General features: G+C 35.4%; 7 protein-coding genes across 8 annotated transcripts; 4 read left to right on the top strand and 3 right to left on the bottom strand.

The window, feature by feature from the left end:
• Positions 1-6,797: 6,797 nt before the first annotated feature.
• Positions 6,798-7,850, bottom strand: LOC133821774 (uncharacterized). The gene is made up of 2 exons (XM_062253916.1): positions 7,721-7,850; positions 6,798-7,323 (listed from the first exon to the last, which is right to left on the bottom strand). Exon 2 carries the CDS (start codon positions 7,314-7,316, stop codon positions 6,798-6,800), a length of 519 nt encoding a protein of 172 aa, XP_062109900.1. The 5' UTR covers positions 7,317-7,323; positions 7,721-7,850.
• A 19,395-nt stretch (positions 7,851-27,245) lies between these two features.
• On the top strand, positions 27,246-30,793 carry LOC133823592 (uncharacterized). The gene is made up of 6 exons (XM_062256456.1): positions 27,246-27,745; positions 27,857-29,134; positions 29,249-29,746; positions 29,834-29,924; positions 30,003-30,067; positions 30,418-30,793. Exons 1-6 carry the CDS (start codon positions 27,246-27,248, stop codon positions 30,791-30,793), a joined length of 2,808 nt encoding a protein of 935 aa, XP_062112440.1.
• Positions 30,794-31,566: 773 nt separating this feature from the next.
• LOC133823593 (uncharacterized) lies at positions 31,567-32,783 on the top strand. Its single transcript, XM_062256457.1, has 3 exons — positions 31,567-31,796; positions 31,870-31,959; positions 32,031-32,783. Exons 1-3 carry the CDS (start codon positions 31,740-31,742, stop codon positions 32,781-32,783), a joined length of 900 nt encoding a protein of 299 aa, XP_062112441.1. The 5' UTR covers positions 31,567-31,739.
• Positions 32,784-35,265: 2,482 nt separating this feature from the next.
• LOC133823594 (endo-1,3;1,4-beta-D-glucanase-like) lies at positions 35,266-37,351 on the top strand. Its single transcript, XM_062256458.1, has 5 exons — positions 35,266-35,288; positions 35,816-35,942; positions 36,207-36,297; positions 36,474-36,563; positions 37,153-37,351. The coding sequence occupies exons 1-5, from the start codon at positions 35,266-35,268 to the stop codon at positions 37,200-37,202; spliced, it is 381 nt and encodes a 126-aa protein (XP_062112442.1). The 3' UTR covers positions 37,203-37,351.
• An 18,058-nt stretch (positions 37,352-55,409) lies between these two features.
• On the top strand, positions 55,410-58,957 carry LOC133821991 (transcription factor ORG3-like). 2 transcript variants are annotated; one of them, XM_062254180.1, is made up of 4 exons: positions 55,410-55,796; positions 57,185-57,562; positions 57,684-57,718; positions 58,824-58,957. In XM_062254180.1, the coding sequence occupies exons 1-3, from the start codon at positions 55,455-55,457 to the stop codon at positions 57,699-57,701; spliced, it is 738 nt and encodes a 245-aa protein (XP_062110164.1). In that variant the 5' UTR covers positions 55,410-55,454; the 3' UTR covers positions 57,702-57,718; positions 58,824-58,957. The 2 variants fall into 2 exon arrangements, with proteins under 2 accessions (XP_062110164.1, XP_062110163.1); XM_062254179.1 differs by lacking the exon at positions 58,824-58,957 and having other exon boundaries at positions 57,684-57,882.
• On the bottom strand, positions 58,462-60,683 carry LOC133823595 (uncharacterized protein At2g29880-like). Its single transcript, XM_062256459.1, has 2 exons — positions 59,183-60,683; positions 58,462-59,031 (listed from the first exon to the last, which is right to left on the bottom strand). The coding sequence occupies exons 1-2, from the start codon at positions 59,531-59,533 to the stop codon at positions 58,462-58,464; spliced, it is 921 nt and encodes a 306-aa protein (XP_062112443.1). The 5' UTR covers positions 59,534-60,683.
• LOC133823596 (uncharacterized) lies at positions 59,841-60,451 on the bottom strand. The gene is made up of 2 exons (XM_062256460.1): positions 60,376-60,451; positions 59,841-60,292 (listed from the first exon to the last, which is right to left on the bottom strand). Exons 1-2 carry the CDS (start codon positions 60,449-60,451, stop codon positions 59,841-59,843), a joined length of 528 nt encoding a protein of 175 aa, XP_062112444.1.
• Positions 60,684-72,089: the final 11,406 nt, after the last annotated feature.

Raw genomic sequence — 72,089 nt, forward strand, 5'->3', positions numbered from 1 at the left:
ACATAAACATAATGTCATAATAACGTAAAGACATATCATAACACATAATACACTTATTATAATGGCCATTATTACTTGGGGTCCCATAGACTAAACAAGCATATGCCCATGGGGTTAATGGGGTCCTACTAGCTAAGTAGGTCATATGCCCATAACCCATTTGGGGTCTTGTTAGTCATATGGGTCATATGCCCAAGCCTACATACACATATACATATCATAACACTTTTAATAACATAAACATATAGATAACATAAGCACATAACATATTAATTCTAGCCTATTTTCCTTACCAAAGTTACCGGGATTATGGACTGAGTTGGGACTTTTGGAACACTCCTAAAACCATAAGAAAGAGTGAGTCTAAAGAAAGGAGATGAAATGAAAGAGATGGAAAGACTAAACCATAAAAACATACTTACCAACTTATATGCTTAAGAGCTTGGATTCCCTAACCAAAATAAGAATAAGGTTAGGGGACTGAGTAGAAGGTTTTGAGAAAGGAAATAACATAAAATACAGAAAGGAACTAGAGTTTTGGGTTTACCTCAAAGATTGCAAGATCAATCTAACCTTCACCGAAATACTATAGAACTCACTTCCCAAAGTGTTTGATAAGCTTATGATGTTTAAGCTTATAGTTTTTCCCCAAACCAAGTGTTTACACTCTCACACTCACTTATCACTAGCAGCTTCTGAACTTAGAGCAAATGGTGAATAATGGCTGGGTACTAGGTCCTATTTATAGAGTTTGGGAATGAAAATATCTTGATTTTACTTGAATAAAAATAATGGCTTTTTTAGGTGAAAATCATTTGAATAATCGTTCAGCAGAGGCTGAAGACTCGTTCAGAAGATGCTGGACTGTTGAAGGAGTTTGAATGGCTGAAGGGAAAGGAATTCAAAAGAGTTTGAATCCATGCTGAAGGAGGCGATATATCGCCCCCTGTAGGCGATATATCGCCTGGGCCAGTATGCCCGAGGCGACCGTGCATCGTTTCGTGTTTTCCGTATCTACGTGCTGCGACATATCGCCCCCTATAGCTGCGATATATCGGCACACGCTGAATATTTAAACACGAAATTACACATTTTTAGCTAAGTTTGAATGGAGTAAACAGCCTTGACTAAGCCCTCAACGTACTCAAAGCTGCTGACTGACCCTATAGCATTCAAACTTTACTCCTTATTATATTTAATCCTCAAAAATCTTAATCCTTAATTACCATTCAAAACATGTGCTTAAAATCCTATTGGTTGATGTCTAAACCTTATAATATAATAATATAATCCTTAATATCAGTCACATTAATCAAACCTTAGGTTAACTTAATATTCTTAAACTATAGATTAAACTTAGAAAATCTATAAGTACTACTATGAGTGTCCAAATAACTCCCGGTCTGAACCAAAAATCCACAGTAACAATGATAATACTAAACATACTATCATACTATTATCTATCTTAGCTAAGTAAAGTTCTTGGACTCTACAATTCTCCCCTACTAAAAAGAATTTCGTCCTCGAAATTTACTTATCACATAACTCCGGATACCGGCCTTGCATGTCCTCCTCCAACTCCCACGTTGCCTCGCGTTCAAAACTATTGCTCCATAGGACTTTGACTATAGGAAAGCTCTTAAACCGTAACTACTTCATCCCTCTATCTAGGATGCTAACCGGTTGTTCCTCATAACTTAAGTCTTTCTGGAGTGCTATTGTATCGTACTTGAGGACGTGAGATGGGTCTGACACATATTTGCGTATCATTGAGATGTGGAAGACGTTGTGACTATCAGCTAGTGCTGGCGGTAGGGCTAGTCTATACGCAACTGTTCCCACTTTGTCCAATATCAAAAAGGACCTATGAATCGGGGACTAAGCTTGCCTTTCTTCCCGAACCGCTTGACGCCTTTCATAGGAGATATCTTCAAGAAGACTTGATCTCCAACTTGGAATTCCACATCGCATCGCTTGGTATCCGCATAGCTTTTCTGTCGGCTTTGAGCTGCAAGCATACGCTGTCTAATAAGCGCTACTGCTTCTTAAGCTTGTCTAACAGCTTCGAGCCTTAAGCTGCCTTTCTCCTACCTCGTCCCAGTGCAACGGTGATCGGTACCTTCTTCCATATAGCAACACATAAGGTGCCATTCCGATCGTTGACTGGTAGCTGTTGTTGTACGAGAACTCGATCAGTGGTAAGTACTTATTCCACGATCCTCCAAAATCAAGTATACACGCGCGTAGCATATCCTCTAAGATCTGAATCGTACACTCAGCTGCCCATCTGTCTGAGGATGGAAAGCTGTACTAAGGCTTAACTCAGTACCCATGGCTTGCTATAAGCTTCTCCAAAATCTTGACGTAAATACTGATCCTCTATCTGACACTATCGTCTTGGGGATTCCATGCAATCGTACAATCTCTTGGATGTAGATGTCTGCATATTGGTCTGCCGTGCATGACGTTCTAACAGGCAGAAAATGAGCCGACTTGGTTAGTCTATTTATTACTATCCAAGCGGAATCATGCTGCTTGTTCGTCTTTGGTAGCCCCGTCACAAAATCCATGGCTATATCATTCCACTTCCATTCTGGTATGCTAAGCGGTTGCAATAAACCTGCAGGCCGCTGATGCTTTGCTTTCACTTGCTGGCATACCAGACACTTAGATACATACTCATCTATGTCCTTCTTCATCCCTGGCTACCAATAGACTGCCTTGATGTCATAAGTCATCTTGGTAGACCCTGGATGAACTGAGTACGGGGCATTATGCACTTCTTCTAGGATTGTCTTCTTAATACTCTGATTGTCTGGCACGCATACCCGATCCTTATATCTCAATAAACCTTGGCTAGATATTGAGAAATCTGTATTCTTGCCTTCTCTGACTGCTTCCATATGTGGTGCTAGCGATTCCTCATGTCTCTGACCAATCCGTATGTCCTCTAGCAGATTTGATTGGATAGACAAGTTAGCTAGCTTGCCTACAACCACTTCTATTCTGGCACTGATAAGCTCCTGCTGAAGCGGCTTTTCTATTCCGGAAAAGACTGCTAAGTTCCCATAGCTTTTCCTACTAAGCGCGTCGGCAACTACGTTCGCCTTCCCTGGGTGGTATAGGATTTCGTAGTTGTAATCCTTGACTAATTATATCCACCTGCGCTGCCTTATGTTGAGCTCCTTCTGTGTAAAGAAGTATTTTAAACTCTTGTGGTCCGTATAAATCTCGCACCGTTCTCCGTAAAGATAATGGTGCCAGATTTGCATCGACCACCGCTGCCAACTCCATATCGTGAGTTGGGTAGCGTTGTTCATACTCCTTCAACTGTCGTGAGGCGTAGGCTATCACTTTGTCGTTTTTTTTTTTTTTTTTGCGTCAACACGCTTCCCAATCCTAGCTTTGATGCATCGCATTAGACAACGAACTTATCGTTGGGTGTCTGTACACTAAGTACTAGTGTTGAGCAAGGCTTATCTTTAAGCAACTGGAAGCTTTCTTCACACTTATCGTTCCAGTTAAACTTTTGTTGCTTCCGGGTCAGGTTGGTGTGTGGAGTGGCTATCTTAGAAAAAGCCCTCTACAACTTTCTATAGTAACCTGCTAGCCCTAAGAAGCTTCTTACTTCTGACGCGTTCTTTGGTCTAGGCCAATCCTTCACGGCCTCTACCTTCGATGGATCTACTGCAACTCCGTCTTTCGATATGATGTGCCTGAGGAACGCCACTTGTGAGAGTCAAAACTCGCATTTCTTGAACTTCGCGTAGAGTTGGTGCTCCTTCAATCGCGTCAAAATCATCCTCAAATGTTCCTCGTGCTCTACTTCATCCTTGGAGTATACTAAGATATCGACGATGATTACAACGACGAATTTATCTAAGTAATCCTTGAAGACCTTATTCATTAAGTCCATAACGCGGCTGGTGCGTTAGTAAGACCCAAAGACATAACCAAGAACTCGTAACGTCCATAACGAGTCCTAAAGGTTGTCTTAGGAATATCTTCTCCCTTTACCTTGAGCTGATGATATCGGTTGAGTAGGAACCACGACTGACCATTGCTTGTCTGATGGATCATTCACATAAAAAACTAGTTTGGCTTGTGTTGCCATTATGAAACGATCATTTTTGTGCCCAATTCGATTTAAATCAACTGAAGTAAAACCTAAATCATCAACCTTTACTCCCTTGTCACTTTTCACCCAATCACATAAGAAGACCGGCACTCTAGTTGTAGTATAACCTAATTCCCAAATTTCTTGGATTACTCCATAAAATGTCATATCACACTCTACAGGATTTTTGTCCTTTGAACTAGAGATTTGCACAGTTTTTGCTACAATACAAACTCCACTATTCTGTGTGGTTCTTACATTATCTCGTTCCAAAGTATTGAATTAAGTACCATTGATGATGTATGATGGGTACTTAAACACATTTAGAGAAGGACCACGAGAAATCCACTTAACTATGTCTGACACATGACACAACGTGTGGGTCACTTCAATTGCAACCTTTGTTAAAAAAAATGAAATAATAATTAATAACATGTCATGCAATCAAAACAAAAGATTTAAAATTATTTACTCAAATCAATACCTTGTTCTCTAACCAAGTACTAAACGTACGATTGTGTTCATCTTGGATCCATTTTTGGTTCTTTGACTTAGATTTATATTTTTTCCGAAGCCAAACAAAATGATTCCTTCATAAATTTATGCAAAATTAGTATGAATCAATACAAATATCACAATAATGTTTTATGATATCATACTTTCTAAGATAACTTACTCGATGTAAGGTTGAATCTCATCAATGTTTTGCAATACAAGACAGTGTGCTTCATGTCTTTCATCTTGAGTTATTGAGCATATAACACCACCTTTTCCACCATAACCACCATTACTTTTATTTAATGTAGATTGATCGCCCACGCTTGTCACACCATGCAAGTATTCTGAACAAAATTCAATGGCTTCTTATGCAATATAGCATTCAACAATACATCCTTCGGGTCTACTTCTATTTCTAACATAACTCTTAAGAATCTTCATGTATCGCTCAAAAGGATACATCCATCTTAAATAAACAGGTCCGCATAGTTTAATCTCTCTAACCAAATGGACTGTAAGATGCACCATTATGTCAAAAAAAGAAGGTGGGAAGAATCGCTCTAAGTAACACAAGATTATAGCAATCTCCACTTGTAAATTGTCTAACGTTGAAACATCAATCGTCTTACAACATAAATACTTGAAAAATAAACACATCCGTGTGATTATTTCTCGAACCTTTCTAGGTAGCACACCATGAATAGCCACAGGTAGAATGTGTTGGAATAGGACATAACAATCATGAGATTTCATGCCGACCAAATTCAAATTCTTCATATCCACCAACGTTCTTATGTTTGAAGAATACCCTTCTGGAACTTTAATATTGTATAGACGATTGCAAAGTTCTTTTTTCTCATCCTTAGTGAGTGTGTAACAAGCTGCCGGTAAAAAAGTTCTATTAGGGCCAGCTTTTGGATGTAGGTTTTTTCGCAAGCCCAATGCAGCCAAGTCTTTCCGAGCTTTAATACCGTCCTTACTTTTACTTGGAATATTTAACAAAGTTCCTATTAGACTATCACACACATTTTTCTCAATGTGCATGACATCTAAATTATGTCGCAAAAGTAACTTTTCCCAATATTCAAGCTCAAAGAAAATTGATTTTTTCTTCCAAGGACTTGTAGAGTCACCCGCACTAGTCAAACTAACTTCAGTCTTATCCTTGCCAACACTCTTTCCATGACCCTTCTTCTTCTTAATTGGACAAACAATAGGTTTTCCTACCTTAAACTGAATTACAGATACTTTATTAAGTACTTGATTCCCAGTCAAAGGAACTGGAGCCAAACCAAACTCTTGTTCACCATTGAATGCATTTTTCCAAGTTCTAAAATAATGTCTCCGGGGCAAGAATTTTCTATGTCCCATATAGCACACCTTGCGGGAATGTTTCAAATATTGAGGGAAAGTCTTCTCCTCACAAATAGGACAAGCTTTGTATCCTTTTACATTGTAACCAGATAAATTTCCATAAGCGGGGAAGTCGTTGATTGTCCATAACAACACCGCTCGAAGGGTAAATTCTTCTTTTCGGTATGCATCATAAGCTCTAACTCCTTCATTCCATAAAGTTTTCAAGTCATCAATTAGGGAAGCTAAGTAGACGTCAATATTGTTACCAAGTTATTTAGGTCCAGATATCAGCAAGGTCAGTAAGATAAACTTCCTTTTCATACAAAGCCATGGCGGTAAATTATATATGACTAGCATAACAGGCCAACAACTATACTTACTACTGAGAGAAGTATGAGGATTAATTCCATCCGTAGAAAGAGCTAGACGAATATTTCTAGGTTCATTGGCAAATGAAGGCCATTCAAAATCTACTGTCTTCCATGCTAGTGAGTCAGCAAGATGTCTAAGTCTACCGTCCTTTATTCTCTCATTTGCATGCCAAGTCAAATTCTTAGCATGATCAACGTTTCGATAAAATCGAATCAAATGAGGAATTGGAGGAATATACCACAAAACTTTTGCTGGTACTCCTTCCTTAACTTCCTCTAAATTCCTTTTCTTTTGCCATCTGAACACAGCACAAGTAGGACACGAATTCGCATCTACAAGGCTATTCCGATATAATACGCAATCATTAGGACAAGCATGTATTTTTTCATATTGCAAGCCTATTGAGCACATAGTTTTCTTAGCCTCGTAAAATGATACGGGCATCTCGTTTTCTTCAGGCAATAAATTTTAAAAAAAAAACTAACAATTCCGTGAAACTCTTATCACTCCATCCATTTTTGGCTTTTATATTGTACAATCTAAGAAGGGCTGACAACTTTGAAAATTTAGTGCAACCAGAGTAAATCGGCTTTTCAGCGTCATTAAGAAGATTTTCAAACTTAACGGGATCTACTTCTGATTCATAATATGCATCATCAATCATTTCATCTAAATTATCCTCACGATCCAATTGCCTATAATTCTGATCTTCATTCATCATAGGAGGGTCCGGAGTAACATGAAGCTCTTCACCATGCCAATACCATATTTTATAACTTTTGTCTATCCCGTGGAAATATAAGTGCTCTTTTATTATTGTGGCAGTCATCTTTTTCATATTTCCACACTTACTACAAGGACAACAAATATAGTTTGGATCTTTGGCATGATCCAAACTAAATTTAAGAAACTCATCGACCCCTTTTATATATTCTACTGACATCCTATCAGCTGACATCCATTCTTTGTCCATATTGCGCCTATTTGTTTTAATAAAAAATTAAAATTAAGAAAATAAAATAAAATAAACATACAAAACAAAACTAAGTACAAAAAAATTTATAAAAAATCGGGCAGCATATCCCCTAATTTACTATCCTAGCCATCTGTCACAATCAACACCAATATGTCAAACAAATCAAACAGCACATAGGTTTTCATCCATATATCACCGCAGCACACAAAATTCTCAGAACCTACTTCACTAAGACATGCAAGTTCTCAATCTTCCGTTATCACCACAGCACACAGAATTCCCAGGACCTACTTCACTACGGATGAATATCTAAGATATTCAAACTCCACTAAAGTAGTACAGTTATCATTCAAAATTGTAAAATATTGAAATTTTTTAAAACTAAATCAAATGCAACATACCTCTTGCAATTAGCTACCAATCCAATGCTTTAAGACCAATCAAAATATTAACCTATTCATTATAATCAACATTATAAAAAAAGAAAAATGTCAGATGTTGACATGCTCTTTTAAAAAGGTTAAAATCAACACAACAAATATATGCATGCATACTTGTATATTCTTTTACATGTCACACTTGTATCAACTATTATTTGTCTAATGAACACTTTAAGAGCTTTTTTTTATTTAGAAATATTTTATGTGTGTGTGTGTCTAATTATATTATATATTTAAGGCATGCAAAAAGTTGCTCGTTTGTTAATAATAATGGTTTGTGTTTATATGCATTGATTTCAACAATACTAGAAAGATGAATAAATATAAGATACAAGTTACTTTAGCTTCATCGATATTCCACTTAAACTAAACAAAGCAAACACTTAAAGAAATTTCCTTGATGCACTACACCAAAAGCTACTTTCTACAACACATCATTATAATACTATTGAAAAAGTATTATAATAAATAATGAAAGATGCGGTAATGCATAATAAGAGTTAAAATAAATGGCGGGACTTGAAAATTTTAAGCGGCATAATGAAGTGTTTTAATTTTTTGTAATCCACTTTTCCTTTTTAGAAAAACAATACAGTTCTCCCTTTCTCTCCTTGTTCTCTTCTTTCGGTAAGTTTACTCTTTGTCTTATATTCATCCCTTATTCAATCTTCGCCTAATCTTCTCCTTCCCCATTGAGATCTTGTTTCCCTCATCACACTTTGATGTTCATTCTCCTTTTTCCCTGTTGTTTGAATACTTTGAAAAAAATGAAAGAGTCTAGACAAAAAGAAAGAAGCACTCAAATTCTTCCTTCCAAAAATCTCACAGGTATATATTTGGGTTAATTTTTGGTGTATAAATTGAAGCACGAATCTCTTTATATTAGGTTTGATCTTTGAATAGGGGTTATTTCATCTATATTAGTAAATTAGGTTTGATCTAAGTTGTATGTATGTATGTATGAGAATTTCAATATATGAGCATTTAAGGAAAAAATTTGGGACCAGTGCGTGGGCATTTGTTTTGGGAATATAAGAATAAGTTGTAAAGTTAGTAATCTTATGATGTATTGAATGTCAAGGTCAAGGTCATGGTCAAAATCCAATTAGAAGCATCAAATGTTTGATTTGCCAAATTATGACCAACAAAAAAAAATTGCTTACAGATGTGCGACGAGCTATGCAATGGCATAAGGCTTCAGGTTAGTCATTTTTATTCATACATATAAATATATAGGTTGCTCTGTCTTTGGCCATCAAAAAGCTTTAATTATTTACCATTTCAAAATCCAAAAAAAAAAACTAGTTAGCTAGATCACTATCTTACGTTAGATTTTATTTGGTTAATGTCTTGTATTGTTTAAATTAATGGCTATTTCGAAATCCCAAATCTTTCTTGTCTTTGATATTTATTGTCTACCTTCTTGACATTTTGTTGTTCTTACTGTTACAATTTTTTTATTTGCTCCTTAGTCTGTATCGAAAATGATGAGTAGGATAATACATATATAAATTCCTTTACTGAAGTTTTAATTTTCTTATTATTTTGTTTAAGCTTTTTACTATTTTTAATCACTCATTGGGAACCTCTGAAATTTGAAATCATTTAGTTCTATTGTGGAATAACCGATTAAGAGTGAAAACAATTGTCATGTTTTGATCATTAATCTGTTTATATATGCTTAATCATTTATCTATTCTAAGAAGCTTTTGGATTACTACTGGCAGGGCATTATTCTTATTCTTATTGTTATAGATTATAGTTTATGCATTCTAGGTGTTTGAGTGAATGTCTCAATAAGTACAAAATACTCAATAGATTTGTGTTATTTATTGTGTGAGTGGCAGATTATTTGATATTTCCATTATTTATTTATTGTCCATATAAATTGTTTCTATATATATATTTACATGTATATGTTGTATTTACAGAAAAAAAAAAGTCTCAACTCCAAGTTGATATCATTTTTCATAAAAAAAATGTCCAAATATGAAACTTTTGCTCACCTATGTGAATGGAGCTATAGGTTTACCTTTTAAATACTAGCAACCAAATTGCAATTCACCAAGATTAGTACCTGAGGTAAGGACTTTTAAAAGGGTCTAGTGAATTTTTAAAACTATGACAGAATACAACCATGTCTTACTAAATTTTTGGTTGAATTGTTTGCAGCATGGGTTTAAGGAAGATGTGTTTTTTCATGGTAAAGAAGAGGTAATTCTCTTTATTTATAATACAGAGTGTGCTTTTTTTTGGGTTTGTTTGATAGCTAGTGTTTATCATTTGATCATTTTAATTATCAAACTTTATCATCTACAAAATGATGGTCTAACACACAAGTTATTTTGAATGTGTAATGATTAACAATTGTTTGAAATTAAACATTTTTATGGAATATTATTACATTTATATCCCATATTTTGTCTCATGCAGAGAATTTCATGAAATGCTAATATTGCACAACAAAATGAGTTGTTCATAATGCAAGCAATTCCAAGTGAGGACTTCTACAAATAATGTGAGCTATTTACTATTTATTTATTTAGTTATTTTATTAATTCTTTTAGGGAGAAGGAGAACTCTTAAACCAAATTATTTTTTTTTTTTAAAAAGAAGCCAAATTCTTTTGAAACTTGCATTCTATCCCAAAAATGTGTAGCACATCCACCTAAGTCACTCCTATATAATTAAAATAAATAAAATAAACTTAGCAACACTAAGTTCCACACGTGTTAACCCTACCTCCCAAGTCATTTAATATGACTAAATAATAACTAAACTATTGATTAAAACTTGGATAATGCAACTAGACATAATTATAAAACATTCAAACATTCTCCTTTTCCTTTGTCCATTCCACCTCACTTGTTAATCAACTTTTAATTTCTAAAAGAATCACTTAGACTAAACAAGAGCTTCACACGTGGCCCTAGCATAGCCAAATCATAGAAATAAAAGAAAAATAATATGACTTATTTTATTATAATGCTGCATGGTTGAACTCTTGAAAATACAATCTATTTATATATATACAATATATAAAATAATAATAATGTAATAAATGACCACTCCTCAAATTAAGGCTACTAGACTCAGCCACCAGACTATCTGCTTTTGATAATTTGAGACTAACTTGATTGCAATTACAACTAAGCTAGTACCATTATCCTTAAAAGAAGCATCATTAAAAGTGCTCTACTCCTTGGTGTTTACCACTTGTCTTGCCTCCACTATGATCTATATATAATTCTCTTAATTACTAATGTCTTTCACTCCAGGCAGCTTGGGCATCTCCATAAATCGATTAGACTTCTGATTTTGGAGAAGTGTTATGCTCCATGCGACTCCTCTCCTTTGAGTATCATTCATATGTTTCCAAAGTACCATTTCTATTAAAATAGCAGTACCTAGATCAACACCTTTCTCTGGTTTGAATCTATTAACTTCCCTTATTAATGTTGTGTTTATAATATTTGAATGTATCTCTATTTAATTTTTATTATTAATTTTGGAAACTTAAGTGCTCTAATTAATTATATACTCTACTAATTTGTTGTTGTAATGTTTTTTTTTAAATAGGCTGCTATAATGTAATGTTTAGATTTACGTGGTTTGTTACTTTTTCACATTGAGATAATTATATATATTTACTTTATGTATATATGTATGATATTGCGACTTGTGGGATCTGGTTGTAGGATATTCTTTGAATTTAGAATATTAGTTTATATCAAGGTAATCATATATATTATATTTAAAATTATATACATATATAACAATGGGACATTTTAGGGTGTAACCTTGTGATAGGGCAATGTCTTAATTTATTAAAAGTAGGCTATTGATAGCTCTTTGCATGTCATGGTACACCCATGAAAAACTCTTGAGTTTTGAATGATTTTTTGTAGTTAGTTGTCTGCCACTTTGTCCTTTAAAAGCATGATTGGTATTCCAATATTAAAGGATTTTGAAGATTTTGTGTTGAGATGCTTGTAATATTTTGGGCTGTTTTGACAAATCTTATGTTAATTAATAAATTATTTTTTCTAATTTGCAGGTATATTGAGATGTCTCTCTTTGGAGGAATACTAAAACTATTTGTAGTTAAAGTATTTACAATCAAAGAATGTGTTTCACTAGCTTTGTGTACATTTCTCATTTTTTTTATTTGATGACAATGAATTTGTGTATAACTTATCTTGTATTATGATTTTGTAAGTCTACACTAGTTAACTAAAGATTGTAATTACATTTTGAGTAATTATCATTTTCATATTTCCACACAAAACTAAGTACAAAAAAATCTATAGAAAATCGGGCAGCATATCCCCTAATTTACTAGCCTAGCCATCTGTCACAATCAACACCAATATGTCAAACAAATCAAACAGCACACAAAATTATCAGAACCTACTTCACCAAGACATGCAAGTTCTCAATCTTTCGTTATCATCGCAGCACACAGAATTCTCAGAACCTACTTCACTACGGATGAATATCTAAGATATTCAAACTCCACTAAAGTAATACAATTATCATTCAAAATTGTAAAATAACAAGTAGTATCAATATTAGCCTATATTATTTATTTGTATATTAAAACTTGAAATTATATTATTACCCTATATTATAAATAGAAAATTATTAGCCTATACTATTTTTAGTGTTTTAAACATTCTAGTTCCCTATATTATTTATTTGTATAACCATTGGGTTTATTATTTTTATTGTTATAAACATTCTAGTTACCTATATTATTTTAATTTTTTGAATATTAAAACTTGAAATTATATTATTACCTTATATTATAATCTGAAATTATTACCCTATATTATTATCCTATATTAAAATATGATATTATAATATTACCAATTATAATATAAATAAATAATATAATACCAATTACCAATTTTTTATAATATAAATAAATAACAATCCTATAAATAAATCTAATATCATATATATCATATATATATCTAAAATTATAATATATATATTTATCATATTTATCATATATATATCTGAAATTATAATATATATATATATTTATATAACCAAAAAAATAAAAAAAGAAAGCAAGACATATACCTGAACCACGGTTCGGCTGGAACCGTACGTGAGCAACCGCCTGGAACCCATGCTGACAACCTGTTGGAGCCTTGACCCTGCATCGCCGGCGAGACTGCTGGAGCCGAGAGCTGCGCCGCCGTGAGTGCTGGAGCCGCGGTAGTGCGCCATCGTGAGTGCTGGAGCTGAGAGAGCACAGCCGCCGTCGAGCGCCGCTGAGAATGGTGGAACCGAGAACCCAGCGCTGTTCACCACCATCACTTCCGTCGAGCGCCGTTCACCACCTGCTGCCGTTCATCTCCTTCAGCCTTGGTCCGTTCAGCCGTTCACCTCCTGGATCAGCCGTGTGGTTGCTGGTTTTGACTAATAAAATCCCCCAATTTGTATAGTTTTTTAAGTATGTAACCCTATATTTCGAAATGTATATGGCTGTCTTTAAGTGTTTTACATAAAATATTTAAGGGCTTGCGTTGGGAGTCCATAATACTTTTTTAGGACTCGCAAGTGAGTCCTAAAAAAGTATTAAGGACTCCCAAAGAAAGACCTTAAATTTATTAAGTAAGACACTTTTTTTTTAGCCCAGATTTTTTAGGACTCACAGATTCTTTTAGGACACTCATTGCGAGTCCTAAAAGAGTATTAAGGACGCCCAAAGCAAGTCCTTAAAAATATTAAGTAAAACACTTATTTTTATAGCCCAGATTTTTTTAGGACTCGGATTTTCTTTTAGGACACTCATTGCGAGTCCTAAATTGAGTTTTTTTAGGACTCTCAATGAGTGTCCTAAAAGCTTCATAAATATTTTTAAGGACTTACATTTATGTGCATGTCCTAAAAAAGTGTCCCGTAAAGGGTATTTTGTAGTAGTGGTGTGTGGTACTTCATTACTGTATGGATATGTTTGGGTTACTCGTCATGAGACGATCCTAGGGAGCAAGCTAGTGAGAAAGTCCCAACGGGACCCATACTTGACTCGGAGTGATTCAAGGGGTAATTTGGTAATTTAGTACATTACCAGGATCAGGTAATGGAGAAATTATTTGATGATATTGGAAATAATAGGAATTGTGAGACGTTAATTAAGATTAACGGGATAAGTGAAAAATGACAAAACTGCCCTTGAAGGGCTTTGGGAGAGTGTTTTGACCCTAGGGTCATAGTGGTCATTTTGAGCCAAAATCAGTGACTTAGTCACCTTTCCCCTCTACTGAAGTAATCACAAAACAGAGCATCATCTCTTTCTCTTTCTCTTTCTCTCGGTTTTTCTCTTCCTCTCCCTATTTTGGTTTGAATGTTTTAGGAAATTAATGGAGTCCTTAAGCTTGGAATGAAGGCTTGCATTGGGGCTTGATTAGTTGCAGATAGGAGGGCATAATCACCATTGAGGTAGGCTTCAAACTCTATTTTTGATTCAGTTATGTTTTAGTTTTTATGTTCTTGAGCTTTGAGATTCAAGGTTTTGGATTTTAGTTTTTAGTGGTGTTTTGATTGTGTTTGAAGTTGGGTTTTGATGAGGTTGATGTATTGATGAAGTTTTAGGGTTAAATTATAAGTTTGGATGGTGTTTAGATGAGGTTTTGGTGATTGGAACTCAGGGAAAACGCAGGGGAAGAACCAGAAGGTTCTAGACTATAGAGTTGGCATCCCAGTGCCACTTTTGGGCGCCCAAATGCTAATAAGGGGAGGGCAAAGGAGTGCTCTCTGACTTGGGGTAGTGCCCCAGCGCTATACCTGTTTTAGCAAACCCCATTTTTAGGGCTTGTGAGGACTTTGGGGGCTCGGGGGATGGTTTCACTACCCCGTTGGGTGGATTGGAAGTCCCGAGAGCACGGGAATGGTCCCAGAGTTTGTTTTTAAGGATTGAATCTTATGAGGTTATTATTTTATGGTTGTGACTAGGTTACCATTAAGGCTCGAGACAAGATCGTGCTTGATGGTCGTTCATTGGTAACCTATGCTTGGGCTAAACATAAGGAAACTGCACCCATTATGTGACATACATGATTATTGTTGAAGCATGTTGAGTGCTCTATATTTGGATATCTATTGCATTATGAATGCTTGACTGCATTGTTTATCTGAGCAACGCACTGACTTATTAGTCAGAAATGGCAATGGTGTTAAGTGTTGATCGTGAAGCTCTGACTTATCAGTCAGGATCAGCAATAGTACTAAGCGCTAGTCGTATGGAATTGACTTATGAGTCAAGAGCGGCAATAGTGCATTGAACGATGGTCGAAATGATTAGATCTAATCAACATGAGCATTATATGCTCAACCGACCTATTGGTCGAGGAAAACTAAAGCGCTTGGCTAGTCTAAGGCTAGTTACTCAGAGCCAGGGCTAAAAGGCTCAGGTGACTGGAACGTCACATGGCTTAGGGCACAGGACCCCAGATTGACTTAATTGTCATTTATTTAGGGCGCAGGACCCCAGAGTGACTTAATAGTAATCTATTCAGGGCAGGACCCCAGATTGACTTAATAGTCACAAAACAAGGAAAAGGGGCTTTGTAGAGTCCAAGAACTTTACTTAGCTAATTATTTAGTAGTATTATAGTATGTATAGTATTATCTTTGTAACTGTGGATTTTTGGTTCAGACCGGGAATTATTTGGACACTCATAGTAGTACTTATAGACTTTCTAAGTTTAACCTATAGTTTAAGAATATTAATTTTAACCTAAGGTTTGATTATATAGCTGATATTAAGAATAATATTTATTATACTATAAGGTTTAGATATCAACCAATAGGATTTTAAGCACATGTTATGAATGGGTGATTAAGAATTAAGTATTTTTGAGGATTTAATTTAATAAGGAGTAAAGTTTGAATGTTATAGGGTCAGTCAGCAGCTTTGAATACGTTGAGGGCTTAGTCAAGGCTGTTTACTCCATTCAAACTTAGCTAAAAATGTGTAATTTCGTGTTTAATTAATCAGCGTGTGCCGATATATCGCAGCTATAGGGGGCGATATATCGCAGGACGTAGATACGGAAAACACGAAACGATGCACGGTCGCCTCGGGCATACTGGCCCAGGTGATATATCGCCTACAGGGGGCGATATATCGCCTCCTTCAGCATAATTCAAATGTTTTTGAATTCTTTTTCCTTTCAGCCATTCAACTTCTTCATAAGTCCAACATCTTTTGAACGAGTCTTCAGCCTCTGCTGAACGATTATTCAAATTATTTTCACCTAAAAAGCTATTATTTTTATTCAAGTAAAATTAAGATTCTTTCATTCCTAAACTCTATAAATGAGACCTAGTACCCATCTATTATTCACCTTTTGTTCTAAGTTCAGAGGCTGCAAGTGCTAAGTGAGTGTGAGAGTATAAACACCTGGTTTGGGGAAATCATAAGCTTAAACATCATAAGCTTGTCAAACACTTTGGGAAGTAAGGTTCTATAGTATTTCGGTTGTGGTGTAGATTGGTCTTACAAGTCTTTGAGGTAAACCAAAACTCTAGTTCATTTGTTTTATGTTATTTTCCTTCTCTTAGTCTTCTACTCAGTCTCCTAACCTCATTCTTATTTTGGTTAGGGAATCTAAGTTCTTGAGCACATAAGTTTTGGTAAGTGTGACTCTCAATGGTTTAGTCTTTCCATTCCTTTCATTTCATCTCTTTTTATTCATTAGACTCACCCTGTTATATATGGTTTTAGGAGTGTTCCAAAAAGTCCCAACGCTGTCCTCTTATCCCGGTAACTTTGGTAAGGAAAATAGGATAGAAATGCATATGTTATATGTCTTATGTGTTATCTTATGTTTCTTATGTTATGATATATGTTATGATATGTATGTTGTAGGCTTGGGCATATGACCCATATGACTAACAAGACCCCAATAGATTATGGGCATATGACCTACTTAGCTAGTAGGACCCCACTAATCTCATGGGCATATGACTTGTTTAGTCTATGGGACCCCAAGTAATAATGGCCATTATAATAAGTGTATGTAATAAGTGTTATAGTATGTCTTTATGTTTATTATGAAATTTATGTTTATGACTATGTGTTAGATTTTCCTTGCTGGGCATTAGGCTCATTCCTTTTTGTTTTATGTGCAGGAAAATAGCTTTAGAGGCGGTAAGATTCGTGGACGCTTAGAGATTGTGTATCGATGATGAATGGAGTCAAGGAGTCAAGAGTTCGATTTCTCGAGGATGTAGTCTTGTTTTACTTTTTATGGTTTTACATGTATTTTTTCGCATTTTCTATGTAACTCCTTTTTACTTTAAGTTATGTTTTGTTTTAAAAACAATGGGTACCCATATCCTTCTTGATATTTTGTAAGTAACTCTTATTTTTACAAGTTACTTAATAAAATTATGGTATTTTCGCAAATGTAAGTTCTATTAAGGTTTTGAATGTATAGTTTCGTTAATGGTCCAAAAGTCTAGATTAGTGGATCATTATAGGCTTTTACTTCGGTTTTTAAGCTTGATTTACTTCAGTTTTCGCTAAAATTCGCAACCGCAGTAGTTCGAAACGAAGTAAATAGTAGTTAAAAACCGAAGTAGAATCCTCACTTTCTACTTCGGTTTTTACATAATAACCGAAGTAGAAAGTGGTGCACGCATCCATCCTGGGCACTTTCTACTTCGGTTTTTAGGTAAAAACCGAAGTAAAAGGGCCACTTTCCACTTCGGTTTTACCTAAGAATCGAAGTAGATCTGCTTCTGTTCTTAGGTAAAACCGAAGTGGAAAGTGGCCCTTTTACTTCGGTTTTTACCTAAAAACCGAAGTAGAAAGTGCCCCGCCTTTTTTTTAATATATATTTCTAATTATTTTTAAATGGCCGAATTCTATTTATATATATATTTTAGCCTAATTTTATTTAAATTGTCTAATTAATATATATATATATATATTTTGGCCTAATTCTTTTTCAACGGTCTAATTATATGAATTTACAGTTATATATATTTTTACAATTGGAATTGGTTAAGAATTTTTTTTGAATGAAAATATGATAACTTTATTAATTAAAAATGTCATACATAAGCATATAAAACACAAGTACTTAAGTAAGATAGCTAGCCTTAACATTAATACATTTACAAAAAACTAAACTTACAACTAAACGAACTTATAAACAAAATAGGCTTACTGATAAATGTATGTCATCAATTGACCTAACCATTCGTGGTGGATTGGGAAGAGGTCTACAATCTCACAATATTGCTTCTTCCCATCAAACTGTAAGATTAATAAATATAAATTAATTTTATAGATTATCCATACCAAAATAAGTTATAAAAAATGAACTTACTTTTTCTTTTAAGGTTTCTATTGCATTTGATGCCCGAACAAGATCTCTAATGTACTTCAACACATAAAAATAACATTCATGACTTTGTGGTTGTCTTGGACATGAAACATTGAATATCTTTGTAGGATTGCCGAGTAATTCATTGGAAGAAGCCTTATAATATGCACTATTTAAAAAGAAAATTAACAAAAGTTATTAAAATGTAGTAACATGTAATAGTTGTTGCATATTAAGAAATATTTTAAAAAATTTAAAACTTACCTCATTATCATTGAATCAATTTCTTCAGGAGGTTTGTGTGCTTTCAGTGGATCCAAGAACACGATTTTTCCTTTTGGCATAGCAATCACCAACATCCAATGTTCCCTAAAATAAGAAGCGTGTTTAGTAAAATAATTAAATTTTTAATATATGAATAATCAAATAAGAAAAGTGCATAGTATTTCTTACGGTATGTTCCAAGGTATAAAGTATAGTTGACCAACTCTATCCATGGACGTCAACCAATTTGCCAAGTCAATGGTTGATCGTTCTGTAGGATCTTGGAATTTAAATCTAGATGCATGCTTCCTATTATTTTTCCAAACACATAATAGAAACATAGAATAACATGACATACATATGAAGATTAGATTCGTAAATTAACATAAACACAATGATGTAGAAATTTACGAATACGCAGCGGAACTGGAACAACTCAATCCTTCAATCTCTCTAACCCTTGATTCCTTTCTGTAGCAGAGTATTATCAAGAGATTGAACTTGATTAGCAACATAGTCTTCCTCACCAAGCCTTTGATCAACCTAGAACTAGTGTGGGCTGGTTCTCAACACATGAGAAAGAGATCTTGAAGAGAAGAAGAAGAGAGTGTGGCTAAGAAAGGATTAGAGTGTCTAGGTTTTCACTTACCCAAATCAACTGAGACTGACTTTCTTATGAAAACCATAGATATCATATTCCTTATATAGGCAACTTAATGGGATTTAATTAAATTTAAATTAATTAAAAATAATAAACAAAAATAAAAAGCCTTGGGTTGCCATAAATGGACTTGGGCCCAATCTCTTTGTTTTGAATCTAAATCCCAACTGGGCCTAAATTCAAAACATTTTATTTATTTATTTTTTAATTAATTAATTAAATTCTTATTCAAATTAACTAATTATAATTTGAAACTTAATTTAATATTATTTATTTATATTGACACCAATTTATCAATATTAATAAATTTACCCAAAGATTCTCTTATATTCTCTAAATCTCATATCTCTGTAAATTTTCCAAAATTGACCTAGTCAACTTTAAAAAATCCTAATTGATAATTAAATCAATTAATTGAGACATTCTAGATGATTTACTCAAAGGTGATGCGGGAACCATGGATCCATGAAATCAAGCTCCAACAAGTTACCGTGAATTTATTTACGTATAATTTTATTACCTTATTAATTCCTCGTGACTCCACTATAGACTCGAAATTGAACTCTTGAATTCATAGAATGTATTTTCAAAACCATAAATACGTTATCCATTGCTATAACCATTACAATTAGTCAATCCTCTATCGATGACTTACTAACGAGCTAGGTGCAAATTACCGTTTTACCCCTCATCAGTATTTTATCCTTAACTCCTACTAAGTTCCTTATAAATGATATTTTCGTGAACAAAGAAATTAAGGAAATAATCTTTTCACTTCTCATACATAAGTTATAGATTTCATATCTATGAATAATACTCCCACTCAATTACATTACTAAATCTCCAAGATGTAAGTATGGGCTAAACTGTAGGGTAAGCCGGTAACGAACAAGTCAAAATATTTAAATAATATAATTAGCAGAATATTATCACTCAGAATTAAGATTGACTTAATATATGGTCAACGTTGTGACATTGATTAGATTTGATAACAACGATACTTATTTATCAATCAATAATCAATATCGGTCCTAGTCCGATGTAACTAAATACATCTGATCTTATCTACTTGGTCGATGCCTTGGACAAGACATCACACCCTGAATGTGTAAGTATATCATATCCATATGTTCGAGATTTTATAAATATTTGTATTATTTCAATAATCATGTAATAAAACAAGCAAGCAAGACCGTTTTCAATTAAATTATTTCTACTACTTTTATTGATAATATGAAATCGTGCTACATGTTCGACATGGTTTTATAAGGGCATAAAACCCAACAAACTCCCAATTGCCCTTTTAAAACAAATGGGACATGTTTCTCAAAACCATCCATTCTACATGCTTCACAATTATGTTTTCTGCTTATATCTTTGTAAAGGGATATGAAAGATTGCCTTATAATGCTATCTTCATCACCTTCACTTCACACCTTCGCCACACATCCTTGATAATGTGATACTTTCTCTCTATATGCTTTGCTCTTTTGTAGCTTCGAGGTTCTTTCGAATTCTCTATTGCCTCATTACTATCACTAGACAAAATGAGTGGTTTATCCATTTCTGGAATAACACTGAGATTCATATAGAACTTCCTTAGCCAGACTATTTCCTTAGCCGCCATAGACGCAGCTATGTACTCAGCCTCCAAAATGGATTCTAAAATGGCAGATAGCTTAACGCTTCTCCAAATCATAGCTCCACCCCCAAGAGTAAACACATTTTTTAAAAGTAGACTTCTTGTCATCAACATCAGTCTAAATCTGAATATGTGTAGCCTAATAGGTACAAAGATCCACCTGAAAAGACTAACATATAGTCTCTAGTCCATCAAAGATACTGATTTCTATATATTGTTTATTTCCAAGGTTTTACTGACACTTGCTCACCACTCCCACTACATAGAAGATCTTCGATCACAACACACAACATAACATGCCTTAGACTTCTAATTTCAAATGCATAAGGAATTCATTACATCTTTTCTTTCTCTTGAGGAGTCTGTGGAGACTGCTGCTTAGAAAAATAAACTCCATGTCAAGACTAAACATCCTTTCTCGGAATTTGTTACAGAGTAATGACCAAGCACCTCACTAAAGTAGGTCACTTGAGTTAGAGCTAAAGTTCAGTTATTTATTTCCTTGATGTTCTGGATACCAAGAACACGACTTGCTACAACGAAATCTAAAATTTCATTTCTAGCCAGTTCTTTGTGTTTGATAATTTCTTGACATTGTTTCCAATTAATAAGATATCATCTACATAAAGGATTCAAAACACCACAATGTCTTTTTCCCTAAGTTATCAAACACAAGGGTCAACTACATTTTGTTCAAAAACTCAAGTCTTAATGTTTCCATTTAACCTTAAGTTCCAGGAGCGCGAAGCTTGTTTAAGTCCATAGATTGACTTACTCAGCTTGCCGAATTTCTTGTCCAACTACTTTAAATCTTTCTGATTGATGTCACTACAAGAAATACACTCTTTAGCGGCGACATAAAGTCGCCGCTGATAATAACATTATCAGCGGCGACCAAAGCTTAGTCGCCGCTGATATAAGACGGTTAGTTTTTTTACTAAAAATATTACTAGCGGCGACATTTTTACTATTAGCGGCGACATTTATCGCCACTAATATTTTTAAAATGTAAAAAAAAAACGTGGGAAATAATTTTAAAATACCGTAAAAAAAAAGTGGGAAATTTCCCTCCAACGGAATATCAGCGGCGACACGTGTCGCCGCTAATATTCGCCACGTAGATTAAAAAATATCTGCGGCGACTATTAGCGGCGACACGTGTCGCCGCTAATAGTCGACACGGTACAAAGTCCCAACCCTAAAACATAACCATTTCCTCTGTTTTTATTTGTGCCGTCGTTGGTCTTCCACCTCTCCCTCTCCACTAAGAACATCCCCAGCAGCACAAGAAGAAGGGTGGTGAAGCTCACGGCATCTTGGACCGGTCTTGGTAAGCTCACGGCATCCTCATTATTTATATATTCTTTTATATATATATATAAATTCTGTTTTTGTTTATATATATTCTGTGTATATATATATTCTGTTAGTATTCTATGTATACTCTATTTTATATATATATAGATATATACACTCTGTAGATAAAAAAAATCATCTCCTTCAAATGTGTAATTAAATATAAGACTTTCTGTTGCTTACTGAGTGGTATATCTTGGTTTGGGTCCTATTCCTATATAATGGTAAATTAAAACTTGGAGCCTAATTTAGAAGCTACGTAGATGGGTAGGGAATGTACTTGAAGTGAAAAGCCTTTCTGAAAGATTGTGGAACCATATTAAACCTGCCTTTTTGCTCTTGAGTGCTTTCTGAATTTCATGTCTGCAGCATGTGAAATTAGGTCACCCGATAACAGCTTCATGCGCCGGTTCTTTCTTTTCTTGACAAATGTTTTACATGCTTGACTGATGGCAATCTTGTTTTGCAATCTTATTTCTTAGTTGTCCTCTTGGCAGACCCTGCTTTCTCTTTCTTGAATTTTCTCTTAATTAGTCTTAATAAAACATGGTTTAGTTTTTATTTTTTGTTTTTCTATTATAGGGATAAGGAAGGAAAACTATTTTATTAATAATGGATCTTACAATTGAAGGAGAACAGCTAAGGAAATATGGCTAAAGCATAAACGGTTTAATTTTTAATCTAGAACACAGTTGCTTGCCAATATTTGGTTCTTTGGTCTGCTTTGTTAATGTCGACTACTTGGCAATTTGCCAATTTATGGTTTAATTAATGGAAGGTATACATTTTGCTTTTGTCTTTATATTATATTCAATTTCAAGCTTGATGTTTATATTACACTACGTAGCTTCTAAATTGGGCTCCAAGTGTTATATTCTAGCTGCCCAAGAAATTGATCAAGAAGATACATTAGAGATGATGTTTTTATGGCAAGTGTTGGTGGCTGGGGTTTATGAAATATGCACTGACCATGATAATAGTTCATGGACCTTGGTAAATCTAGTAGTGTCTAAGTAAGAAAGATTGTGAAATTACTTTTAGATTTCATTATTGTAGCATTTTTCACTTTTCATGTTTGGATCATTTGCACTGTAATGTTTCTTTGAAGATTCAATCAATGGAAAGATTCACGAAGAGATTATTCTGTTCCAAAATTACACTGTCTTAACCATTCTTATTTTCTTCAATGTAGAGATACTGATAGAATTGGTCCGTAAAAGTTGACCAAATGATTCAGTAGTAACTAGAGTTTGAGTACACTAATAAGTATACTATAGTAGGAGATTGCAGAAAATGACCACTATAGTCAAAGATATTACTAGAGGCTTAGATTTTTTTCCCCATATATACAACATAATAACCTTGAATAAAAAGTCAAATTTGTTTCATATATCGTAATGAAAAATGAGGGGGCTCAACATAATGGATCACCAAGAACTGATTATTGAATCTTATGAAGAAGTTATTGAGAAGAAAAAAAAGTGTTGATGCAATTCTTGACTAGATAATTTAGCCTATGAAAGTATCAATTTTTTCATGTTTGTTCTAGTATTTTGTTGTATTATAGGCTCTTTGGTAGAGATTCTATTGAAAAAGTTTGACAAAGGGAGTATAGTTTCGGTACTTGGCCATGCTTTAATATGCTTTATGTATATGATATAACATGTTAATAAAAGTGGCTAACAACACAATGAATCACTGGTTGGGTCTTTATATTTGGTTGTTAAAAGCTTAAACTCAATTTATGAACTTTTATTTCCCCTGAACCTGTAGTAGGTTATGGGCACAGACTTAACAATGTGTATAAAGCTCATTAACAAAAAAAACTGAAACTCAGACAAAACACAGTTGTCAAAAATTGATGAGTAATGAGAAGAAGATTAAAGCCACGCCATACAAAAAACAAGAGTAAGAAACCTACAAAGAGATGTACATATATAATCTGTAAACAAACACTATAATATATATATATATAAAAGTATTGTGTGTACAGAACAAATTTACATAAATAGATGACGAGAGAGAACCAGAGAAAAGTTTGAAGAAGCTTGTATGTTCTGGCGAAGTGGTTGGGAGAAGGAACTCAGCAGTACTAGTAGCTCAACTCTTTCTAATTCCCACAAAGTCTAATTCTAACACCAATCAACATAGTCAAAGATATTACTAGAGGCTTAGATTTTTTTCCCCATATATACAACATAATAACCTTGAATAAAAAGTCAAGTTTGTTTCATATATCGTAATGAAAAATGAGGGGGCTCAACATAATGGATCACCAAGAACTGATTATTGAATCTTATGAAGAAGTTATTGAGAAGAAAAAAAAGTGTTGATGCAATTCTTGACTAGATAATTTAGCCTATGAAAGTATCAATTTTTTCATGTTTGTTCTAGTATTTTGTTGTATTATAGGCTCTTACTATTTCCTTGTGCTTAATTATTTATTGGTTTTGTTTTTTGCTAAGCACTCACAATTGGTTGCCCTTTCTTTTTCTATGATTTTCTTTGAGCTAGTATTTGTGTTACCAGCCACCTTTCTTTGCTAGCATGTTTCTTACATATTTGCTCAATTTTGATCTTTTCATGCAATCCTCCACTTGAGAACTTTTTTTTAACGTTTTTTGGAGGACAGAGAGCGTAGTTCATTATTTAACCTTGTTCTAGGAGAATTAGGCTATTTGGATTCTTATTGATGATGCTGTCTAATAATGACATTTTCTGGCAATGACCATGTTCAAGGAAAACTGTGCCAATATTGTTTTAGCAGAATATATTTATCATGGTACTAAAGTCAGAGCATAATAGCATGTTAGCATGATCTTGAAACATACCAATCTTGTCTGTACTTAAAAATATTTGTAAAACTGTCTTTGCTGCTGTTATGTTGTATTCCTCGTGAACATAAGGCAGTAACTTAAATTGATAGGCTTTTCAGAAGTAGTTTAACAATTATTATAATTTTTATTTCATTTTTCATGCTGTCCTCTTAAATGTTGGTTTCTGAACATCTTGCAGAGCTTTACACAAAGAAAATGTTTCAGTTGCTGCAGGCTGCTTATTCTACAATAAGCATACAATAAGCAGTTTCTCTTATCTCCCTCATACCCATTTTTCTTTCCTCTCATAGGCGACACTCTGCTTCCCTCTCCATCTGACATTTTCTAGCTTTCTTTACAAGAGAAGTTTGAATCCATCTGGCAGTAAGCTTTCTAATTTTTTTGGTTTTGTTGGTGGTTTTTTCCGTATAAAAAGAAAGCTAATAACATAATAGTTTTAATTTTTTTTGTGGCTTTTAACAGTATATGAATGATCAATATATATTTTTGTTTCAGTACAAAGGAGTACAAAGGAGCTGTAAAAGAAGAAGGAAGGGGTCTTTCTATTTGGGACACTTTTTCACATACTCCTGGTAATTGTTTATTTTTCAATTTCTTGTTTAAAGATTATCTGGATATGTGATTATGAATTTCATCACTGTACTGTAACACCATTTTGACATACTCCTGGTAGTGTTTTTAAAGTTGAGTTTGTAGCATTTTTTTTTTCAAAATAGATAATCAATTAAGTCTTTTAATGGGTCCCTTCTATTTAATAAATTTGAATTTATAAAATTATTTCTAAATTCTAAATCAATCATTCCTAAATATTTTATATTATAAAATTGTACTGTTTTTTTTTAAAATATATTTGAACCTAAATTTTCAATCAAATTGGTAATGCATATCACAACAAATTGGTATTGTATAATAATCAACATTGCCAACCTTTAAGATTAGGCTTTGAATTTTCCATGGTTACTATTATGCATGTATTCTGTATCTGTATATATTACAAGTCATGATTCATACTATTATTATTACATTTTTATAAAAATAAATAAATAACATTATTATTAGGATAAACAAAGAATTAAAGATTCTAATTCATAAAAGCCCAAATGGGAACACTCATAAAAAATAAATAAATACGGCAGCAATCTCCAAAAATGAGATTTTACTTTGGGCAAGGGGAAGTAACTAACACCTCTTCAATAAGTATTGTAATAATAATATTAAATTTGGTGCTTGTTGATATCCAACTACCCCAAAAATAATAATAATAATAGAAAGGGAGCTTTTTGTTTTGACTGGTCAAAATGGTGTTACAGTGACGAAATTCATAATCACATATCCAAAAATATTAGAAATGGCTTTTCTTTTATATGTGTTTTTTATTTTTTTTCTTTATTATTATTATTATTATTATTATTAGATGAGTTTGAATATCCTAAATATTCATCCATAGTGAAGTAGGTTCTGAGATACACATTGTGTGCTGCGGTGATTAGAGAGGTTATGAACTTGCATGTATTAGTGAAGTAGATTGTGTGGAATTTTTGTGTGTTGCGGAGATATAAGGAAGAAACTTATAGTGTGTTGTTTGAATAGTTTTTTTTAACTTAATACAAATGGCTAGGTCATTAGTATAGGGGAGATTCTGCCCAATTTTTTGTAGATTTATAGGGTCGAGAGTCGGGATAGGGTTCATATGGTCTTTATAGGGTCAGGATAGGGTCGGGGATCAGGATAGGGTTTATAGGTTCGGGGTTGGGATAGGGTTCATAGGGTCAAGATAGTGTCAGGGGTTGGGATTTTTTATAGGGTCAGGATAGGGTCTTTATAGTGTCAGGATAGGGTTCATAGGGTCAGGGATCGAGATATGGTCTTTATAGGATTGGAATATGGTTCATAGGGTTTTTATAGGGTCGGGGGTTGGGAGGGTTCATAGAGTCAGGATATGGTCTTTATAGGGTCGGGATAGGGTTAGGATAGTGTCGGGGGTCGGGATACGGTTTTTATAGGGTCTGGATATGGTTTTTATATGGTCGGCATAGGGTTCATAGGGTCGAGGATCGAGATATGGTCTTTATAGGGCTGGGATATGGTTCATAGGGTCAGGATAGGGCCGGGGGTTGGGAGGGTTCATAGGATCAGGATATGGTCTCTATAGGGTCGGGATGGGGTTGGGGAAGGGTTGGGACAGGGTTCATAGGGTCAGGGGTCGGGATAGGGTCTTTATAGTGTTGGGATAAGGTTCAAATATGGCTTTTAATTTATTTCATTTCAACTTTTTTTTATATAAAAGATAATAAAATTGGTAAGCATGCTCACCAACCAACTCAACTAATTGACTTAATTAATATTTTGAAATTGTATGTTCTTGTATTTACCGTAGATGGCGATTGATAAGAGTTGGACGAAGTTGAGAAATCGTGCATGTGATGTTTATTGGGATGGTCTCCAAAATTTCATTAATATGGCGTCACAACACAAAGATTGTGATGGGAGAATAAGATGTCCATGTGTCAGATGCATGAATCTTAGACTGCAAACTTTGGATGTCGTTCAAGCACATATATTCGATCGGGGTTTCCAACAGAGTTATGAACAGTGGATTTATTATGGGGAAGTCGAGGAAGATGTTGATGATGAAGGGATGGATGAGAATGAGCCCGTAGATGAAATGCGAGATGTCGTTGATGATTTCCTTTTACCGAACAATGCTGAAGAAGCTAACAGTGGAATGGGTCAGTACTATGACGAGTTATTCGACGAGATTGAAGCTGAGTTGTATTCGGGTTGTGATTGGATATCATCGCTAAACTTTTTAGCTAAGCTGATGCACTTGAAAGTGAGGGGGAAGATACCGAACAACACATTTGATGAATTGTTGAAGTTATTAAAGTTTGCATTTCCTAAGGAAAACAAAATTCCAACATCCCACTATGAGGCTAAAAAAAAACTGAGTAAATTAGGGTTGGGATATCAATCAATACATGTGTGTAGATATGATTGCTGTTTATTTTTTAATGAGCATGCATCTAAAGATTCATGTCCGGTGTGCGAGAGTAGCAGGTGGATAAATGAGAAGAATAAAGGGAAAAAAGTTCCGCATAAGGTGATGCGTTATTTTCCGTTGATTCCCCGATTAAAAAGATTGTACAGTTCAAGGTATACAGTGGAAGAGATGCTATGGCATCATACTGGGAGATCGAAAGAAGAGGGGATGATGCGTCATCCGGTTGATGGGTTAGCATGGAAGGATTTTGATGCCAGACATCCAGATTTTGCAAGAGATCCTAGAAATGTTCGTCTGGGCTTGGCTGCCGATGGGTTCAATCCATTTGGCAACATGAGTTTATCGTACAGCATGTGGCCTGTTGTCTTAACGAACTATAATCTGCCACCCTGGCTTTGTATGAAGGATCATTATTTCATGCTGACTCTTCTTATTCCTGGGCCAAAATCACCAGGCAAAGACATTGATGTATTTTTGAGGCCATTGGTGGAAGAGTTGAAAGAGCTTTGGATTAACGGGGTGGAAACTAGGGATGGTAGAAACAATAGCATGTTCAAGATGCGTGCGGCCCTTTTGTGGACGGTAAACGATTTTCCTGCTCGAAGTAGTTTGTTTGGATGGAGTGGTCAGGGTTACAAGGCCTGTCCTACATGCAACGAAGACACATCCTCTATCCGAGTGATTGGTAAGACATATTATGTTGGTCATAGACGATTCTTGACCAGTAATCATCGGTGGAGAAAGGATACTCAATTCGACGGAAAAGTTGAGAGAAGATGTCCTCCAAGAAAGTTTACTTGTCAGGATATCTTAGATCAAGTTACTGCTCTACCACCTCAAGTCCCGGGGAAACATGAGAGGTTTGGAGGTTTGAAACGAAAAAGAGGTGCGGAAGATAGTAACTGGAGGAAAAAAAGCATCTTTTATGAACTTGACTACTGGAGTACGAATGAGTTAAAACACAACATAGATGTTATGCATGTTGAGAAGAATGTTTGTGACAGTGTCCTTGGTACTATCTTGGATAACGATAAGTCCAAAGACACTACAAATGCAAGACATGATCTAAAGAATATGGGAGTTAGGGACGCATTGTGGATATATGAAGATCAGAATAAAAAGTTAATGAAACCACATGCTCCCTACGTGTTGACTCCTGAAGATAGGCGAGAATTTCTTCAATTTCTAAAAGGTGTTAAACTACCAGATGGTTTTTGTTCGAACTTGAAGAAGAAAGTTACTGATAATGACTCAAATATCATTGGGTTGAAGTCACATGACTGTCATGTGATAATGCAACGATTACTTCCAGTGGGTATCCGCAAGTTTCTTCCAAAATCTATATCAGGCACCATAATGGAACTATGTAATTTCTTTAGACAATTATGTTCGCGAACCTTGAATGTAAATGATATGGAGAAAGCTCAAAGGGAGGTCATTCACATCTTATGCAAAATGGAGTTGATTTTTCCTCCAGCTTTTTTTGACATAATGATACATTTGGTCTTGCATTTGCCAGAAGAGGCTTTATTGGGTGGGCCGGTATTTATGAGATGGATGTATCCTTTTGAAAGATACATGAAGAAGTTAAAAAACTACGTCAGGAATAAAGCTCGTCCTGAAGGGTCCATAGCTGAAGGATATGTGGCGGATGAGGCTTTAACATTTTGTTCCATGTATTTCAAAGGTGTGGAAACCAAATTTAATTGTCTGGATCGAAATGTGGATATAGTTTATGTTCCACGCCACCTATCAGTGTTTCAATCTCAATGTCGTCCATTGAGTAAGGGACTTCAAGTGTCTCTCGATGAAAAGACTCGGAATATAGCTGAGTGGTTCATACTGGAGAATTCTTCGGAAATTGAAGTCTATATGGAGTAAGTTAATTTAACTATCTTTATTTTTTATGTTGTTTTTAATGTAGCATATATCAACTGTAATGGTAACACTATGTTAATCAACAGCGAACACCTTCGTGAGATCAAACAGAGGGATCCATTGGGCGATCATAACCTTTTGCACAAAAAAGAGTTTCGTTCCTGGTTTCACGAGAAGGTAGTCTATAACTAGGACATTCTTTGTTGATAGATTGAAATATAAGTTTCTTATTATAATATGTTTTGCTATATTTAGATATATGACTTGCACCAGCTCGGGTCATTAGAGAATGGAGATGAGTTGCTAGCTTTAGCATCCGGGTCTGATCTTTTGGCGTACTCCTATCAAGCATGTATAGTGAATGGGGTTCGATATGTTACACACAATCGAGATCAAAATCGTATTGCACAAAATAGTGGAGTGTGTGTTGCTGGGACAGAAGGTTTTAACTATTATGGACAACTTGAAGAGATATTGGAGGTATCTTATACTGGTGTATATTCAGTGGTATTGTTTCGATGTAAATGGTTCAACACGGACCCGAAAAAAAAAAAACAATTACTGAAAATAATGTCACCAGTATAAATGTGAGTGGCGAATGGTATAAAAATGAACCATACATACTTGCTAGCCAAGCTAAACAGGTTTTCTATCTCGATGATTTACTTAGAGGTCGAGCTTGGAAAGTTGTTGAAGAAGTGAATCATAGGCAAGTTTGGGATATTCCGAGCAGTTCTAATCAAATTACTGATAATGATGTTGTACATGACACAAACTCATCCAATTTCATATTGACTGTTGAGCTTGGGGAGTTGGCTGTTCAACAATCTAATCAACCAGCAACATTCATAGGCAACATCGCTCGACCTTATTCCACTGCTCAAGAGACTGATGATTTTATTAATGATGATGAAGAAGTCGAAGACGTAGAAGAAGCAGATGATGAGGATGATTTACTTGTTGACCTTAGTGAAGATGAAAACACCAATCCTGTTTCACCTTTAGATGTTGATTTGTTAAGTGATGACAGTGACTATTGTACTTAGTTCTTGTATCTGTGTAAGAAAAACTTTATATTTAAATAATTATATATCAAAAATGTTGAACAATTTATGGATTTGTCATGTTTTTGATGTTTTGGAATTTTATGTGGTCATTACAACTATATATCCCTAAATAATATATATCTCATATTCATACTAAGAAACAAATTTGGTTATATTTAGTTTAAAGATGTCAGCAGATGTATCTCCATGCCATGGCGGAGATGGTGGTGGTCAAGATCCACCGAATCCTACTACGATCCCCTCCAGTTGCGAGTCAGGTATTTTAAAATTGATTTCTAATTAGACTTTATTATACAACTTACCAAGTTATATGATTCACTTATTTAAAAAAAATACAGTGGCTCCACTAAAGAGAAAAGGTCGTGGGCCTGCCGCTGGGAAAAATTTAGATGACAGAAGGCGAGAAGCAGGACATCCACTTCCCATAGTGGTTGACCCTATCACATACAAGGTGGTGGGAACAGAACATGCTGCTTTTGTACACCTTTTGGGCACCCAAGTCACATCAGCGGTTCCAGGATATTACAAGGATTGGACAAGTGTCCCAAAACGGTATAAGGACAATGTCATTAGTAAAGTGAAGGTAAATTTTTTAGAATTTACTTTAATAATAATTTTATTATCATTCCAGAATTATTGACATGTTTTTTCTTTATTGTAGCACATTTATCAAATAGATGGGCGACCAGATTATACCACTCTCATTGACAGTATCGATGCTGAGATGTCTGAGAGATACTGAGATAGGAAAAGTAAGCGGCACACCCACTTCAAAAAATTCTACAAAGGACCAGATGATTGGGATGAGGTCCTAAAGAATCCACCTAAAGATGTCAACGCCGATGAGTGGAAACAAATTTGTGAGTTTTTTAGGAGTCCAGAGTTTATTGCGCGCTCAGTGAAGAACAAAATAAATCGAGACCAAATGAAGTACTCTACAACACAAGGAACGAAATCATTAGCGGCCACTCGTCACGAAAAAGTAAGTGAAAATATTGACTTAATTAAGTTGTATGAATTTATAAGTTTTCTAACATTCTCATTTTCTTTATTAGTTGAATCCGAACCTCATTGAGGAATGGAAGGAGTATCACTGGACAAAAAAGAATAAGAGTTTTGTCAACGAGGATGCTGAACGAGATTATGTAAGTTTAACTTTATTATCAATTCAAATAATTATATTTTTCTTTTGTCTTATAGTATTTTTTAAAAACAGGTTAAGTTAAAGTCAACTCTTGAAGCTGAGACTCAACAGACAGTTGAATCTGGTACCGATGATTCTTCCTCGGTCGATCAAATGAAGATACTAAGTCAAGTTCTTGGTGAAAGGCGAGGCCACCAGCGAGGAGTTGGCCGCACATTAAAGGGAAAATCATTAACCCGTCCATCTCAAAGATCTCAATCTCAGGCACCACCTCAACAACTGACTGAGGAAACACGTGAATTGGTTGACATTGTGAAGGTCATGAATGAACAACTTCAGTACGTGTGTCAGCAACTTCCGCCTGAAAAACGTCCAACAACAAACGTGGATATACAGAATACATATCAACGGTTTTTCGAGAAGTATGTCAGCTCATCTTCTGAAACTCAGACACAGCACACGTCTCAAGCTTCAGCTTCTCGGCCTTCACCAGGCCATCCCGACACGTCTGCACCAAATTTGCCATCTCAACCTTCGGCTAATCCATATATGTATCAATGGCCGATGCCTCCGTACCCTCAGGCTTATCATCCTCATATGGGTGGACCTTCTTCCCAACCCTCGCCTCTTCATATGAGTGGATCGGTGTCTCAACCACCGCCATATCCTTATCCTTATCCATACATATATGGACCTGGAGGATCGTCATTACCTCCACAGTATCCATGGTCGATGCCTCCGCACACACCACAAGCACCGCAGCCACCGCCGCCACAACCGCAAGCACCAGAAGAAGGGGACAATACAGATGACGTTGATGGTTGAGATGTATTAAATAATAACTTTTAATTAATATATTATTGCATGAATATTTAATTTGGATAATATTGTATTAGTTGTGTAATTTGAACAAATTATTAATTTTATGCATATTTAAATTTAATATTATTTTTTTTGCATATTTATTTTGATATTATAAATTAAAAAATATTATTTGAATTTTTTAATTTAATAAATTTTTTTATTATATCAAATTATTAGGGGCGACATCTGCCGCGGCTAATAATATATCAGTCGCCGCTAATAATATTCAAGTCACCGCTAATAATATCCAATTTCGCCGCTAATATTAAATTATTAGAGACGACTTTTTATTATCAGAGGCGAAATATGATCTGAAAATCACGATTATTAGGGGCGACTATCAATTTATTAGCGGCGAAAATGTCGCCGCTAATATTAATTATTAGAGACGACATTAAAGTCGCCGCTAATAACCTGCTTTAGCGTCGAAATATTAGCGGCGACACGTCAGCGGCGACATTTCGTCGCTAATAGACATTAGCGGCGACTTTGGGTATTATTAGGGGCGACATCCGTCGCCCCTAAAGGCCATTTTTGTTGTAGTGTGTATGTTAATTGTCTCATCAAGATAGCCATTAAAAATGCTTCTTTGATGTCCATTTGCCTTATCTCTTAATCAAGAGTTGTGGTTATGGATAAGAGTATACTAAATGAATTTTAACATGGCTAACGGAGAAAAAGTTTTCTCTAAGTCAAATTTCTCTCTCTGCCACCACTACAACAATTATGCCCATATATTACATTAAAATATAGCATATTTTAATAAGTGCTATTGTTGCATGGTAATTGAAAAACACGGAAAATGGGCGGTAAATGAAATACACAGGCGCCAAATGAAACACAAAAGCAATAATCCCTAATTACTCTACACGCCTCCTCTGTTTCTCTCTCACACTCAGTAACTCTCTCTCTCTCTCTCTCTCACTCGTTCAATCTTTCTTTCTTTCTCTCTGTTTGTTGCAGTTGTGTAACAACGTGATGGGGCCTGCGGCTTCGGTCGTGTGACAGGGAGGCTCGACTCTTGGGTCTATGGCGTGGCTGGCTCGTGGGTGTGACGGTGCTTGCGGCGGTGGGTCTACGGCGTGGCATGGCTCGACTCGTGGGTCTACCACGGAGATTGACTTGCAGAGCAATGGTCAAGCAGGCTGTACAGGGAGGAGCTCCAGCTGCTTATGCCCAAGAAATGGAGAGGCTAACCGCTAAAGAATCCCTTCTTCTTACTGTGAGTCTCAAGTTTTAAGAATTTGTGTATTGTAGTTGAAATGTGCTTTCCTTTTTGACATATATGAACTTGTTGCAGGAACATCTAAAGGAGATGAAATTGTTTAGTGATTTTCCTCTTCTTGTGGATTTACAATCTCTTTTATTTTAGCATTAGTATGTTATTGTTGGCCACTTGACCCACACATCCTGTTTATGTGTTTTGGATATATGAATATTTATTTCTCTCAAAAAGGAAAGTCTATTGGTGTACGTTTCAAGATAGAACTTTTTAATTTTTGTTATTATTATTATTTTGCGTAGTATTTTGATCTGTTAATCTTCACTGATTTAGACTCTTTAGATATATCTATATACCGTAATTTTTTTTATATATATTTTATAGCAGACAGTAGATATTGATTATCTAATGACATGCAGGTTATATGCCTTCAGATCTGTACAATTTAAACTCAGCATATGGTTCTGAGGAGGAACTTAAACACTGCATTGAAGAAATGCATTCTCAAGACCTTTTGGTATGTTTGTGATTTTTTTTATTTGAAGTTGAGTTTTGGATGTTAAATTTGGTTTTAAAACCTGGTGCTATGTCTGTATTTCTATGAATATAGGCCTTGGGAGATGTTGTGCTGAATCATCGGTGTGCACATAAACAGGTTAGACATTGTTATACAAATTCTTCTTTTTTTTCAAAGCCAAGTGGGCGCTGATGTCTAAATCGGTTGAGGACATTTAATGTTAGTCTTGCAATATGGCCAACTTTGTCTGAATGAATTATGCATTTCGATTATAAAAATATAAAAAAGTCAGTTCAAATTTGATCAAATTTGGCCACAGAGCATGGGCACCCTAATTTTGTGGTGGACTCTTATTGTTCAAATGCTGTCATTTTTTTGTGTAAGAAAGATTATGTTCCATACTGATTTATTAGATAGTGTGATTCTCCCTTATACCCAGGACTGACTGGGTTTTTGGGTTTCAGATTGTTTAGCAAATGCTCAAAGCTTGTTCTTCCTCTTAAAGAAAAAAATAAATCTGTTATCTTCTTCTTCTTCTTCTTCTTCTTCTTCTGAAACTGATATATTAACTATACAGTGGAGCAGTGGAGCAGGACCTTTGTGTTGCTCAGACCCTCCAATCCTTGATCCACACAGTGGAGCAGGCCATGTCGAGAAACTTGGTGGCCTTCCCACCTATGTCATCGGTTGTCCCTGCTTTAAGCATGTTGCTGTTCTTATTTCTGATGTATATGGTAATGTTATCATTATTTTGTTCTTATTTAAGCTTTATATTATATTGGGTTCTTACTAATTTGATCACTTGCCCTGGCTTGAAATTATGTGTCACTACTGTTCTTTTGGATAAATTTTTCATTTTGTTTGATAAATTTTTCACTACTCTTATTGTTATCACTGTATCGTGTGATGTACTGGATTAAATTGATGGGATCAGAATGCTTTGTTAATTTACAATATTTGATTAGAAGGAAAATTTTACGTAAAGGACCATTCAAGTTCACTGTTTTTTTCTTACTAGCTCTCCATCTATCTATAATGTTTGGGAACCATAAAACTATAACAATTGTTATTTAGGTACTTAGCAGCACAAACCAACCATTTGAGTTACCTCTCATGGATTCGTTAAGACTCGCTATTAAGCACTTGCATGACAATATTTTTTTCTTTTTTGGTTGAGAAAAATAAGTTGTGATTTGTATTAATGATGTTGTGTGCCCTCTTGAAAACTAATACAAGCTTCTGCCTATTGTAAAGGAAAGTGGTCGACAAAGTCGCAGCTGTTGGATTCTTTGTGGCCGTTCCTGACTTCTTGAAGGGGGATCCTTTTGTTCGTGCAGATACTAAAAGGCCTATGAGCGTTTGGATTAAAGATCATAGCACGGTTGGTTCTAGTGTTTTGATTCATACTTGATAGTCCTTAATATTAGTAATAGATACTTAAGATTGTTTCTGGTGAGTTAGTTGAAAGTTTTCATGTTGTGGGCTCTGCAAAATTAATTCTAGATTCAGCTAGGCCAATAGTTGCTATTTTAGCATCTTAATCTTTCCTAACTGTCAAGTTAATTTAACTTCTGGAAGCATTTGTTGTACTCTAGTATTAAAACTCTCTTAGACTTGTTCTGAAACCTTTTGCTTGTTCCAATAGGACGAGGGATTTGAATTTGCCAAAGTAGTGATTCAGGATTTGAAAAATAGAGGCTATTCTGCAATAGGTGCTGCAGGCTTTTGTTGGGGTGGTAAGTTTGTTGACATACTTCTTTGTTTTCCATTATGGTATCTAGATGACATTTTGGCAAATTCGACAATAACTTGTGAACAAATTCAATCACGAGCAGTGACTGACTTTGTTGGTTCAAACCATATATCTAGTTGTTACTTACCCTAAGCTGATCAAGATTTGTTCTGTTCTCAGCCAAGGCTGCAATTCAACTCGCAAAGTGCGACTCTATTAAGGCTGCTGCCCTCTTACATCAATCTTACGTCACTGTGGATGACATCAAAGGTACTACATAGTGATATACATAGTGATATGATACTTTGAAACAACTACAAATTATAAGATAACTTTTAGTTCAAACGCTTGTGTATTTCACTTCACCAAAACTCCAATTTTTGCATTTTATGTTAAACTTGACTCATTCTTTCTCAACTCAAAAATATTAATCCATGATTCAAATACTTTCAGAGGTCAAAAATATCTAATTTGTTCATGAAATTGTTTAAAAATCATGCTTTAAAGTTTAATTAAGTGCTTGTTCTCTTTGTTTAATTAACCCTGTTCAATCCCCAAATAACATTCAGCCATTTACTACAATTCAGAGTTGTTTAAGTTCTTGGCACAATGTTCCAGTGATATTTCATTATAAGTTTGTAAAAATTATAGTATAGCATTCATTCATTACCTGGGCTAAATACATGTTAGTTTGGATTCCAAGTGGGTTAATGAAATCTTTTACAGGTCTTTGTTAAGCTGTGCAAAATAGCTAGTGGTATGAGGTTCATCTCATCTGATGTTCATGCATATCTATGTAATAATCTATTTGGTTTTAAGGGAAATAATATGTGTCTAATGTCCATATGTGCTGTTTTAGGTTCAGATCACTTCCAGGACTTGTCAACCAGACCCAAAGAGATATCATAGAATGTGAGAATTTTGTCTTCTGGACAAGTGCACAAAGAATGATGAATTGAAGGATGGAGCAAGTTTCATGCATGGTTTACTTTTGTGTATCTTGTAATGTTTTTGTTTTTCATTTTTGAAGTAAAAAATGTTCAAGAAACTTTATTATGTTATGCTTTCAATCTTAAGTTAGAATTAAGATCTCATGAAGTAGACATATTCATGGTTTGAATTAGTTATTGTTTAATGTAATACTTATGGTTTATCAATATATTGAGAATTACATTTTATGATTAATTTTGAATTTTTTTTTATCAAAATACAATAATGAAAATCTTTTAATTAAAAAAAAAACCATATAAGTATACTTATCAAAATAAAATTTAAAATTTTATTACTAATGTTATGATTTAAAAACATATTATAAGCGTAAAAAATCGTTATGGTTTATATAATATAACAAATTAAAAATGTTATCAAAATAATCAAATGTAACAGTTGAAAAGTGTTATGAAAAAAGTACAAGATTATATTGGAAAAAACTTATACAGGATCTTTAATTTATTTTCATGTATATCTGATATTAAACAAATTAATACGAGATAGCCTAAAACATGTTTCTAAATTGAATTCAAAGAGAAACAAACAATATAATACTTACAGTATACGCAGCGGAATTAAGAGTCCTTCCTTCAGTTTCTCTAACTCTTGTATCCTCTCTGTCACAGAGTATTATCAAGAAACTGAACCGATCTTCTATTTTCTTCACGATCTTCCAATGTATCCTTAGAACCACCTAGACTAGTGTGGGCAATTCTCAACACATGAGATAGATATAGAGAGAATAAGAGAAAATACAAAGAGGCTTAGAAAAGGACTTGTGTTTAGAGAGAATATAAAACTATCAGAAAATCTGACTTATCAAAAACCCTTCTTTTGACTTCTCTATAAGCACTCCTTTTATAGACTCAATTAGGCCATTTAATTTAATTAAAAAATCAATAAAATAGCAGCCATTTTGAAGCCCTAGGTCGAAATTATCATGGGCTATAGGCCCGTGAAATTTCCCATTTGATTATAAGCTCATTGGACTTAAAATCAAGGCCTGTGTTATTTTCTATTGATTTAATTAATTAAATAATTATTTAAATCCTTTATCAAATTAATTATTTATAATTTGAACCTTGATTTAAATTTATTTATTAATTTAGATACCAATTTATCTTAATTAATAAATCTGCCATAATTTCTCTTTTCTTCTCAAAATTACACAACTCTGTGAAACTATCCAAAATTGACCTGGTCAACTTTGATAATTCTAATTGATGATTAAATCAATTAATTGAGACTATCTAGATGATTTTATCCAAGGTAAAATGGGGACCATGGGCCTATGAAATCAAGCTCCAATAAGTTATCATAAATCTAACAAATAAATTTACTAACTTATTAATTCCTCGTGACTCCACTATAGACTTGGAATTGCACTCTTGAATTCATAGAACGCTCTATAACAAATATAGATACGCTATTAATTATCCATTGTTACAACCATAATTGTCACTCAATCCTCTATAGACGGTCTACAATGAGATAGGACTAAAATACCGTTTTACCCCTCATTGTATTTTATCCTTAAAACACTTAGTTCCTTGTAAATGATATTTCAGTAAACTAATTTAATTACTGAAATGAGATCTCTATCATTTAACACCTTGAACCAAACTAAAAGGAAACCATCGTTTCACTTCTTCATCAGAAGCTATAGATGTTCATATCTATGATTAACACTCCCACTCAATTATACTACCGAGTTCCCAAGATGTAAGTATGGGCTAGTCCGTAGGGTAAGCTGGTAACGAACAAGTCAAAGAACTCAAATAATACAATTAGTTAGAATACTAACCACTCAGAATTGAGATTGAATTGACCTATGGTCAACTATATGATATGACTAGAATAGATAATAACGGTATGTTTACTTATCTTATAAACTGTCAATATCGGTCCTGTCCGATGTAACAAATACATCCGATCTTATCTACTTTGCTAATGTTCTGGAAAGAACATAACACTGTAATGTGTAAGTAGATCATATCGTAGATTGGCAAGTCAGTGTAAATCCGGTGCACTGACTAAGCTTAGGACTAACTTATTTTTGAACATATAATCATATTTATATTCCACTGTGATTACGTCACTATGAATAAGATTAGCTATATGCTCGGGATTTAATAGAAGTTTATATTAAATAAATAATCATGAAAATAAAACATGTGAGCAAAGTGATTGACCAAGTCAAAAAATGATTTCTATTATTTTATTGATAATAAAATGAGATTACAAAGAATTTGGGTTTTAATTAGGGCATAAAACCCCAACAGATTAAACTTCATATTTATAACCAAAAACTCTATCTAAATGTTATTATTTGAATATTATAGCACCTAAAAATGTGTTATTGAATAGTTTAAGATAACACCGAACATAACATTCAAAAACTGTTATAGAAAAGACTGGACTTTTAATAACAGGGGCTATGTTAGTATTTTCAGAAGTGCTATCAATAGTCCCGGTTAGCAGTTTTTAAGTGTTATGAATACTGTTTTTTCTTGTAGTGCACGAGTCGAGCCTTTAATGTCTCGACCTTTCTATCAGCTCCTCTCTTCTACTTATAGATCCTCTTGCACCCCATGGGCCCAAAGTCCAATGGCACATCTACAAGATCTCAGACAAATTAAGAGTACTTAGACTTTATTACCTGGTACTTGGCTTTGATTCAAAAATCCCTTTCAGACCTACCCATTTCCTATTTAAAGGCCAACGAATCATTGTTACTTGTGTTCCCAACCAACTTGTGGGTTTCACTATCCATATCATAGGTACCGGGTTCTGAGAAATCCTCCCACTATGACGAGGCATCGTAACTTTCTGACTTGGATTAGTGGTTTCTAAATGTATCTTGTTTTCATCAACTTGCGTCGGTAAGGATGGAACAATAGTTTATTGTTTTTCCATCTAATACTATTTTGCTATGAGAACTTGAAATTCATTATGTAGTCGTTATCCAGAAAAGTAGCATTTGTAGAGCCAAACACTTTCTTGTCTACTGGACTATGAAACAGACCACCCCGAGTACCTTTAGAATAGCCATAAAACAAGCAAACCCTCAGCTCATTGTTCTAGCTTTCTACCTTTTTCCTCATGTCAAAAACATGACACCACCATATTCCATAATGACGTAAACCAGGTTCACGACCATTTCATAATTCTAGTGGTGTCTTGGAGACAACTTTTGAGACGGCACAACATTTAAAAAAATATATCACATGCGGTCTAGGTAGTATGTCTCTAGAAAAGATCTGGGTAAGAAGTTGATAGAGTTTAATAGCTTGTCATAGAACACACATTTTCATAAACGTGCGATTCACACTGCTCATCAACACTGTTCTGTTGCGGATTCCTTGGGGCAGTTGTTTTAGACAAATCTTCAAGCTCAATTAAATGATCTTGGTTATGATTATCCAAATATCCTCCACCCCTATCAGATCGCAAGATCTTTAACATTTTACCTAATTTGGTTTTAAAGCCATAACAATGAATTCTTTGAACTTCTTAACAAATTTGCAGAATTCCTATGCTTTAGGTACTTACATGAGTCTCTAGAGAAATCGTCGATGAAGGTGACGGAATACTCATAACCACCCCTCGCTTGAACATTCATATGTCCCCAGACATTTGAACATACTAGCCCTGGTGGTTCTTTGGCCCTTTCTCCTATCATAGAGAATGGACGCTTTGTCATTCTGCCCTCGAGACTAGATTCACAAACAGGTAGGTCACCCTAGGTGAGTTCCCTCAAAGGCCCAGCCTTTGTTAGTCTTTGAATCCTATCATAACAAATATGACCAAAGCAAAAATGCCAAAGGTACATCATTTCTAACGTTATTGACCTTTTGTCGTTTAACGGTCATAGAATTAGCTGTCTTAAACAACTCATTATTTATAACATATGGTTCGTTTAGTTGAAACAGGTATAACCTATTTTTCATACATCCATCTCACAATTCACATCCATTTAAAGAAATAGGATTTTATTACTTGTGAAAGTAACTACAAATTGTTGTTGATGTAATAAGAAAAACTTAAATTAAAATTTCCATTGAAAATCGGAATAAAATAAACATTGTCTTAAAACAATATATTTATTTCCAAAATTCATTCAAGCTTATCCTTTTGCCTTGTTTGATACGAACAACCCTTGATGGATACAAAGCCGTGGCTTTTTATCCTTCATGGCTTTCCCAATGCTAAAAGTGTAAAAAAGGTACATGCATGTTTAGTATATTGTGATTCAGCGATCCAAAATCGAAGTATCATCCTCTAAAATCACATGCATCCAAGACAAATTTAATTATTTTGGGTTCCATATGCCTTGAGTTCTGGGCAATCTTGTTCCAATTCCCAGTCTCCTTGCAGTTGGAAACACTCCCCTTTTTGTGTACTTATAATTAGGCCTTGCTCCAAGATGCTTTGCAGCATTTGGTGCCTTGCCAGTTGACTTCTTGTTCTTTTTGTATGAATTTTTTCCTTTCTTGCTCTTCGAAGAAGAAGCTCAAAGCAGCTTCTCCTTGAGCTTGTTTAGTAGTATTAGTATTCTTTCATTTGTTCGAACTACCATCAAACAATCCTCTTTGAAGGATTTGGTGATCGTTGCATGGGAAAAGTAGGAATATCTTTGATTATCACGAACTCGATGTTTTCTAAAATCAACACCATGTTGATGTTTGTAGAGTCCAAGAACTTTACTTAGCTAATTGTTTAGTAGTATTATTGTATGTTTAGTGTTATCATTGTTACTTTGGATTTTTGGTTCAGACCGGGGGTTATTTAGACACTCATAGTAGTACTTATAGATTTTCTAAGTTTAACCTATAGTTTAAGAATATTAAGTATAACCTAAGGTTTGATTAATGTGTCTGATATTAAGGATTATATTATTATATTATAAGGTTTAGACATCAACCAATAGGATTTTAAGCACATGTTTTGAATGGTAATTAAGGATTAAGTATTTTTGAGGATTAAATTAAATAAGGGTAAAAGTTTGAATGTATAGGGTCAGTCAGCAGCTTTGAGCACGTTGAGGGCTTAGTCAAGGCTGTTTACTCCATTCAAACTCAGCTAAAAATGTGTAAATTCGTGTTTAAATATTCAGCGTATGCCGATATATCGCAGCTATAGGGGGCGATATATCGCAGCACGTAGATACGGAAAACACGAATCGATGCACGGTCGCCTCGGGAACAAAGGTCCAGGCGATATATCGCCTATAGGGGGCGATATATCGCCTCCACCAGCATGAATTCAAATACATTTGAATTCCTTTCCCTTCAGCCATTCAAACTCCTTCAACAGTCCAGCATCTTCTGAACGAGTCTTCAGCCTCTGCTGAACGATTATTCAAATGATTTTCACCTAAAAAGCCATTATTTTTATTCAAGTAAAATCAAGATATTTTCATTCCCAAACTCTATAAATAGGACCTAGTACCCAGCCATTATTCACCATTTGCTCTAAGTTCAGAGGCTGCTAGTGTTAAGTGAGTGTGAGAGTGTAAACACTTGGTTTGGGGAAAAACTATAAGCTTAAACATCATAAGCTTATCAAACACTTTGGGAAGTGAGTGCTATAGTATTTCGGTGGATGTTAGATTGATCTTGCAATCTTTGAGGTAAACCCAAAACTCTAGTTCTTTTCTGTATTTTTATGTTATTTCCTTTCTCAAAACCTTCTACTCAGTCCCCTAACCTTATTCTTATTTTGGTTAGGGAATCCAAGCTTTTAAGCATATAAGTCGGTAAGTATGTTTTCTATGGTTTAGTCTTTCCATCTCTTTCATTTCATCTCCTTTCTTTAGACTTACTCTTTCTTATGGTTTTAGGAGTGTTCCAACAATCCCAACTCAGTCCATAATCTCGGTAACTTTGGTAAGGAAAATAGGCTAGAATTAACATGTTATGTGATTATGTTATCTATATGTTTTATGTTATTAAAAGTGTTATGATATATGTGTATGTTTGTAGGCTTGGGCATATGACCCATATGACTAACAAGACCCCAAATGGGTTATGGGCATATGACCTACTTAGCTAGTAGGACCCCACTAATCCCATGGGCATATGCTTGTTTAGTCTATGGGACCCCAAGTAATAATGGCCATTATAATAAGTGTATGTTATATGTATTATGTTAAGGCTCACTCCTTTCTGTTTATGTGCAGGAAAATAAGTTTAGAGGCGGAAAGATTCGTGACGCTTGGAGAATGTGTATCGATGATGAATGGAGTCAAGGGGCCGAGCATTATTCGATTCGAGGATATAGTCTTCCTTTTATGTTTTTTTTATGGTTTTTATGTGTATTTTCCGTATTTTTATGTAATGTCTTTTATTTTAAATCTTGTTTTGTTTTAAAAACAATGGGATCCCATAATCCTTCTTAGTATTCGGTTTCTTTGTAAATAACTCTTATTTTTCAAGATACTCAATAAATTATGGTATTTTTGTAAAAATGTAAGTTTTATGTATAGTTTCGATAATGGTCCAATTAGTCTAGATTAGTGGGTCATTACAATGTTGGACAAACATTTCGTGAGGTTCTCACCATAGAGTAACATTTTAGAGATCAGAGAGAGTATGAGGTGGGAAGCCTAGAGCTTCTATTATCAACTAAGTAGCAATCAACGCATTGCTTGACAAACATTTATTCATTAAATATTTTAGAAATAGCATAATATACAAAATGTTTTGAGATAAGCAAAATACTAAAACACTTATCTTCTATTTCTTAGGTACTTTAGCTATCCATGAACCCATGTGTCCTGGTAGGCGAGAGTCACAAATATTCACGTAGTTAAATAGAGAAGCATCTCAATTAATAAAATGTCATAGACTTTTATTAACTACCTATTCTATCCGATCAAAGTAACGAAAACTCATGTGTCCCGGTAGGCGAGAGTCACAAATATTTCTTACTTTATGAGTTTGACCCACGGTTTCGATTATTATATACTTAATTCCTATAGTCACCGTAGGGATGAGTCTATAGAAGGTCCATCTATAACCATCTATCTTAAGAAATTTAACCATGTTAAGAAGTCCAATGAACACCTTCCGTAGGGAGACGAAATCAAAGCGCCATGAGGCCCCACTGAACTCTAACCTTGTTAAATCAACGGTGGAGATCGAATTGAAAATTTTTAAAACTCATTATTAAATATTTTAGTATTTTATTCTTTTTGAAAAAATATCAACTTAGGTTTTCCAAATTATCAAAATAATCAATAAACCAACTAAGGTTCGCCAAATAATAAAAATAATCAACAAACCATAGTTTATAATTTTTTCATTAATTATAAAATTACCATTGAAAATTAATCCAAAAATTAGAATTAATATGTTTCTAATCAATTATTAGGTCCAACTAAAAAGAATAACCTAATACAATTAAGTTCAACTTAGGTAAATGGGCTTTAACAATTCGAGCTTGCATGGAGGAGAGCTGGGTTCAGTATGTCGGACCCACTACTAAGGCTCCCTAACTTCCACACAAAGCCTAAAAAGACAGGAATTTGAACATTTGTTTTATTAATTGTTATTCAATTGATTAGGCCCAATCTAGTAATGCAAAGCAAATGAGCCTTCACAAGTGGAACCATCCACAAGAGAGGAATTTAAACTTTACATGTTCAATTTGGCCCAAATAAAACCTAACATTTTATGAAAGTTTTATTTGAGTTTTCCCACATTTTTTTTAAACGCAAAAATTGGGTCATCATTATACTTATATTTAAAGCCCAAATGCAAAAAATAACTTAATAATGATTCTAGATATTTTAATTTTCTTATTAATTGGATGGGCCTAACATGAAAACCTATATGACATGTTACACATCTTTATGTATCATTACATTTATCACCAAAATAAATAAATTAATTGCTAAAATAAATAAATCAATCAATATCTAAAACAATCAATTGAGTTATCAAAATTAATTAATTTATTAATTAATTACCATAAAGTTGTACCCAATTGAAAACTTACCACATAATTAATTAAACATAAAATTAATTTAATTGTCATTAAAGAAAATATCACAAATTTTAAAAATTAGATACTAAGATATTTCTTTAGCACAACAAAAACAAAAAAATATATTAACCAACTTTTATACTATATATAAATATATATACGGTTATATATATATATTAAGTTAAGATTTTTTTAAAAAAATTATATATATATACATGGTTTTTTTTTAAATATATAAAAACATATATATATACGGTAAGTTTTTTTTTTAATATAATATATATATATATATAAACATTTATATTAAAAAAATGGGCAACTACCAAAAAACAAAAAATTGTGCAATTTTTCAATGAGCATTTTATCAAGCACCAATTAAGATCTGAAAATGCATGAAAAAAAATGACAACTTAAATTAGCAATATGACACATAAACATTCAAAACATTCATATCAAATTTTATGTACCATCCAATTAAACTTTTAAAATCAAACATGTCAACAAACATATATAATCATGCATTCTTAACATCTAGATCTAGGCAACCTGGCTCTGAGGCCAATTGTAGGATCTTGGAATTTAAATCTAGATGCATGCTTCCTATTATTTTTCCAAACACATAATAGAAACATAGAATAACATGACATACATATGAAGATTAGATTCGTAAATTAACATAAACACAATGATGTAGAAACTTACGAATACGCAGCGGAACTGGAACAACTCCATCCTTCAATCTCTCTAACCCTTGATTCCTTTCTGTAGCAGAGTATTATCAAGAGATTGAACTTGATCAGCAACACAGTCTTCCTCACCAAGCCTTTGATCAACCTAGAACTAGTGTGAGCTGGTTCTCAACACATGAGATAGAGATCTTGAAGAGAAGAAGAAGAGAGTGTGGCTAAGAAAGGATTAGAGTGTCTAGGTTTTCACTTACCCAAATCAACTGAGAGTGACTTTCTTATGAAAACCATAGATATCATATTCCTTATATAGGCAACTTAATGGGATTTAATTAAATTTAAATTAATTAAAAATAATAAAAAAAATAAAAAGCCTTGGGCTGCCATAAATGGACTTGGGCTCAATCTCTTTGTTTTGAATCTAAATCCCAACTGGACCTAAATTCAAAACATTTTATTTATTTATTTTTAATTAATTAATTAAATCCTTATTCAAATTAACTAATTATAATTTGAAACTTGATTTAATATTATTTATTTATATTGAAACCAATTTATCAATATTAATAAATTTACCCAAAGATTCTCTTATATTCTCTAAATCTCATATCTCTGTAAATTTTCCAAAATTGACCTAGTAAACTTTAAAAAATCCTAATTGATAATTAAATCAATTAATTGGGACATTTTAGATGATTTAATCAAAGGTGATGCGGGGACCATGGATCCATGAAATCAAGCTCCAACAAGTTACCGTGAATTTATTTACGAATAATTTCACTACCTTATTAATTCATCGTGACTCCACTATAGACTCGGAATTGAACTCTTGAATTCATAGAACGTATTTTCAAAACCATAAATACGTTATCCATTGTTATAACCATTACAATTAGTCAATCCTCTATCGATGACTTACTAACGAGCTGAGTGCAAATTACCGTTTTACCCCTCATCAGTATTTTATCCTTAACTCCTACTAAGTTCCTTATAAATGATATTTCTGTGAACAAAGCAATTAAGGAAATCATCTTTTCACTTCTCATACAGAAGTTATAGATTTCATATCTATGAATAATACTCCCACTCAATTACATTACTAAATCTCCAAGATGTAAGTATGGGCTAGACCGTAGGGTAAGCTGGTAACGAACAAGTCAAAAGATTTAAATAATATAATTAGCAGAATATTATCATTCAGAATTAAGATTGACTTAATATATGGTCAACATTGTGACATTGATTAGATTTGATAACAACGATACTTATTTATCAATCAATATCGGTCCTAGTCCGATGTAACTAAATACATCTGATCTTATCTACTTGGTCGATGCCTTGGACAAGACATCACACCCTGAATGTGTAAGTAGATCATATCGTAGATTGCCTAATCAGTGAAAATCCAATGCACTAATCTAATCTTAGGACTCGTTCTTTTGAACATATAATTACAACTATAATCCACTGTGACCTAGTCACTATAATTGTAACTATCCATATGTTCGGGATTTTATAAATATTTGTATTATTTCAATAATCATGTAATAAAACAAGCAAGCAACACAGTTTTCAAACTAAATGAATTCTACTACTTTTATTGATAATATGAAATCGTGCTACATGTCCGACATGGTTTTATAAGGGCATAAAACCCAACACGTTCTACATCGTTAACATTATTAATGCTAAGACGTTCAATGTCAAAAAAACTTGTAAAAGACATGCTGATTTGGAAATAGGGACTCCCAAATGCATCTGCAAAATTTTCTTAAGTGTTAAATATTTTTGAAAAATTTCGGCAGGGTTTCCCCTATAAATAGGACTACCCAAACCTGTAAACATTCAATTAACTATGAAAATTTGCAACAGATCACAGAGCATTACTCATAACTGATTCTAAATTTCATATCATTCCAAAGAATTAGTTGAAGGGATACCTTAATCCAAATATCATTGCTGAACCTCCAATCATATGCAAAGTAGCAACTTGTTCCACATCCTCTGAAGTTATAAAGATTGACTCGCGATTCATGAATGATGGGTCCACTGGAATTGAGACGACTGTGTTCATTCCCTTATGTAATGCCCCGAATTTCCCCGATGTGTTTAACGGCGTGAATAGTAGGCCGGGAGGGCCATACTTGCTTAATTGTGTTATTAATTGATAAAATGCATGTATATGTTGATTATATTATGATATGATGTGAAATGCATGCATGTGAGTCCATATTTTTTATTATAGGGGTGTGATGGTAATTTGGCCCGTTGAGGGTAAATTGTTTATTTGGATGCATGTTGGTGATATATTTTGAGACCACATTATGATGTGGGTTTGTTCGAGCCATTTGGCATGAGACGATCATGGTGTGTTAAATATCGGTTTGGTCATAACGGGCTTAAGCTCGGGGCTCGGGGTGAGTCTCGAGGTGTTTTAATGATTAGAGTGTTACCGGGCATTAAAGGGTAACGAGATGTGAATTATTGGAGTTTAAGAATATTGAGATTAGCGGGAATTGGGAAGCGTTAATTATGATTAACGGTGTAAGTGGAAAGTACCAATTTTACCCTTGAAATGGTTTTAGAGGCTTTTAGTGACCAAAGGGTATTTTGGTCATTTGGGTGGATTTGTATGACCTTTAAGTTGGCTTAGGATGACTGTAGAAACCGTACAGAACAGAGCAAAAGCAGAGTGAGAACTTTCTCCTTCCCGCGCATCCATTTCTCTCTTTCCTTCTTTGGAGTTTTGAGCTCAAAGGGTGGAATCAAGCTAGGAGATCAAGGGGCTGAGGTTTTAGGCTTGGTTCAGATATTGGAGAGGATTTAATTCCAGGTTTGAGGTGAGTTTATCCATTGAGTTTCTGGTTATACCCTGTTTTCGTTTTAAGTTTTTCAGTTTTGGTTTCTTGATAGAAGTGTGGATTTGAAGGGGGTTTTAATTGGTGTTTAGGTTGGGTTTTGATGAGGGGAAGTTATGGGGGATGTTTAGGGGTTTAATTGTGTGTTTGGAGGAGGTTTTGAGTTGGTTTGAGGGGCTGGTTCCAAGGGAAAAACGCAGGGGAGTTTGCTGGTGCGTGCTGATTTCTGGGCTGTTTTGGGTAATGAGCCGCGGCTTGGCATAGGTGAGCCGCGGCCCATGGTGCTTATCAGGATGGTGGCCACCTCTGTTTGGAGGCATGCCACGGCCCAACAGGGCAATTTTGGCCAGAAAAGTGTTTTTAGCATGGGGATTCAAACCTAAGGTCTCGGGGTTGAACCTACTACCCGGTTGAGTAGTGTTTGAGGTCCCGGAGGTTAGGTTTTGGTTTGGGAACCTTTTATTATTCATTTTATTAATGGAATCCCATAATTGGTTATGACCAGGTAATTGCTAAAAGACCAAAAAGTTGATCGTTCTCAGGGGTCGTTCTTTTATTCATTCTAGCTCGAGCCAGAGGTAAGAAAACTGCACCCCACACGTGAAATGCATGGTTTTTCATGAGGCATGTGGTTGAATGAATATGGACATGAATTGATTGTGGAATACTTTGCATATGTTGCTCACTTGTGCATGGTACTGACTTATTAGTCAGATTTGGCAAAGGTGCTAGCATCAACTGCGAAGCTGTGACTTATTAGTCAGGTTCGGCAGTGGTACTGGGCATTGGTCACTTTGAGCTGACTCATTAGTCAGGACGTCCTTAGCGTGAATCACGCAAGCCAACAAAGATTAGATCTAATCGACTATCAGCATTGAATGACTCAAAGAGCATTAATGCCAGGCCGACCCCGAGGGTCGATGAATGAAATAAGCGCTTGGAGGCTAGTGACTTACTTAGCAGCCACTCTCCCACTTGAAATAGTGACATGCTTGTCAGTCACTCAGTATGGTTTACCAGAACCTGTTGAAGGCTAGTGGCTTACCTAGCAGCCACTCTTCCATTTGAATTAGTGACTTACTTTTCAGTCACTCAGTATGGTTTACCAGGACCTCATGTGATGTTCACTCATTTGTTTGAAAGCTTTATGCTCAGTGTGGTTATAATGATAATCATTTGATAATGTTTATGAATAGTGTTATGTTTTCTTGCTGGGCTTTGGCTCATGGGTGCTATGTGGTGCAGGTAAAGGAAAAGAAAAGCTCACTTAGCCTTGAGTGGAGAGCTTAGGTGGTGATGTGTACATATGCGGCCGCTTGACCACCACGACCAAGGATTTCTCAGAGGAACTAGGGGGTTTACCCTATTTTTGCCGCTTAGGTCGGCGGGATTGTAAATTTAAAATAGTAAATGTTTTGATTAGCTCTGCAGAGCAGTTTGTAATGAAAATTTCCATTTTCCTTTTTATTGGTTTTATACCTTAACCTGTTAATTACACTTGGAGCACGTTTTTTACCAAAGGACTCGGGTAGCAAGTCAAATTTCCGGTCCACCGTTCATCGTAACTGTTCTGGGGTAACCAGGGCGTTACACCTTAACTCTGCAAAATTCTCTCACCATAAATTGAAGGCTAACATGGATGCGATTCATGATGTGATCGGCAAATGGTTGGCCTTCGGTCAGAGTGTTTTCTGGATTGACGTGAGACCCAGCTGATGACAGATGTGGGCTAGTCAAAGAATTACGGTTCGTCTTATCCTTGGATGGGATTTTTGACATAGGAGGTTTCTTTTTTAGAGGACCCCACACAACATCAAGTAAAAATAATATTAAAATAATGGACCAACAAATATTTTAATAGGTAACAAATTAAAGAATTCGTTTATACCTGATCAGTCATAACTAATTCTTTTGGCCAAGGAATGAATACGTCATAAGTATCTCGAACATAGCGTATCTCCCCAACAGAACATGGGATTTCAGCATCCTCTTGTAACATTTTGGTGACTCGCACCCTCGCGTATTCGTCTGTCAGTTGAACACCATGAATAGTCAGTGGACCCACCCCATCAATGATAACACCCTCTGCCACTACATTATGAATATTATCTGAACAAAGTAACACATCCTACATGTACGGTGTGTCATCCTGCATGTACGGTGTGTGATATTCTTCGTCGTTCTGCTCGTCATCGTTGTCGTGTTCATCCATATCATCTATCCCACCTGCTTGTTTAGCTTTTTCCTCCTCTAAAGCTTTAAGTCCTGCTCTGAGCCTCACAATTTCTGCATCTTTCTTACTAACAACATCAGCCATTTATGTTGCTATTTTTGGTTTTCTTCCAAAGACGGACGAAATCTTCGCAAACGACCTACAATAATCAACCAAATCTATCAGACCATCTTTTGCCAAAGGGTAGATGTAGTCACTAGTGATGTTGGTCTTAAAATCTCTCATCATTCTTCCCGCACATTTAATTAATTCTGGTTTCCAATTTTCTGGAATGTTAAAGGCACCCTGAAATAGAAAGAAAATGATTAATGAAATGCAAAGTAATTCATGAAAATGATCAATATATTAAAGTAATTAAAATATTTTCTTACATATACATCTTCCCAAATTCTATTCTTCAATTCTTGTGGGACTTGTCTCCAATCCTTATAATTGAGAGAGACTGTTCTCCTAGTTTTAACTCCAAGGTACGATTGCATCTCACTATATGCTTTCCCTATAGGTTGACCTTTATCATTAAACTTAATATTTTTCTTTATTCCCTTAGCTTTTTGATTATTGATATTGTTCTTCTTTGTTGGGCCTCGCCTATTTGGTGTGTTCCCCCCTTCAGAAATTGTCATCTGCACATAAACAAGAATTAACGTTACAATTATGACATAAATAAATACATATTTAACATAAAAATGAATACATTACTCACTGGACACATTTTCTTTTCCTTTTTCTTTTCTTGGTTGATTCACAATCTACCCATATTCCATCTCTAATATCATTTCTAATGTATTCCCCATCATCATCATCTTCATTGAAATCATGGATTTGCTCAACTTGCTCATGTATTGGTTGTCCAACAATAAAATTGTCATGAAACATACCGTAATTTCATAATTACCTATAAAACCAACACAAACAAACACAATTATCAAGCACAATTATCAAGCATAGATGAATCCATCATTATTAGGTTCTAGTCTTATAAATTTTTTCAAAAATTCGGCAGAGTATCCTCTGTTTCTATAGCATACCGTAATTTCATAATTACCTATAAAACCAATTAAAACAAACACAATAATCAAGCATAGATGAATCCATCATTATTAGGTTCTAGTCTTATAAATTTTTTTAAAAATTCGGCAGAGTATCCTCTGTTTCTATAGCATACCGCAATTTCAAAATTTCCTATAACAACAACACAAACAAACACAATAATCAAGCATAAATGAATCCATCCTTATATCACCACAGCACGCAAATTTCTCAGAGCCTACTTCACTAATTTTCAAACATAACTTTCACTAAATCTAATATGCATGATTACATTAGCCTTATCTTTATACATAAATCTTGTAGTAATATAAATAAAAAAAAATAACTAACCTTCAATATTACTCTTCAATGCACCCGAAATGAACAACAAAGTTCACCATTCAATCAACGACCCTACTAAAACATTACATAATTAGTAAACTACATAATTAATTATCAAACCAATAAATAAAAAAATCAAACTAGTTAAAGAAACTAATGAACAACACTTTGATCATCTTCAAGCTATTTATTTTTTTCAAATATTTAAAAAGAAAATTAATCTATTTTCACAATTTCTAGAATTCGCTAATATACATATATATATTTATAATAAACCTATTTTTTATCACATTATTTAACCTAACAAATAATTAGAAAAGTTAACAAAATATTAATAATAGTAATTATAAAATTTGGAATAATAAAAAAAATTAAAAAAAACATAGAAAAATAAAAAATTATCATCAAAACCATATTTTAGTAATCTATACCTGTTTTGAAGCTCAAAATCACCTTGCAATGACAAAACTCTAGTCAAAATCTGGCAAGAAACACCAAGAAACCATGGAGAAAATACCCACGGCCAAATACTTTTTTTTTTCTTTAAAAAAAAAAAGATTTTTGGACTATATTTCGGTTTATAGTGAAGAAATGTAGCAAGAAATAAATAAAAAAACAAAAAAAAAAGGGTTTGGAGAATGAAAATGGATGTTGGCTCACGGTTGTTAATGGAGGTTTTTGGGAGTTTTTTGCACAGAGGAGAGAGAAGGGTTTGAGGGATATGACCGTTCGGGTTAGGGAAGAGGGTTATATAACCCTTTTACCTAAAACATCACTTAGTACAACCTTCTATGTGTAGCCTTTCTCATTGTATGTTCCTATGTGTCTCATCTCTTTTTTATAAAAGCAATGTGAAATGATTTCCTTTCTTCTTACATTTTACTTTCCATTTGTTTTCTTTTCTTGGCTCTTCAATATAAAAGTTAGGAGAGAGGTTGTAGGCTTTCTTGTCTCTTTTGACTTTCCTCGTCTCTTACAGCATCTCCAACCCATTATCTCATTATGGTGTTGCACCAACACCAAAACTAAAGAATCTTAGCACCATATTTTTTTTCCATTCCAACCACAACACCAAAAGTTACACCAAAAAATATATTATTTTTTAATAAAATAGAATATTCTTTTTATTATTATATTATTTTATGATTTATTTATTTAATAATTATCTTTTGTATATTTAATCCATTTCAATGTTAATTTTATTTTCTTATAGTGTAGAGTAAGAATTTTCACACAAATTAAAATAAATTATATAAAAAATTAATTATGAAATATTTGAAATTTTATTTAAAAAATTAAATTATGTGTATTTATAATTTAAAAAACCCACCATAAAATATAGACCCAAATAATACTCATATGTTTATATATATAAATATATATATATATAAAAAAGATATAAATATATTTATCTTAAAAAAAAAAAAATTGCCGTGTGAACAATGCATGGCATATATGCCGTGACACTGTTCATAAACGGCTAAATGGGGGTATATTTGCAATTGGGTTGGAGCTATATATATGCTGTTCACGGCATATAATGCCGTATTACCGTGTGATTGGTGTTCGCCTTATGTAAACAAATGATGAGAAAGGCTACTACTCTATCTCGTCTCTTTTTAGACCGCCTTTTCTCTTCGTATAGATAGTCATCGGTTGCAAAATTCACAAAAAATAATGTTATCCAGCCTAAAAGTGACGAAGAAATCCCCTTTTCGTAGTAGTGTGGTTTATTCAATGTCAACCAAAAGAATGTTAGTAAGTTATTTGTTTATAAATTCATCTATTGAAATGTGGATGAGAAGGGTGCGCATGACACACGAAGGAGAGTTATTCCACAAGCACGTTAGCATTAAAGCCTATAAAGTCACGTGTTTTCAATGCTCACCACGGGCAAACTAAACTTGCAAACCTCTCTCGTACGAATTCAGTCTATTTTTCACACACTTTAGTGATAAACAACTTCTCTTTAATTTGACAGAAGAATTTAATAATAAGAAGAAAATTGTCATCACTTTCTGTGGATAATGACCAACGCATTTGTTTAGCTGTCACTAATTGTTTGGCAACGAAGAGAGTTTGTATTTATTTTATAAGTTAAATTTATAAAAATGCTAAAATCTACGGTGGTGGGATTTCTAAATTGGTTATTGAGGGGTGGGATAATTATCATTTGTTGGTCTTAATAGATTTATTTAATATTATATAAAGAAAGTTTATTTGTATATAGAGAATTTTACTTAAAAGATTATATTTGATTTATTTTGCTGCTGAGATTTTAGATGCTTTTTCAATATATATCGGTTTATAATCGTGCGGTACAAAATTCATAGTGGATTCTTTCTTAATCTCTGGTCAATTTATTTGTTACATTAATGGCTGTTCAAATTTCGTTCGTATAGAAAAGCTGCTCATGGCTATAATTGTATATAGAGATAATAAAAAAATAATGTTGGATCTCTTTTTATGGACTGTTTTCGGTTGTATTTAGTTTTCCACATAAAAAAGTAAAACTAATTTTAAACTCTACCTAGCAAATTTCATAATTTTACAAATGTTTTTCATAATTTCTAAGATATTTGGAAATTAAAACGTATTCACTTTTTTATTTCTTTAACAAAAACTACTCAGTAATAATATTAAATAAATAAAGAAGGTATTTGATTAATTATCTACGTGACATCAATTGTTAGTCTTTATCAATAAGTGGAAAGGCCGGTGATGTACAAAAATAGGTAAAAAAAAATTATAGTTGTAGCTTGGAATATATTTACACTAATATTCTTTGAATGGCAGAGCGAATTAATTATTGTATATTGGAAGTAGTTCTTTCAGAAAAGGAAAAAAATAATCGAAGTGATTTTAGAGAGTGAATTACTTACCAAAGTTGGAGCAGTTGAAACATCTCTTTCAATCTTCATAATTGAAGTATTAACTATATTATATATATATATATATATATGGTTATACAAGTTGTTGATCATATCAATTTCTTAGAAAACTAAAATTTGACAATACCAAAATAAGCCTCACAATGCTAGCGTTATCTCCTCCTCTGTTTTCAAACATGTACACCATGAGAGGGTCCTTAGAGGATCAGAATAATAACTTTTTATTGAGAGACATGATAGAAGACATTGGTTCAGAACACTCATCATCACCACTATTATTTCTTAATTTCCCCACTCCACCAGTACCGTCCGATCATTATCAATTTGAGATTGATCCCTCCACCACGCCATCCACTGCAACCATTAACAGTGATCTGCGCATGGTCAAGAAGCTCAACCACAATGCTAGTGAGCGCGATCGTCGAAAGAAGATTAACGATTTGTATTCCTCTCTCCGTGCCCTACTTCCAGTTTCAGATCAAACAGTACGTAATTACCAACTTCAACTATGGTCCTTTTTATTCCATTGCTTTTGTTGTTCTTTTTCTCTTGAGAATTTGTAATCACTTTCTCTCAATAATGAAATAATAAAGATATTTAATACTTAGGCTACCTCAAGATCATATAAATATATATATATAAATATAAAGATATATTATATTTTCACAATTAGAAGAACTTTTATCTATTTTTTTTAAAGAGTTGTTAATGGAGTATACTTATTATTGTCATTGTAAGAGAAATATTTTACTTCGATATTTAATTGAAGTATTTTCGATGCTCTACGTTACTATAAGAATAAGAAAACAAAAGATTCAGGTCACTGTATATTAATTTACAAAATTTCAAATAAGATCAGAAGTATTCTAGAAAAAATAAAGATAGTTTGATAACACCTTTTTAAATACTCTTTTGTTATTTAAAAACAAAATGGTTGAATGCAAATTTTGTATTATTTTTTATGCTCTCATCATTCTTACATTTCACGTTGCTTTACATCTTTCTTGCCTTACTTTCTCTTTCATCATACTCTCACGCATGTATTGGCCAATTTCATAGACTTTTATCCATCTAATGCATCAAACTGTGTGTCAAGCAGTGTAACCCTTTTTTGAAGAGTGTTGCTATTTGGGCACCTTAAGGTGCCCAACACCACATGAGGTGTCGCCTCATGATTGATTAACAATACTCCATAACCCTTATTAAATTCAAATAAGTAGGACCCGATATTAAATTGCACCAATAACGGTATGCCACCTACTTGTAGTGTTGGGCACCAGTAATGCCCCAAAGCAATTCTCTTTTTTGAATAGTCTAATTTTCTCTCAACCCATTTTTTCTTATTATTATCTTCCTTTTTTTTCACTCTTTTTTCATTATTTTCCCTATTTTTACTCTCTCTTCATGCTCTCACTTCTTACTATCTTTCCTCTCACTCCCACACTTCAATTTCTCTTGTCTCTACTTCTTTTCTTCTTTTTCTTTTTTTCTCTCTAGTGTATATATATAGATATATAAATATATATATATATATTTATCTCTATGAAGTCTCTGTATTTCTCAGTTTTCTCTCATTTATTTCATTCTCATATTATTTAATTTCCTAAAGCAATTAAGTATTTTTTTATAAATGTTATTCTATTTTTATTTTCAAATTACATAATAAATATTTTGTTTTTTATATTAAAAAATACAGCTAAAAGTAAAAGTGTTACTAAACATGTATAATTTTAGGCCAGCTAATCTGGAATTAATGATTGAAATTAGTGTCACTTCTACAAATTAAATTAAAGTTTGCTGACAATAATAATGTAACAAATTGTTTGAGAAAATAATAATAATAATGCAACAAATATTGTCGTTATATGTACAGAAAAAGTTGAGTATTCCAGCTACAGTATCTCGTGTGGTGAAGTACGTACCACTGCTACAAGAAGAAATGGAGGAACTAGTTCGGAAAAGGGAAGAGCTTTTGTCAAGGATTAATTCGAGGCAGCAAGGGAATACTAATACTTTCCAAAAAGTAGACAAAATAAAATACACGGCTCCAAACTCATTATCTTCAATTTCAGCAACTCAACTCAATGAGAAAGAAATTGCAGTTCAAATATCCACATATAAACTCAACAACAACAACAACAAACAATTATCTCAAATGTTGCATAATTTTCAGAGTGATGGCTTTTCATTATTACATGCTTCATCATTTGAGTCTTCTAGAGGGAGGGTCTTCCATAATTTACATCTTCAGGTATTGATATTTTTAATTAATTTGTAATTCTCTGCTCTGTTTTTTTTTTCTTCCAAATTATATAAATAAGTAAATCATCTTTATATATATTCGATTACATTTTCCTTTTTTGTATATGCAGGTGGTAGTAGACTCTTAGGTGGCGTTTGGTTGGAGGTAATGAAAACAATGGAATAGGAATAGAAATAGTAATAGAATGGAATAAGAAAGGTAATGTGATTATATTGTTTGGTTAGAATAATGGAATCAATGATTGAATACATATTCTTATGTTTTGTTGACTATGGAATGGAATGGAATAAATTTATTTTGGACAAAAATACCCAAAGTGCTTAAAATATGATTAATAAATTAAAATAAACATACTAAATATATATATAAATTTACCAACAATGACGTTACTTTTTTTTCATATTCTTTTTTTACAAAATAATATTTAATAATCCTACTTTTTTTAAGCATAATAATTCCACTTTTGAACACTACAAAATATTAAAATTATCAATAAGAATTTATTTTTGTGAAGTATTTTTTTAATGTCAAATGCAATTTACTTTAATTATCACTAAACAGTATTTTATATTTTTTAAAAATAAAACAATATAATAGCATAAAAATGTTAAACTAAACATTATAACATATTTATATTCTAATAATCAAAAGAGTTTTTGATTACTGAGATCAAACTTTGTCCATGCACATGAAATATCACTAGAAATAGTATAAGTATTCATGTCCAATTACTCAGATCTATGCTCAAAGGCAATCTAGTTTGCAAAATTATGAGCATAAAACATTACATCATATCCAAAAGATTATAATTTGTATACTACTGAATGTCAAAGGCAATATAAATTGTCCTGCAAATTGTATTTGAAAAAAGTGGACTAAACATGATCTTAGAGAGAGCCATCAAGAAGAAGTGTCACCCATTCATCCTTCTCATTATCTGGGACACTGAAAAAGTAAGAAACCAGAGCATTATCTTGCATAATCATGCGAGCTACCTTATGACATTGAGCTGTGGTAAGTGTAGTGGTCCTTTCTAACTCTTTCCCAAGTTGCATATGCTTTTCATTCATGTCTTCACCAATAGCTTTACTCAAACGAATAGAAGCTTTTTCAATTTCTCTTGCGATAATACAAGCTGATTGTGTGAGTGCATCTGAAAGTTCTTCATGATTTACAGTTTTCCTTTTCTTCTTTGAAGACCCATCTGATTGAGTGTGAGATTGAGCACCTCTTGTTGCATCTGAAACAGATATAGATGGCACTTCATCCACATTGTTAGCATAGTTGAAATCATCTTCTCCAAGAGTAGTGTTTTCTTCTTCAGTTTGAAGTTCTTCAACAACATCTGCTGCAGTCTCTGCATTTTTTCCAGTTGCACGATCCTTGCCAAAAATCATACATAAGTCATCATACCAAGGGAATGACTTGATCTTGAAGGGGGCTGCTTCTTTGTGACTCTGCATTTATACAAAATAAAAAAATCAGATACAAATAAATAAGCAAACCATCCTTGTTATGGATCCATCAACATCATAAGCAAACAATCCTTCTTATGGATCCATTAACATCATAAACAAAATGGCAGACCAAATACTATTATTTGAGTACCTGCAAATATGCTTCCCACACTGACTTTTCTGCAGTAACAGTTTTTCTGTCGTTGTCCCACCCAAATCCGCTACAAAATGGTCCAGTCAACATTTCATGAACCACTTGAAAATGAGTCTTCAAAGTCTTCATTCTAGACTCAATGTGTGGCTTAGCTTGTATATCACATGCAGGCATCCGCTCCTTTAATTTCATCTCAAGAGCTCTAAGATGACCGAGCCTGAAATTTCCTTCAGCTTTAAACTTCCCTTCATTATTCAGTTCCATAAGTGCTTCAACAAAGTGTTTGTCTTCATCTTCGCTCCAAAATCTTTTATTTTGTCCTGGACCTCTTCCTTTTGAAGTCTCCATGCTGAAATAAGGTATCAAAATACTGTAAATCTAAAAACTAAAGCTGAAATACTGTAGTTGAATGAAAAAGAAACAAATAGCCAGCAATAAAGAAATAAAAGTGAATGGATATACACACCAATAACAAAACATAAATTTAAAGATAAATTTTCCATTTCAAAGCAAGCGATATAAGTTTTTGGGGTGGTCAATTACACAAAAAGTCAAATGAATTGGCATAGCCAAGTGAAACCAAATTTAGAAACCTAGACAATCATTGTGCATTTAATCTAAGAAATAAAAAAAAAAACTAGCTTGCTCTTCTATGTTATCTCCATTCGTTATACATCTCAAGTGCTAAATGATTTCTAAATGTTGTCCACCCTTCAGAAGCTTCAATACTTCTTATGGATCCATCAGCATCCATGCTATCTTCTTCGTCTCCACTATCACTCTCATTCTCTGGATGCATATCAATATTATCAGTAGGCATTTCTCTCCTAATAAACTTGTGAAGCAAGCAACATGCTAAAATGATTCGGTTTTGAGTCTTTATTGGATAGAATGATGGACTCCTAAGAATTGCCCATCGATTCTTAATTGCACCAAAACATCTCTCAATGACATTCCTAGCAGATGAGTGCTTCATATTAAAAAACTCTTGTGGATTTATGGGAGGATTCCCATCTTCCCATTGGTTGAGGTGATAGCGTTGGCCTCGATATGGAGCAAGAAATCCCTTACAATTAGTATATTCACCATCTACAAGGTAATTATGACCTAAAATAAAATAAAGATAAGAATTAAGTTGTCTCCTAAATGACTTATCCAAAAAAATGTATAATCTAAAACACAAAGCATACCATTTGGAACACACAAACCATTTGTTCTACGTATGGCATCACGTAAAACTCTACCATCTGCTGCAGAGCCTTCCATCCAGGTAACACATATATGAATTGCATGTCTTGGGAGCATACACCTAAGACATTTGTAGCTATTTCACCTTTTCGAGTACGATATTTTGGTTTATCAGCCATAGGTACTCTCACTCTAATATGAGTTCCATCTAGTGCCCCTAAGCAATTCTACCACATAATAAACAAACTTTTTTTATTAGTATTTCAAACAAATAAAAATTTGTAGTGATTTTTAATTCAAGTAATATATAATATACCTTGAACCATTTCCACCTTTCATCTGTTGAGTTTTCAACAACCGGTTCAGGTCCTTTCAATAACGCTCCATGTTGTCGAATGATTGAATGTAACACATTGTGAAAAACTTGCTAATAGTCTCACCATATCTCATAAATCGAAATCTAATGACTCTATTTTTCACATGATGAGCAATTACATGTAAAAACATGGCCACTTGCTCATCTACTTGCAAGTATTTAGATGCTTTTAACCCACCCCTAGTTTCAAGCATTATGCATAAATTGCTAAATGCTTTCCTATTCATCCTTAGTTGATCAAAACAAATGACATCACTCTCATAAGCTATTTAATGCACAATTTGCCTATTGACAAAAACATCAAGTATGTATAATTGACTTCCCAAAGAGCTTGATTCAATACCATGTACAATATTTTTTTCCCATAATTTGAAAAACCACTGCACTACATGCAACACATTCATCCAATGCAAATAAAGAGCCATGATCTTCTTCTTTCTCAAAATTTGTCTCTCACTGACAGTTAAACGAACTATTATCCTACAATGAATATAATCAAGCAAATAAAATTTTTAATCCAACAATCAGTTTTTCACCTAGAAGATTATAAACAACAGGCACAACTTAGACAAAGAAATAAGAATAGATTACTATATATATATATAAAGAAGCATCCACTTCAACGAGTGTTAATTATTGGTAAAAGAAGCATCCGCACTGTTAAGAAATAAGCATCCAGAAAAATACCATATACAAACTCCACAAGTATTAATTATTGGAATTATTGATGTCAAATTCCCTGTTCATATACAAACTCAAACCAACCCAAAAAATCTCATAAAAATATCAAAACTCATAATCATTATCATTCATCTCAATGACCTACACATAATTTCTCATGACCCACAAGCACAATTGATGATAAATAGAAATCTGAATAACTGATTACTCTAAACAAAATAATTGTCTTGACAAAATTATCAAAGTGAAAGCTATAGGGCCAATAAATCACAGAAATCTTTAATTAAATACATGTTTTCTCTCTCTCTCTCTCTCTCTCTCTCTCTCTCCATGTAGTGTATATATATGTATATATATATGTGTGTATACACCCATATGTGTGTGGATACATGTACGGGTTATAAATGAGTTTTGTTCTTATTAAGCTATATTTCAATGTAATAAACAACCTTACCCTTTGATAACTTCTGTTAAGCTACATACATGTACACAAAATGTGTTGACTAACTAAACTATAAACAAAACTTAGCTGAAGTTGATTCATTCAATTAAATATGAATAATTAATAAATTATGACTTAATCTACATGCAGATTCAAGCTTTGTTCCTCCTCTGATATATTCTCTTCTGGTGTTGTATGGGGAACAATTTAAATTTTAAGCAATGCATGCTTGCTTATAGTTCATTGCTGCTTCTTTCAGCAACACTGGTTTTGTTATACCCAGATTTCGAGCTAGTAAGGATTGTGACCTCGAAAGCTGGATTCATAATGAGTAAACTCGTAAAGTCTGGAATATGTTCGAAGTTTAAACAATGAGCCTGCGAAGTAGAGGCGACTTCGAAGATGGTAGCCTCGAAATCCTCACGAGCTCGAAGATAGGCCTCGAGGTGCATCTGCTCTCTGGGATGACCTCGGATCAAGAGGTCCAAGCCTGATGCGCGTACAAGCTCGAAGCCATGTGGCCTCATGAAATGTCATAGCTCGAAAGTCAGTAAGAAACCTGGGAGAATATGGCCCTGGTGATATAGGATAATAACTTTGAATATCCTAATGAGTCATCAATAGCAAGACACGGTCTACATTTATTACTGAAAATCCCCTACAATCAGGGGATATTATTTGATTAATTATACGCCCCTTGGTCTTCAGGGGAAGTTTCCTTTTACATCGGATTGCAGGCATTTAATGCCATTTAATCTATTTGCAAATATAGAGTAACTACCTGAAATATGTGGGATAGTATTCTACAACCTTCTCTATAAATAGAGAGGTCATACACCATTGTAAAGGACCGAATTTTTGTGATCTTGAGGAAAACTCTGGAGAATTCATCCTTGAAGGATTTTCAGAGATATTCTTAAGTCTTAATAAGAAAGACTCGTGGACTAGGCAGATTTAATTTCTGAACCACGTAAAAAATTGTGTTTGTATTATCATATTTTGGTTGGCCATTACTGATTATTGTTTAAGTGCTCTTCTTTCACTGCTGTCGAAAAACGACGTCAACAGGTTTCAAGCATTTGAACTAGCCATTTTCCCCTCCCACACACCCAACCACTTGAGCTAGCCCCAAGTAACAGTTGCATATTCAATATTACCTTTCTTCTATTTAATTTTATTTTGGGTAAGCAAAAGAGAAAAATAAATCCTGTATTACCACACTTTGTGTATAACTCGACATTAGTACTGTACAACATATCAAGCCTAGGGACCTATGAAAAATCTTCAAACTGCTTGGGTTTGTCCTATGAAAAGACAAAAAAAATGTGTAATGGCAGACGAATGATCGTGGGCAGATTTCCAAGGTACTCGAGCACCCTGAATAAGCAATACTCAACTGGCACGTGTCCATTCTCAAGTATGTGACGGTGCGGTTCCCGAAGAAGGTAGTTCAAAAGTTTCCTTCTCATAGGATTCGAACAGATACTTTTGAGGGGGCAAGATGTTATACCCAGATTTCGAGCTGGAAGGATTGTGACCTCGAAAGCTGGATTCATAATGAGTAAACTCGTATATTCTGGAATATGTTCGAAGTCTAAACAATGAGCCTGCGAAGCAGAGACGACTTCGAAGATGGTAGCCTTGAAATCCTCACGAGCTCGAAGATAGGCCTTGAGGTGCATCTGCTCTCTGGGATGACCTCGGATCAAGAGGTCCGAGCCTGATGCGCGTACGTGCTCGAAGCCATGTGGCCTCAGGAAATGTCATAGCTCGAAAGTCAGTAAGAAACCTGGGAGAATATGGCCCTGGTGATATAGGATAATAACTTTGAATATCCTAATGAGTCATCAATAGCAAGACACGGTCTACATTTATTACTGAAAACCCCCTACAATCAGGGGATATTGTTTGATTAAGTATACGCCCCTTGGTCTTCAGGGGACGTTTCCTTTTACATCGGATTGTAGGCATTTAATGCCATTTAATCTATTTGCAAATATAGAGTAACTATCCGAAATATGTGGGATAGTATTCTACAACCTTCTCTATAAATAGAGAGATCATACACCATTGTAAAGGACCGAATTTTTGTGATCTTCAGGAAAAATCTGGAGAATTCATCCTTGAAGGATTTTCAGAGATATTCTTAAGTCTAATAAGAAAGATTCGTGGATTAGGCAGATTTAACTGCTGAACCACGTAAAAAATTGTGTTTGTATTATCATATTTTGGTTGGCCATTACTGATTATTGTCTACGTGCTCTTCTTTCACTACTGACGAAAAAATGGCGTCAACAGTTTGGTGCTTTCATTGAGAGCCTTAAGCATTCATTCCTGAAAAAGTCATGGCCACTAATAATCAGAATACACCTGAAGAGAATTATCCAAGACGTCCTAGGAAACAGCCGATGGAAAACCCGGATGTCGAAGAAAGGAGTGGATCCTCCGATTCTAGGGGACCACCTCCTCCCCCAAGAGATGAGGATATGTACTACAATCCTGAGCGATATGTTCCTATAGTGGAACTCGAGAACCGGCAACTGAAACAGCAGTTGGCGGAGGCCAACAAACGGAATGAGGAGTTGGCAAGGATAGCCGCAGAGGCGCAGGTGGCTCAGCCCCCGCCTCCACATGAAAACCAAGCCCCTCCTCCAAGGGACGTACACGTTCCTCCCCGTAGATCCCATGGGCGTCCACGGAAAGATGCTGCCACAAGGAGGCTAGCTCAACCTCCGGCAGCCACAGAGCCATCTGCTCCACCTAGGCCCCAGAGGAGTACTCGAACTCGGGCCCCGGTCAATCCACCTGTGGAAGCACCTGGGGGAACTGAGAACAACCGAGCCCCTGCAGAGGCTCGGACTCATGCCCCTGGGAATGCACCACACGCAACCGACCCGTTTCGGGAAAACTCCGGACCATCTAGGTCGTGAAATGGGTGGCAGCCACCATCGCCCATACGGTTCCCGCCATCACCAATAAGATATCCTTCACCCCCTTGCAGGAATGCTCAACCAGTTCGAGAGCAGGGAGAAAGGTGTGCGGAAGAGAGACAAGGAAATGGGGAAACTTTCCAGGAACGGAGAGGCGCCCCATCAGAAAGAAGTCAAACATCCCGGTCTCGCACGGCGGAGATGAGGCGGCATGGAAGAATCCATCTCGAAATAACTATGCGACGAGTTTTACTAGCAACGATTCTGGAGACACCAGGTCGGTCAGCAAGCATGACCGAGGTCGTAAGAATACTGGAAGCCGCAGAAATCGCCCCGACTTGCGAGAACACCTGAATCAGAGTCGGGGTAATGTCGACCTGATAAATCCAGACCTGAGGGATCGCCTGAATAGGCGTAAAGATCCTTTACGGAGACGCGAGCCTGGAATTGTGATCGACGACAACCGATTCCAAACTTTGCCTCTCGCGGACCCAGTCCAAGAGAGAATCGATCAGTTGGAAAAGGCATTTAGGCTTTTGAAAAACGAGCAAGAGCATGATCGATATGAAGATTTTGATGAGGAGCTTGAACCGTTTGCTCCCCATATTTCCAACACACCATTTCCACAAGGGTTTCGGATCCCTCACGTCCCGACGTTCGAGGGAAAGACCAATCCATATAGTCATCTGAGTACGTTCAACACCATAATGAGAGCATGTTATTTCCAGCATCATTGACAGGACTAGCTAAAAGTTGGTTCGCAAAATATAAGAGACATTCAATAACCTCTTGGGAGCAGCTGTCTAAGGACTTCAAAAAGCAGTTCAAAGCCATGATGGGGGTTCGACCTGAAGCGTCAACCCTAACTAATGTTCGGCAACAACCAGGCGAAACATTAAAAAGTTACCTTACAAGGTTTAACTTGGAAGTCGCCCGAGCTCAGAACGTGGATGACAGTGGACACTTAATGGCTGTCCAGGCCAGGGTAATGCCAGGAAGAGCCCTCTGGGACGATATGCAAAGAAAACCGGTAAGGTCCCTGACCGAGTTTAATATATGAGCGCAGAGGTTTGTCAATGTAAAGGAAGCGAGGTCGACACTTAACGTGACTTCCCAGCCCGAAACTACAACGATAAACGTAAACTCTGCCTCAACCTCGGCGGACCCAAGAGCTTCAAAGCCTGCTGTGGAAAACCCTTCCAAGAGAAAAAAGAACGAAGGAAGTAACCCTGAGCCGAAGGAGGAAAGAAAAAGAAAGGGGAGAGATATTTCTCCGTGTATAGAGTGTACACCGAGCTCAACGAGTCTCGGGAGAACATATACCTGGCTAATGAAAACCAGGTCCCCTTTAGGCGTCTGAACCCGATGAGAAATCAAAAGTCCAAGAGGGATTCAAGCAAGTATTGCCGATTTCACAGAGACACCGGGCATACTACCGATGAATGTCGACAACTGAAAGACGAGATCGAAGGATTGATCTCGAGAGGTTACTTTAGACAATATGTCAAGAACCAGAGTACTAATCAGGCGACCGCGAACTAGAGAGTAACCGCGTCGTAGCCCACACAAAACAATAATTCCCGAACTCGGGAAGAGGATAGGCCCCCGCCGATTGATGGAGAGGATGTGATAACCATCTCGGGAGGGCCTCATCCCGCAGGAACAGGCAGAAATACCCAAAAGAGATATGTTAACGAGCTGAAGACCAGGGACGGGTCTCCTTACGAACCCGAACCTAGAGCTCCAAAAAATCAGAGGATTGAATCCCAACCAATCACTTTTACTGAGGAAGACCCGTCCCATGTTCAGTTTCCTCACCATGATCTGCTGGTCATCACTCTCCAGCTGGCAAATAAGAGGGTCCACCGAGTTCTTATAGACAATGGGAGCTCAGTTAACATCCTCTATAAAGCAACTCTCGAGAAGATGGGACTCTCCCTTCGTGACCTGAAAGCATGTGCAACTACTTTATAAGGCTTTTCAGGAGAAGGAACCGCCTGCATGGGCTCCATCGAGCTCCCTGTAACCTTAGGAGACTATCCAGTCTCAACAACTAAGATGATGGAATTTGTGGTAGTGGATCTACCTTCAGCCTACAATATTCTGCCCGGGAGACCCGCCCTGGTCAGGCTGGGGGCAGTCTCATCAGTAAGGCATCTGGCCCTTAAGTTCCCAACCCTTAGCGGCGTCGGGACATTAAAGGGAGATCAATTAGCTGGGAGGGAGTGCTACAGCATCTCCTTGAGAGGAAAGAAACAGACGAGCGCACAAGCACTCGCCATCATTCAAAACAAAGATGGGACGGTCTTAGAGATTGATGAAGAGATTGATCCGAGGGTTGAGGAAAAAGCTGACCTCGAACCCTTAGAAGAACTCAAAGAAATTCAGCTCAAGGAAACTGACCCCACAAAAAAGGTGAAGGTTGGAAAATACCTCCAAGATGAGATAAAATAACAGCTAATTTGCTTTTTGAAGAAGAACCAGGATGTCTTCGCGTGGTCGCACTCGGACATGGTGGGAATAAATTCGAATATAGCTATCCACGCGCTGAATATAGAGAAAAGCTTCCCTCCGAAGCAACAAAAGCGAAGACAACTGGACGAAGATAGAAAGAAGGCACTAAAGGAGGAGGTTGACAGGTTAAAGGAAAACCGATTCATTAGGGATGCCTTTTACCCTGATTGGGTAGCCAATCCGGTGTTAGTCCCAAAACCCAATGGGACGTGGCAGACCTGTATTGACTATTCAGACCTCAACAAAGCTTGCCCGAAAGACTGCTTTCCGTTACCAAGGATTGACCAGCTCGTGGACGCCACGGCGGGGCATGGCCTGATGTCCTTCATGGATGCCTATTCTGGATATAACCAGATTCCCATGCATGCCCCCGACCAAGAACATACGAGCTTCATAACGGACAAGGGGCTATACTGTTGCAATGTCATGCCATTCGGGCTAAAAAATGATGGGGCCACATACCAACGGCTCGTGAACATGATGTTTACAGATTAGATAGGCAACAACATGGAGGTTTATGTTGACGACATGCTTGTCAAATCTCAACTTAACGATAACCATGTTGATGACCTCAAAGAGTGCTTTGGCGTGCTCCGAAAGTATAACATGAAACTGAATCCTCAGAAGTGCACTTTCGGGGTATCATCAGGAAAATTCTTGGGCTTTACCGTAAACACTCGTGGAATAGAAGCTAACCCCGACAAGATTAAGGACCTGATTGACATGCCCTCACCTCGAAGACACAAGGATGTCCAAAGTTTGACCGGCAGGATGGCGGCCCTGAGTAGGTTTATTTCGAAGTCTACGGACCGTTGTCTCCCGTTTTTTAACCTTTTGAGAGGGGGAAAGAAGTTTGAATGGACAGAGGAGTGCGAGCTGGCACTCCAGGAACTTAAAAAGCACCTCGTCGAACCCCCAATCTTATCAAAACCTGAAATGGGAGAAGTATTGTACCTATACCTTTCCACCACCGAACACGCAATAAGCGCAGTGCTCGTTCGAGAAGAAGATAAGGTACAAAGACCTGTTTACTACATCAGTAAAAGATTACTGGGGGCAGAGTCGAGATACCCCCTGATGGAGAAGCTAGCGCTTAGTCTAATTCATTCATCTCGTAAACTCCGCCCCTACTTCCAAGCACATCCCATCCATGTGTTGACTGATCAACCACTTCGACAAGTCTTGTCCAAACCGGAGGCTTCAGGTCAACTTCTTAAATGGGCGGTTGAGCTCGGGCAGTTTCAAGATCACCTACCACCCGAGGACAACCATTAAGGCGCAGGCGTTGGCGGACTTTATAGTGGAATGTACTGGTATGACCAACGAAGAAGTCATAACCCCAGCCCACGAGCTGTGGAAACTATACGTTGATGGCTCATCCAATGAAAATGGATCGGGGGCAGGAATCATTTTAATTACCCCCGTAGGAAGCAGATTTCATTCTGCCCTGAGATTCAACTTCAAAGCGTCGAATAATGAAGCCAAATATGAGGCTTTACTGGCGGGGCTTCGTATAGCCAAGGAGCTCAAAGCTAAAGCAATACATTGCCACAGCGATTCCCAGCTCGTTGTTAACCAAATCCTAGGAGAATACCAAGCTCGTGGCACGAGAATGGCAGATTATTTGGAAAACCAAAATCCGCATTGGAGTGTTTCGAATTTTATACAATCGAACAGGTTCCCCGAGAACGGAACTCAAATGCAGATGCTTTAGTTCGGCTCGCTACCTCCACAGAGAATGATGAACTGAACGTTGTCCCCATAGAACACCTCTCGGCACCTAGCATTAACGAGCCGGAGGAGGAAGATGTATGTATGATTGAGTCCGGGCCAACATGGATGACCCCGATAGTGGAATATCTCGAGACCGGTGTCCTTCCAAAAGACCGGAACCAAGCTCGAAAGCTAATGTATCAGCTTCCCCGATACACCATGATGGACGGTAAGCTATATAGAAGGGGGTATTCCATGCCATTACTACGGTGCGTAACTCCACCCGAAGCCAAGAGGATCATCGAAGAAATTCATGAAGGGTTCTGTGGAGACCATACTGGAGGGCATAGCCTGTCCAAGAAAATCATACGCCAAGGATATTTTTGGCCCACCATTAAGTCAGATTCTTTCGAATATGTAAAGAAATGCGATAAATGCCAGAGATTCGCCACGATTCCTCGAGCTCCACCATCCGAGCTGACCATGTTGACATCCCCATGGCCTTTCGCGGTATGGGGAATCGACCTCATTGGCTCTCTCCCAACTAGCAAAGGTGGTGTAAAATATGATGTGGTCGCGGTGGATTACTTCACAAAGTGGACGGAAGCTGAACCGTTGGCAACCATAACTTCCAAAAAAGTCCTTGACTTCGTGGTAAAGAACATTTTATGCCGATATGGGGTGCCGAGAAAGATTGTGTCCGACAACAGGACCCAGTTCGATAGCGACTTGTTTACCAACTTTTGTGAAAATAATGGAATAATAAAGAGTTTTTCGTCAGTGGCTCATCCTCAGGCGAATGGCCAGGTCGAGGCTGTAAAAAAAACTCTTAAGAGTTCATTAAAGAAAAAGTTGGAGGAAGCAAAGGGATGTTGGCCCAAAGAATTGCCCCAAGTCCTATGGGGTTATAGGACCACTGCTCGAACTTCAACGAGACATACCCAGTTCTCTCTAGCATACGGATGTGAGGCTATGTTGCCTATTGAGGTCGAAATTCCAATAGTCCGAACCCAAATTTACGACCAACACTCAAACCACACTCATCTCGAAGAAACCTTAGACTTGATTGAAGAAAAAAGAAACGAGGCTCAGCTAAGGAACGCTGCCTACCAGCAGCGAGCTACCAGGTATTTCAACAAGAGGGTTCGAGATCGAAAATTCGGTGTGGGAGATCTGGTGTTAAGACGCGTATTCTTGGCGACACGAGATCCAGCAACTGGTGTACTCGGACCGAATTGGGAAGGACCATACCAGATAGAGTCAGTCATCCGATCCGGTGTGTACAAACTTGCGTGATTGGACGGGAGCCTGGTACCGCGAGCATGGAATGGCGAACACCTTAGACCTTACTATCAGTAGTATAGGAAGTGTGTGGCTTGTAACCATGATTGATTATCTTTACCAATTTTTCTATTTTCGAATTCCATTAAACAAGGATCTATTTCGTTCAATATGTTATTTCTTTTTATTTTTGCAATCTCTCTTAATTTAATAACCTATGGTCACACTCATAGGATATTAAGGGGGCATCATTGGTACATATACCATCGACTTAAAAAATAAAATAACATACACGAAAAACATAAAAGTATTTGGATATAACCAGATATGTGAGCTTAGATAGTTTGGACATAACCGAACTATCAAAAACATAAAAGTATTTGGATATAACCAGATACGCGAGCTTAGATAGTTTGGACATAACCGAACTATCAAATACATACAAGTGTTTGGATACAACCAAATGCGCGAGCTTAGATAGTTTGGACACAACCAAATTGTCTAAAACATATAAGTGTATGGATTACAAACCAGACACGACCTTAACAGGTTTGGAACAAACCAGCTAGAACTAATCGACAAGTTGGAATTTAAGCTTACGTCGAGATAAGTATAGATTAAGGCTGGAATATCTTATGGGAAAATAGTTTCGAACTCATAACCTCGGAGAAACATCCGAGGACGAGAAAAAGTGACTAAGAAATAGGGTATAACTAGACCGTTTATATTACACACCATACAAATACATTCGAGTTCATGGTTAAAGTAATGTCCGACCTTGATAAATAACGACATCGGAAGCGGATAATTCGAGCAAACGATGCATGAATGCGTCGAGTTTCGAGCCTAAATCCAAACTATGTTTGTATGAATAAATAAACATAAATGATTCATTAATATAAAATGTGCAAAATATTTCGAGACAAGAAATGTAAAGCATATATATTAATATAAAAAGAAATCGTATCAGCCCTACGGGCATAAATTAAAGTGATTACAAAAAATAAGGGGACACAGCCCCAAGATAGGATTTCCCCCGAAATCAGATTCAAGAAGAAGCACCCTCCTTGGCCTTCTCAGCATCAGCAGCACCGGACCCCTCAGAACGAATAGCATGACTATCCTTTCGAGCTCCCTCGGAGGCGGCCTCCCGAGCAGCCTCTTCCGCCTCAAGCCGAACATTCCACTTATCAAGAAGCTTCGCCTTGTGAGGGCCTAAGAAGCTGGTATCCAGGTCTTCGTTGTTGGCCCACATTTTGTACACGGCCGAATCAACCGCCTGGTCCTTCTTCTCTTTATACTCAGCAAGGAGACGAGCCTTTTCACCCTCAATAATATCAAAGGTGGCGGCCTTTTCCTCTTCGAGCTTTTTGTTGGCCTCCTGGAGCCGAGCGTTCTCCTTCTCAAGATCTGTGAGCTTGGAATTCTTCTTCTCAAGCTCCTCGAGCCTATCTTTCAGCTTCCCAAGCTCGGATGCCTTGGCCTCAAGCTCCTTAGCTCCTGCATCAAGCTTTGCATTTGCTGCCTTCAGGTCATCACTTGCTTTGAGGTCGAGATCCTTCGCCTCCTGAGCATAAGACTTGCTCGAATGGATCTCATTGTTCAACTTATAGTTGAGCTAGGCAGTAAAGGCAAGAGACTGACAAAAGTAGAAATCATCAATAGCACCAGGACTGTGTGATTATAACTAAGAAGTAGAAGGACTGTAGAAGGAAACTTACCGCGGCAGCAAGCTCGATACTCTTCTCATAGAGGGCAGTGCAGTCTCGAGCATTGTTC

Source organism: Humulus lupulus, chromosome 3 (assembly GCF_963169125.1).
Source record: "Humulus lupulus chromosome 3, drHumLupu1.1, whole genome shotgun sequence".
NCBI lineage: Eukaryota > Viridiplantae > Streptophyta > Magnoliopsida > Rosales > Cannabaceae > Humulus > Humulus lupulus.

What these genes read in the sequence shown, in the direction of transcription:
- LOC133821991 (XM_062254180.1), top strand. Translation starts at nt 55,455, where the DNA reads ATGCTAGCGTTATCTCCTCCTCTGTTTTCAAACATGTACACCATGAGA. An exon ending in TTCCAGTTTCAGATCAAACA is followed by an intron (nt 55,797 to 57,184) that starts GTACGTAATTAC and finishes TTATATGTACAG; the next exon opens with AAAAAGTTGAGTATTCCAGC.
- LOC133823594 (XM_062256458.1), top strand. Translation starts at nt 35,266, where the DNA reads ATGTTGCTGTTCTTATTTCTGAT. An exon ending in TTGCTGTTCTTATTTCTGAT is followed by an intron (nt 35,289 to 35,815) that starts GTATATGGTAAT and finishes CCTATTGTAAAG; the next exon opens with GAAAGTGGTCGACAAAGTCG. An exon ending in GGATTAAAGATCATAGCACG is followed by an intron (nt 35,943 to 36,206) that starts GTTGGTTCTAGT and finishes TTGTTCCAATAG; the next exon opens with GACGAGGGATTTGAATTTGC.
- LOC133823593 (XM_062256457.1), top strand. Translation starts at nt 31,740, where the DNA reads ATGAAGTACTCTACAACACAAGGAACGAAATCATTAGCGGCCACTCGT. An exon ending in CGGCCACTCGTCACGAAAAA is followed by an intron (nt 31,797 to 31,869) that starts GTAAGTGAAAAT and finishes TTTCTTTATTAG; the next exon opens with TTGAATCCGAACCTCATTGA. An exon ending in AGGATGCTGAACGAGATTAT is followed by an intron (nt 31,960 to 32,030) that starts GTAAGTTTAACT and finishes TTTTAAAAACAG; the next exon opens with GTTAAGTTAAAGTCAACTCT.
- LOC133821774 (XM_062253916.1), bottom strand. Translation starts at nt 7,316, where the DNA reads ATGGACAAAGAATGGATGTCAGCTGATAGGATGTCAGTAGAATATATA.
- LOC133823596 (XM_062256460.1), bottom strand. Translation starts at nt 60,451, where the DNA reads ATGGAAGGCTCTGCAGCAGATGGTAGAGTTTTACGTGATGCCATACGT. An exon ending in TGGTTTGTGTGTTCCAAATG is followed by an intron (nt 60,293 to 60,375) that starts GTATGCTTTGTG and finishes ATTTTATTTTAG; the next exon opens with GTCATAATTACCTTGTAGAT.
- LOC133823595 (XM_062256459.1), bottom strand. Translation starts at nt 59,533, where the DNA reads ATGGAGACTTCAAAAGGAAGAGGTCCAGGACAAAATAAAAGATTTTGG. An exon ending in TGTGGGAAGCATATTTGCAG is followed by an intron (nt 59,032 to 59,182) that starts GTACTCAAATAA and finishes GTATAAATGCAG; the next exon opens with AGTCACAAAGAAGCAGCCCC.
- LOC133823592 (XM_062256456.1), top strand. Translation starts at nt 27,246, where the DNA reads ATGGCGATTGATAAGAGTTGGACGAAGTTGAGAAATCGTGCATGTGAT. An exon ending in ACATTTGATGAATTGTTGAA is followed by an intron (nt 27,746 to 27,856) that starts GTTATTAAAGTT and finishes ACATGTGTGTAG; the next exon opens with ATATGATTGCTGTTTATTTT. An exon ending in TTGCTAGCTTTAGCATCCGG is followed by an intron (nt 30,068 to 30,417) that starts GTCTGATCTTTT and finishes TGATTTACTTAG; the next exon opens with AGGTCGAGCTTGGAAAGTTG.